Source organism: Copadichromis virginalis, unplaced genomic scaffold, assembly GCF_057382275.1.
Source record: "Copadichromis virginalis isolate Kocher_CV1m ecotype Utaka unplaced genomic scaffold, C_Virginalis_male_GT1.1 unmapped_scaffold_1, whole genome shotgun sequence".
In the NCBI taxonomy this organism is placed as follows: Eukaryota; Metazoa; Chordata; class Actinopteri; order Cichliformes; family Cichlidae; genus Copadichromis; species Copadichromis virginalis.
This window is the reverse complement of record NW_028188589.1, coordinates 2,655,415-2,727,503: the sequence shown is the minus strand read 5'-3', so window position 1 is coordinate 2,727,503 and position 72,089 is coordinate 2,655,415. Positions and strand designations below refer to the sequence as shown.

The 72,089-nt window shown below is 40.6% G+C and overlaps 2 protein-coding genes and 2 long non-coding RNA genes across 5 annotated transcripts in view; 3 read left to right on the top strand and 1 right to left on the bottom strand.

Moving 5' to 3' along the window:
* LOC146679540 (uncharacterized) overlaps nucleotides 1–3,607 on the bottom strand; it is a 26,734-nt gene extending 23,127 nt beyond the window's left edge. Inside the window, exons 1-4 of the mRNA XM_085450270.1 lie at nucleotides 3,572–3,607; nucleotides 2,478–2,603; nucleotides 2,292–2,393; nucleotides 208–286 (exon numbers count right to left, since the gene is read on the bottom strand). Coding sequence (XP_085306396.1) covers nucleotides 208–286; nucleotides 2,292–2,393; nucleotides 2,478–2,566 — 270 coding nt within the window. The 5' untranslated portion in view covers nucleotides 2,567–2,603; nucleotides 3,572–3,607. The remainder of the gene's footprint in view (nucleotides 1–207; nucleotides 287–2,291; nucleotides 2,394–2,477; nucleotides 2,604–3,571) is intronic.
* Nucleotides 3,608–43,520: 39,913 nt separating this feature from the next.
* Nucleotides 43,521–48,571, top strand: LOC146679539 (uncharacterized). Its single transcript, XR_014918617.1, has 4 exons — nucleotides 43,521–43,545; nucleotides 44,671–44,697; nucleotides 46,931–46,961; nucleotides 48,503–48,571. It is a non-coding gene; the product is annotated as an uncharacterized LOC146679539 (long non-coding RNA).
* Nucleotides 48,572–51,001: 2,430 nt separating this feature from the next.
* LOC146679538 (uncharacterized) lies at nucleotides 51,002–57,071 on the top strand. Its single transcript, XM_085450279.1, has 2 exons — nucleotides 51,002–56,918; nucleotides 57,011–57,071. Exons 1-2 carry the CDS (start codon nucleotides 51,159–51,161, stop codon nucleotides 57,017–57,019), a joined length of 5,769 nt encoding a protein of 1,922 aa, XP_085306405.1. The 5' UTR covers nucleotides 51,002–51,158; the 3' UTR covers nucleotides 57,020–57,071.
* An 895-nt stretch (nucleotides 57,072–57,966) lies between these two features.
* On the top strand, nucleotides 57,967–63,331 carry LOC146679537 (uncharacterized). Of its 2 annotated transcripts, none has more exons than XR_014918590.1 (6): nucleotides 57,967–58,628; nucleotides 58,810–58,946; nucleotides 59,037–59,258; nucleotides 59,379–60,555; nucleotides 60,737–60,873; nucleotides 60,960–63,331. It is a non-coding gene; the product is annotated as an uncharacterized LOC146679537 (long non-coding RNA). The 2 variants fall into 2 exon arrangements; XR_014918589.1 differs by having other exon boundaries at nucleotides 59,347–60,555.
* The last annotated feature ends 8,758 nt before the right edge of the window (nucleotides 63,332–72,089 follow it).

Genomic DNA, 72,089 nt, shown 5'->3' with positions numbered 1-72,089 from the left:
CTGATCTCGACTACAAACTGTTTCACTTTGGTTTCTGTTTAAAGCCTCGATGTTTAAAACGTTTCCCTGTGATCACATTTGCACCGTCTGATTTCAAAGTTTGTTTCTTTTGGTCATTTAGTCCACAGAGTCCTTGGTGTTCTGAAAGGGACCTATAAATAAATGCATTATTATTAATAATAAAGTAGTTGTTGTACATGTACAGACCATAAATATGGAGTCCAGCTGTGTTTGATGCTGCTGGGCAGACTGACCACTGGGAACCTCTGAGCTCTGCTGGTCCACTCTGTGGAAGAACCATGAAGGATTAGATCAACACAGGATAACGATCCAGGAGTTTCTGCTCAAATAACTTCATCTGAATCAAGTCTGTCAAGTTTTAAACTCTCAGATTCTGAAGATATATTTTCTGTTTTCTATGAACTTTCTTTCATCAGTGATGGAAGTGATGATGCTGCAGAAGCTCAGAGGAAACTTTGAGAAAACTGTGATGAACCATCAACTAATGCTCTCAGGAGGCCAAAGGTCCCTGAATGTAACTGTGCAGTAGATTCAACGAGTGTTTGAAACCTGACCACTTCCATATGTTTTCATTCTAACACAAGAAGTCCTTTTCTCATTGCTTTGATTTGAGTTTTCATTTGAGTTTTCCGAGTCTCGTATTTGGAGTCGAGTCTAATCAATGATCTGACAGAAGAACATTAAAAAGGAGTTACCAGTGCTGTCAAAATTAACATGTAGGGTTAGGGTTAGGGGTTCATCTGTTATCATGATTAACATGATAAAAACCTTTAACACGACACATCTGGAGAGCAGAACGACTCAAAATCCCTGAAATGTTTCTATCAACGCACTTCGAGCAGTTTGTCCGAGTAGAGTTACCTTTGCACACGTGCAGATGTGCAGCACATCTGTTAGTGACGGCAGCTGAACCAATCAGCTCAATATGGAAGATGACAAACACACACTGACCTCTCGATGGAAAGTTTGAGCATTAAAAAAATAACAAGACGGACCAGCCGACCAACATGAAGGATTCTGCACATCGTGACAGAAGGAATTTTCTTTTCACCGAAGCACTTCCAGCTTAAAATATCACAACAATGCAAAGCACTGATGACACAACTGCCAAGTGGACAAACTGCAGACCTGTTAGTGTTGTTAATAACATAGTTTTGGTTCCTCGTGTCAAAGACTTGAAGAAGAGTGACAGAGAGTGTTAGACTGCTGCAGGATCAGTGCCACCTCCACAGACCTGTGAAGAAAATGATTGTTTGACAGATGGGCTCAGATTCAGGATCAGCTGAGGAGTTTGTGGCTGACAGAATCCTGCAGGTACAGAGCAGAGCCCATCATTAGCATGCAGGACTGTCCCTGGGGGGGTCGGCTCATTCAGGAGGTTAATCAATGTTTACATGTTCAATAAACATGTTAAGTGTGTAAATTTGCCCTTTTCTCTCGAGTCTGTTTGCTCATGAAATGAACTTTGATTCGTTTACATTAAAAATGATGTTTAATGGTGATTAATCCAAATGAATCCACAGTAACCCTGTGATGAGTCTGATTAAACATTTTCATTAACAGCAGTAACATAGATTATATATATATAATATATAGATTATATTATATATTGTGTCATTAATTAGTCATGTTTTAATCTACTGACAGCACTAGTGTTCACTCTGGTGCCTCCAACTGTTTTACGCCCTTTCAACACCTTCGTGGTCAAAAGTGTACACGCACAAAATCTACAATAAAACCCTCACGCAGCAATAGGACAGACACACAATCCATTTATCTCTGTGTCTCAAACACACACACGTGTATTCAAAGCCTCGATTTGTTCATATTTCATCTGTTGTGTTTTTATCTTCAGCGTTTTCAGTGTTGCTGCATTTACACCAAAAATGTTTCCATTGATGAATCAGATTGATTTGAATGTGTTTCATCCATACAAATCCCTCCCTGGTGGTCACATGACTCTATAACATAACAGGAGTCATGTGACAAGAGTTTCATGCTGTAAAATGTCAAAATGGTTGAATGTGGTGGAGTAAAAATGTGAGATGTCAACTACTTTTCTTCAATATGAAATGTTTGCAGGGCCTGACAGGAAGTGGACGGACGCTCTGATCACTTCCTGTTTGCTGAAGTGGGTTTTCAGTTGTTTAGAAACCAAAGGCTTGTTTTAAAAGACAGTTTAAATGGGACTGAGGGAACGACGTGTTTGTAGTTTATATCCAACAACATCAAGCAGTTTAATCAAAGAGTTCATGTTGCTAACAGCTCACCTCTCTGCAGCAGACACAGGCTGGGATTTAAAATCAATGAGACGACCTTTAGACCGGTCACTCTGTAAGGACACAGAGCTGGGTGGAGGTCCAGGCTGGTCCCTGTGAATAATGATGGAGCAGTGATGTGAGTGCTGAGCTGTGACATGGAGAAGAGTCATGGACAGTTAGAGATGGTCATCTCACCTCTGAGCTTTGGTCTGACTCTCATGTTCCCCACACAGAGTGCTTTTAGAGGGAGGAGCTCCCTCCTCTCTGTCCTCACACTGATCCATGCTGCTCAATTCACATCAGCTCACACACACTTTCTACCTGCAGAGGAAACACAAATCATTCATGTGCGCATCAGCTGAAATCCTCCTTTCATCATGTGTGCTGTCCAAATATCAGCTGCTTCTTTCCTGCTTCATCTCAGTGTCAGCTGGATGCAGTCAGACAGCAGTGTGAGGCAGAGGAAGCTGCCATCAGCTGCTCTGCTATCAGTCCACTAGATGGAGCCTGAAGCACACACGATGCATTCACTGACACACACTGAGTCACTGTGACTGGAAGCTTCAGTCAGTCCAACACGTGTGAACAACATTTTAAACCTTTCAGCTGATCCAGGATTCAAAGAGGATCAGCAGAGTTAAAGCTTCACACTAATTCTTCCTGCTGAGTTTGCAGAGAACTGCACACACACTGATTCACTGCTAATGAGAAGCTTCTTCCATCCAGTAATTCATCATCCATCAGCTCTGCTGCTGCTCTCAGTCCTGGACTCTGATCACACACTAAAAGCAGCTTTTTAACTCGTGTCTGCAAGAACTCTTAGTGTTAGCTTAGCGTTAGCTTAGCGTTAGCTTAGCGTTAGCATGCTGTGTGCTAGCTTAGCGTCAGAGCTCTGCAGGTGTCTCGTGTGTAAATATTAATCACAGTGACAGTAAAGGAGGTAAAGGGCTGTGACGTCATCACGTACGCTGCGTCCTCTGTGGGCTCTGAGTGAACTCAAAGTACAAACTACAAGTACACAAACACGAACGTAGCTCAGAGTGGCGGACACACTCGGCCTCGTTGGTCCAGCTGTGAGTCCGTTACCGTGAACTATGGAGCGGCAGATTTGTGCTGAACTAAGCTGCACACAGCTGATGTTAGCCAGGAAACATTACACACTGACTTTAATGGAGAGACCGGAAATACAAACACACACAGTTTGTTGTGTGAAGAAATCAAACACAAGCTGAACAAACAGTAAAGTTCCTAAAGACAAACTGTTAAAGGAGGAAACAAAGCAAACTTACAGTTTCTTCACACCAACAACAAGCTCCACTCCACACCTGGACACTAAACACAGACACACAGGTGAGCTGCTTCCTGGAAGGAGGCGGGGCTCCACCTGAAACTCAGCACAGGTGGGAGGGGCTCAGCTCTGTGTGTGCTGATGTGTTAACTTTAAAAATATGCCGTCTGACTGCTCAGACTGAGTCAGAGTAAAGTTCACATGCTGACGTGTGGAGACATGAAACCTTGTTGTAGCTGCAGGTGTGAACACACTGATCCCAGATCAGCTCTGCTGTATTTGTAACATGAACATTTCTGCTGCAAAGCTTCAAATGTTCAGCATGTTTCTCTGTTTCCAGTCTATAGATCCAGTCACACTTTCTACCTTCACCTGTGCAGTAAAGACTGAGAGCAGAGCTGAAAGCAAGCGTCCAATCAGTGAGCAGCATCAACACCTGAGCTTCATTCAGACTCTGTTATTGAAGATGTTGTTGGTACAAAGTTCATCTGCTGCTGATCTAAAACAGAAGATAAATCCACTGATTCTTTGTAAAGTTCATCTGCTGCTCACATGAATCCATGAAAGATTTATTTCACTGAATGTTTCTTCAAAGCTCATTTCAACCTGTTGAAGTCATGAATGAAAGTGCAGACTGAGAGTGGATCACATGATGTTTGAGGTGTGTCATGTGACATGTTCAGTATTGTCACACATGTCTAGATTGTCCCTGATATCATAACTGCTCAAACACTGATGATTATATTTGAAGAATTATTCCTGATGGCAGCAAAGTTTGAATGGAGCTCTCTGTCTGTGCTGATTTGTCGCCCTCTGGAGGTCAAAGCACAAAATGCATGATGTCACTGTAACCACCACAGAGACAGGAAGTGTTTTTATGACTGAAACACTGAAATGATGCTAACGGCTGTCGTTAGGCTCACTGACAGCAGTGCTGATGTGTTCATGTCAAACACTGGCTCAGGTCAGACTCCTTCATCCTTCACCAGCGTGAGGCCGCCCTCAGACCCACAGGAGCTCTGACCTTTGACCTCCTGACCCTAACCATTTTAGTCTTGTTGCATCTTTAAATGCAAATCCATCCAAACTGTAGCCGAGCAAAAGAAGCTGGAAGCTGTTCTATGAATGATGTTGTTGAAGGAGCTTGGAAAGAAAAGCGTCTGGACTTCTTTAAGTTGCTTGAAGAGGGACATGGACGTCTTAACGCCCACTCACATCCTGGGACATTTGATCACAGGAAATCACATGATAGGGTGGGGCTAGATCTCACAATGGGTTCACCCAAAACCTTGGCTGATTGTGACCCACACCCGTTCTCACACCGTGGCTCGTGTGATTAGGTAGAGGATCAACAGGGGCTCCGTGTCCCTGAATTTAAACTGAATCTAAACACACCGTGCACAATGCCAAGTTAGATAATGGTTAAAAGAACAAGATAAGAATAAATAAAAAGATAAAATAAGGATAAAAAATAACTTAAAAAAATAAAATAAAAAGATAAATAACTGCAAATAAGTACAAATAAGTAACTGAAGACACGTGTGGTCTGCAGATGTCGATGTACATGGATGTACATGGAGTTTAATGTGCAAAATGAACTTAGTGTGCAAAGTGACCTGATGTGCAAACTGCAGTTTGAGGTCGGTCAGCTGTTCAGGAGTCTGATAGCAGTGGGGAAGATGGAGTTGTTGAGTCTGGATGTTCTACATTTCACACTTCTGAACCTTCGTCTCGAGGGCAGAGGTGTGTCTCTCCTCTGGACTCTGTGATGGTAGCTGCTCTGCAGAGAGGGCAGCGGGGTCCTGATGATCTTCTCCACAGTTGTTATCACTCTCTGCAGGCGTTTGCGGTTTGCAGTAGTGCTGCCGTACCATGCAGTGATGCAGCTGTCAGGCTGCTCTCCACAGTGCAGCTGTAGAACCTGCTGAGGATCTTGGCCAACATACCAAATTTCCTCAGCCTCCTCAGGAAATACAGCAGCTGCTGAGCCTTCTTGACCAGCTGTGTGAGTTTGAGTCCCTCACTGACTCAAACTCCTTCAGTGACACTTGCAGCCTTGCAGATTAGTTTGCTGATCCTGATGCATCTCTGGAGCTGATGCTGTCCCCCAGCAGACAACAACAACATAGATGCTCTCACTAGTCCACTTTACCCTCTAATCACATCTCTGACATCTGCAGGTTGCTCCATAGAGACTCTTGTGCAATGCCAGGTGTTTGTGTTTGTCTGTAGGTACACATTAGATATGACCATAGACACACACACACAAGTGAACACAGCAGCACAGATGGTTTCCACCTGCTTCCCTCTTTCTTCACACAACTGTGAGGATGATGAAGAGGTTTCAGGACGAGGTGGTCAGCAAGCACAGGATAAAGCAGGGCCATGAAACTCTCTGGTGCAGCAGATGTTTAATCAGACTCAGCTTTAGGCTTCTTTTCCCACCTGGCAGCAAAGTAACAGCTTCACTAATGTGAACAGTCACAATGTTAAACGTTTCTATATCTTCATATATTTTTATCTGTTGATGCTGCAGAATAAAGTCTGTTAACAGAGTGCAGGATGTGTAGAGCAGGTCCAGCTCTCCCTTTACTGTGTCCACTTTCATCAGCCCCTGTGAAGTGACACAGAGTGCATGTGTGTCTGTCAGCTGTTGTTTGTTGTGAAGGATGGAACAAATGAACACACACTTTTAGAGAAATCTGAAAAAGCAACACGTGCTTGGGCTCCTTCTGTGCTCGTCTTCATTAATGCTGATCTTTCTTTCCTGTTTGTTCTTTGGCACAAGCTTCAGTCTTTTCTCCCAGGGCTCCTTCACACTTAGAAACACACCTACATTCATTTATACACAAACATCATGAAACAAAGGCTTTGTAAAAGAGGACATGAGATCCTCTCTGAACAGCACATTCATATCAAACACAGGACTGAACAGGATATACTGAGTCTGTGCTGTTTTCATTGTTACTTGCTGAGTATTTTTCCAGTGTTTGAAATGTGACTCAAGTCTGATTCTTCTACTGTGTGTGAACTCTAAGCAGCTGCATTAAACAGCTGCTTTTCAAACCAGGCTCAATCCTATGACTCTGTGAATGTAAACTTTTGTCACCTGCATGAATAACAATCCTTGATCTAGTCAGGACTGCAGTGCTCCTGTGATCCCAGCTTATAGATGGAGGCTAGCATGAGAGGCTCAGCAGCTAAAGCAGCACACCTGGGTCTCCCAGCCTATTAAAAGCAGCCCTTTGCTTCACCTGCTTCACTAAACATTATTATTATTATTTAAGCAGAGTGGTGTGATTCATGTAGGCATTGCTGTGTGACAGGATGACTTTTCTTGAAACAGCTCGTGTGACGTGTGACGTGAGCTGACGTAAAAACAGTGATGTTAGCTTGATTCTCTGGGCTAAAACTATTTTAAAAAGAGGGTCAATCATGCAAATCTGCCAATAGAAGCCAAAGTTACAGCCCCTCAGAGTTTAAAGAGAAAAGGCCCGTTTCCAACACTCGGTTGTGCAAAGGGAAACAGGCCCACAGTGCCTGAGTGTGTGGGTAATTCTTCAAATAATATTCAAAAGCAAACATTTTTAAGCATGTAAATAAAATTCAATCATTTCTGCTCTTCAATACCTAAGAAATGAAAACTGGCAGATGGTCCCAAAATGTGAAACGCCTGGCTATCTGTGCATTTAGTGCTGCAAGTTTTCACTGTTTACCTTCAGAAGCATAAATCTCTGCACAGATAATGTTCATATGTGGATTCCTGGTTTTCTGCAGTTAATTGTGACCCAAAGCGTATTTTTAAAGTGGTTCCAGGCAATAAAGTCTAAAAATAAATACATCTACTTCCTTTTTCTGTGTTCCAGCCTCAGTGACTCTGACACAGTGCTGTAATATTTACACCTCTGATGAAAGCAGAGTTTGTAGTTGCAGAAATACTCGACTCATTTTGGGCATTTACGAGCAGGAACCTCAGAAAGCCCCTCGCTGCTTCACTGGTTAAGAAGCAAAGCAAACATTAGTTCACAGTGATGTTAATTAAGGCCCAAAGTTTAGGAACGAACGTCAGCACTTCACTAATGAATGTAATGCTGATTCATGTGCTTGTTTTGTAATGTGCATGTTGTGCGTTGCTATTTCCCATATTCTTTGGCACTGATAGATGAAGAGTCTCAGGCAGGACCGAGGCTGCCAGCTGCTGACAGTGAGCAGGGAGAGAGCAGCAGAAGCTGGGCAAGAGCAGGGCACCTTCAGCCCCCTTCATCAGTCAGAAATCATTTGGGTGTCTGTGTGAAATGTCTGATTTTTAAAATCTTTTTGTAGACATATTTATTAAACGTTTAACAATTATATAGAAGAAAGACAATGTAAAGAACAAAACATGACAAAACAAAAATGAGTTGAAGTTATGAACTGTTTCTGAGAGACAAATAACACCAGGATCCTTTTTGTGTAGCTGACAGCTGGTAACTGTGCAGGGGCGGGTCTAGCAAAGTGTTGCCAGGGGGGCAGGTAGGGCATTAACAGGGAGAGGGGGGCACAAAGACATACTTTTCTTTCTTGTTCTCATTTAAAATGTCTCACTTTTAATAAATAATTATCTGAATCTTACAACAAACGATTGATAGATTAATGCATATATACCATCAGAACAGTGTACATCACTGTCACAACAGCGTTTGTTTTCATTCAAAGGCTTTATAATTTTTCCTATAATGGCGGCCGGTCTCTAGTCAAAATGCCCGGGCCAATTTTCTGTCCCAGTCCAGCCATGTATGCAGCTCATCTGCAGTCTGGTGTTACCAACATCTTCCTATTCAGAAGGCAGAATTTCCGAGTTCTGAGTACAATCGAAAGCACCACGACTGCAGTTTTTGTGTTGGATGTAAAAGGAGCACATGACGCTTTGACGTAGGCTACAATCATGGCAGCAGTCAATGACGGTCCAGGCGTGGGATTTCTCTCGTGGAAATATGCACATTACCTTTTCCTGTCTATTGGTAGGTGGCACAGTGCACTTGTGGCAAGTAAGCAAGCTAGAAGACTGGCAAAGTTATGGAAGCAACACATTAACAAGAGAATTCTGAGTAAAACCAAAGTTACTTTCCCTAGTAACTAGTTACTTTGAAAGTAACGAGTAACTTGAAGTAACTGAGTTACTTTTGAGAGAACTAGTAATGTAACTAAGTTACTATTTTAAAGTAACTTACCCAACACTGAACTCATCTTTTATTTTCACGTTGATCAGAGTTACAGAAAGAAACACACAAAACAGTCCGATCCTCTGCTCTCTGACACGTTTTACTTCAACAACATGAAAGCAACCAAAATTTCCATTAATCTGTTGGTTTCTGTTGGACTTTTTCACAGAGCTCACTGTTCAGGTTTGACTCAAGACCTAATTTCTGGAGCACTTCAGTCCTGAAACCTGCTGAAACTCTGCCATGTTCTGCTGTTTGGAACATCTTTGTTTGTATAAAGCAATAAAATAAAATCGAAAATCGTCTCTGTGAAAACCTTTGATGTGAAAATGCAAAACCAAATAGATGAGCCAGCGCTCATGTTTCCACTCTGTAAGTGGATTGGACAATTGAATATTGAAAGGTGTAAGCTTCTTCTGGGTGAGTCATAATTTGCTTTCCTGTGAGTGCTGACCTGTGAGTCTGATGGAGAACATCTGGCAGTGCATCACATAAGCTGCAGCTCCTGTGAAAGATCCACCTCGCAGAGAGCGGCGATCAGAGCCGAGCCTGGGATCCTTTTCTCCGCACTACGTCGATCACCCGTTGGGCGTTATTCACCCTTCCATCCGCTCCGCCTAAATCCATTTCATCATCAATGATGACGCGGCGCTCCAGGAGTTCATCCAGCAGCCTCCTCAGGACAGGTTCGGACACTATGTTGATAAACTGAGAGCGAAAGGCCATCAGCATCTCCTCTGCCGTGCAGTCAGCAGCGGGCTTTAACGGATCAGGACCCGGAAGACCTGAGAGAGAGAGGGGAGGACAGATTAATGCTGAGCTCAGATGTGAGCTCCAACCACAAGAGCCTCAGGCAGTGTGTGGATGTGTTTACTGTAAGCAGGACTGAGGTCACTCAGTCAGTAAATGTCTGTGTTATTGCATAGATACTTGTGTATTACACACAATGGAGAGATGCTAACTGTGTTTCATTGTTCTTGTGACAGTGACAATAAAGATAAAGAGATATTCTATTCTATTCTATTCCATGTCACACTGGACCTGAGTTTGAAGCTCTGTGTTTCACGTATAACAGTCATAGATCACGCATCCCCCTGAGTCTCACCTGAGTGTCTCCAGCTGAACTGCTGATTCAGCACATCCACCTGCACTCCCTTGCTCTGACAGCCCACCTCCTTCCTGTCCTCCTCAGGACTCTCCCACTGACAGTCCACCTCCTTCATCCTCTTCTCCTCCCTCCTGTGACCATTAACGATCATCTGGAAAACCTGCAGGGAGAACCACAGAGGACAAACTTAATGATCACATCATACAGGGCAGCTCACAGCTGCAAGACGACTGCACCACCCAGTGTTTGTGGGTGAAGAGTAGGGATGGGTACCGGTAATGGCACCGGTTCTGACATAAACAGTAGTAACCAGACCGAAAAGCAGCACACTGCTTCATTTTCGGTGCTTTTTTTCCCTGTGATGTGATACACTTCAGATTCAAATGTCAGATGTTAGAAGTTTTCAGAAAACACAGCAGCCTTGGAGAGCATGCAGAGAAGGCCAGCCCACATCAGCAGCAGTTCAGATATGCTCTGGTGAATGGCTTTCACCCGCCATTGCTGATTTCATTAGGAAACAAAATGTTTAGACTATTCTTTAGATTGACCTGATCAACAACAGCCTGTGCTCCAGACCATAGATTTCACTGAGGTGGATAATTGTTAAAAGTAATCTGCATTAAGTTTAGGGTTGCTCAAATTCAGTGCAATGACATATGAGATGAAGAATACAATGAAAATATTTAAAATAATGAAGTGCATAGGGGTACTTGACCTGTTTGAAAACCTGTCATCCTATTATGAGCCATTGTTGACATATAGAGCACACCTATAAAAACAACTAATATGCTGAACCCTGTATGAAACAGTTGAAAATTACATGATGGAGAAGCTGAATTGAATATGAAAATCTTGACCATTGTGCAAGTCTTTTCCACTGTGTGCGGCAAAGCACGGAACCACTGTGTGAGGTTGCGTTGCGGTTTCTTCTGAACTGATGAGCAAGCTACACATTATCAGAGCAGGAGCTGGCTGAGAATGCATCAGAGGGAGGGAAACAGAGCTATGATAACTCGAGCATACAGCTATCTGAGAGTTCAGTTTCTTCCTCACACCTCAGATGCGCAGCAGTTTTCCTGCATCTTGACTCATGTGTGTAGAGTGTTCATAGTATCAGCATCATGTTTTTGCTTGTTTGTTGTGTTGGGTTGAAAAATAATTAAATAAACTTGTGATCATACTTATGGATCACCATGGCACATACCATTGGCGCTGTGTAAAAGTAATTGTCTCCAACTGTGAAAGCGGTGATTCTGCAGCTCACAAGCTATCGCAGTGGACAAATAAAGAAGAGAGAGCGAGAGAGACACAAAATTTAAATTGTAGATGAAAAATAATAAGGAAACGGTTTTGTGTTTCTCACCCAAGAACAACTACAGTCTCACTTTCTGTTTTTAAGAAAGGAGAGTTCACAAAACAGAGAGAGAGATGTGTGTTGTTTTAAGCAGTTGTGGGATTATAATATTATTTTATGCCATGTTAGACCCCTAATTAAAGATTGTGAATTATTATGTAGTTTTAGTTTGCATTATTCTCCTGAATTAGAAGAAGCTGATAACTATTGCATTTGTTAAACTGGTTTGCATTACATTAGACTGCTGATTTATGGTGAATGAATGATATTGTTTTATGATGCATTATACTGCTGAGTTATAAGAAATACTGTTCGTAGAAAGTCATCGCACAGCCACCCAGCTGAAACACACTAACTAAAGGGAGTTTGCACAATTACAGTGACCACCATCACTCACCCACTTAAAAGCAAAACAAACTGACATTCAGTCTCCACTAAAATGTCCAAAGCTCCCGGATGAGCCCCCACTTATGTTACGACCCGGCTCAAAAGCCGCAACATAAAAACAGAGATGAATAACAGAGTGTGGGTGAGAAGAGGTTTCATCCTAAAATGGAAAACCAGGTTGGCTAAAATGGCTGGTGCCACCAAGGCAAAGACTAGTGCACTGCCGGAAAGCTTGCCTCAGGTATGCTTTTATCCACACCTGACTAGGTGTGGCCAATTAGCACCAGCTGAAAACACTGAGACGATTAAAAGCTGCAGAGGGACGTAACACCTTATTTGTCTGATTAGAAGAGAACACGCTGGAGTTTTCTGCCCCATCTCAGCAGGAGCAGATAAACAGGGAGCCAAGGTCGTAGCTTAGGCACCGTGTGAGAGAAAGCATGTGAATGTTTAGGCTTTTATGATAAGGTGGAGGCACCAGAGGCTATAAGAGTTTGATCAATGCTCCACATTTTTGAGATCTGTGTTAGGTGCCGGCTGTGTGCGGACAGGGATAGGACCCAAGATGCAGACTCCAAAGACAAACTTAAACCAAAACAGCTTTAATGCTGAACGCAAACATGACATAACTGGAAAAAACTCAAAATAAACTAACACCGGTGGATGGGCAAAACACACAGCAAAATAAACGGTAGATCGCGACACGGACACAGAGAAACACAGGGCTTAAATACACAGAGGGAGCAATTAAGGAATGAGTAACAGGAGGGAAACACAGCTGGGACAAATCAGAACTGACGAGACCAAAGAAGTGTAAACTGAACACACTGAGAAAAGACAGAGACCTTCAAAGTAAAACAGGAAACACATAACACAGACTGAACAAAGACACAGACTCACATTCAGGCACTACAAAGGGAACAGAGACGTGGGACCAGGGCAGACACAGACACTGACTGGACGTGGAAATACAGCAGACAAGGAAGACAGCAACAAAGGAACACAGACAGAAAACCAAAACACTAACACTCTAACCAAACCCCACCCAGAGGACCTTAACTAAGAAAAACCCGTAAAGCAAAGCTAGAATATAATGAAATAACAAAATCAAATAACCAAAAGCACAAGACACTGGGTCACCGACCCAGGAACCCTAACAATCTGATGCCGTCTGCGTACGGTGTCCATCTCCCACGCGTGTGATCATTAAAATCATCGTTTGACTCAACCCGGCCGGACCAGTGTTGTTATTGTGGTTTTTCCTCTTGTCTCCATCCCCAATATTTGAATCCGTAACAATTGTGACAGAGGTCTCACTCTGGAGGAAACTCTCAGCACTTTCCAGCAGCTCCTCCATTATGGAGGACGTTCCCTCACTGTAACAGGTGGAGGAGAGAGGAGAGGAAGCACAGGTGGATCCTCTGAGGAAGAGGAGCGTTCCTACAAACCACGTGATCACATGAGCAGAGGGGCGTGGCCTTCAGTGGTAGTAATAAAGGAACAGTCCACATGTTCCACTTTGAAGGCTCCAACAAAGCAGACCTGTGATCACTTTGACTCAGTATGATGGATTCTTTGGATTTGTCTTTGTTTCTCTGGCTTTTCTTGTGTGTCTGTAGCTGTGTCCCAAAACGTCAGCCGCATCCTTCGGAGGACCCGGCCTTCCTAGCCTACGTGGGCCGGGTCCTGCAAAGACCGAGAAGGCCAGAAGTGCGAGGCTGTGAAATGGGACGGTCCAGCCTTCAGATCTGTGTCACCGCTGTGTGGGTGGAGTTTAATAAACTCGCCGTCTGCTCCTTGCTATCTAAAATATTACAGGACACTGGAGTAAACTCTCGACCGTCTCACACTTCTGTTTAATCAGTTTTCTGTTTGATGTTTATTCAGCTGTGTGAAAATCCCGGAGGAACCCACCGATGGATTAATAAAGTTGTATTTAATCTAATAATCTAATAACTTTGATCTCAGCCAAACCGATTTACTCCGGAACAAATGAAACACAGAAAAAAGGCAAACAATTACATTTTTAAGTTATCCGAGTGACTTATGGTAAATGGCCTGTACAGCGCTTTACTTGGTCCTAAGGACCCCAAAGTGCTTCACACATCCAGTCATCCACCCATCCACACACACATCCACACAATGGTGATGGCAGCTACAGTGTAGCCACAGCTGCCCTGGGGCGCACTGACAGAGGCTGCCGGACACTGGCGCCACCCTCTGACTTATATATCATGTTTAACCAGAGTAGCCAAAGAGCGGGTTCTGAAAACGATGAAGCTGGGAGTCCGCTGCTCTCGCCGGCTGGAGTGACCATTGAACCCCCCGGCTTGCTATCGAGCGGGTGGGTAACAGACGTCTCCGAGAACGTCGGTGCACTTTTGCAAATATGCGATGTCTTGATAAACCCAGCAGATATTTGAAGTTTACACAGCTACTTTCTCCCCTTAATATATGTTAAAGGTTTATTTTGTGGCCCAGAAAGATTAAAAAGACTAATTTTGAAACTTAGTAGTGCCGCCATTGTTGGCAGCTGAAATTTGGCTGGGCCGCGCTATGAATTCTGGGATATGGTGGGCCACGAAGGACACACCCGACCCATCCTTCAAACTCGGGGGAATGAAGGACGCATTTGAAGGAGTCGAGGAATCGGGACAGCCTTCGTCGCCTGGCTGTGACGTCATCGGCCTTCAAATGCGGCCTCCGGAGGATGCAGCCGACGTTTTGGGACACAGCTTGTGTGTCTTTGTTGGTCATGTGACCTCCCAGGGACTACACATGGAAACGAGCAGTTTAGCTCAAATCTGGCAGGTTTCCATCGTCTGTTTTTGTCCTGATGTCCATGAACATGAACACTGTCCCTGTCAAACACGTCCAGATAATCTGATCCAGTGTTGTTCTTCTTCTGTGGTGTTTGTGATGGAGCAGCAGCTGCTGATCCTGATGTCCTCCACCAAGGGGGCAGCAAATTCAGCTGACTGTCATCATTTATTAAAAAGATGTAACAATGTGACATAATGCAATATAATAGTGTCAGTTACACATTGTGGGTTGCACTGTGGCCAGAATGGACATTACCTCCTGCCTAATGGAAGCTGTCAGCCATCCTGCAACCATGAATTAGATAAGCAGAAGTGAAGGGATTGTTAACAACAATTTAATAATAAAATGTAATGTGATAGTTGCACTTTATTAGCTCCCCACAATCGTATGAATAATAACCATGAATGCACTGCATGCTCATAGCAAGTTCTTTAGGTTTAAAGTGAGATCCTGCTTTAAAGGGCGCTTCATCTGCTGGGAATGACATGTTTCTTCTAGTATGTAAGGCTCAGCCCATCTTACTGGGACTTACTTTTGTAGATCCACATGCTCTAAACCTGCTGCTCCATGATTGGTGCAGAAGCTTTAAGCTCCTATTAACAAATAATGACCATGGACTTAGTTGTTACTACAATAACTTATCATTGAGCAACTTTTAATTTTACTTGTAAAACTATGCAAGTAGAATTGAATGGGGCACAGTGAGCTGAGCACAGGCCCACTCTGTGACACTCAGAGGTTTGTGGATATCATACTGAGAGTATTGGACACAGTGCAGCCAGCTTGCAGCCACTTTCCCACCACTTTAGCACAATGTTTACATGAGACTCAGCCACACTAATGTTCCTGGGCAGACATGTGGTGCAGCATGGCTGATGGCACTGTACCTGCAGCTGTCATGGACAAGAACCACTCAATACCTCACCCAAGCCAAGCCTGTGCTGATGTTGTGATCTGAGACCGAGACACTAACCCAGGATCAGGATATGATGTTGTGAGAGTTTCACTAAGAATTAGCTCTGATTACAAGATTTCAATCTATCGTAACTCTAATTTGTATTTACTTCAGTTTGTTCATCTTGGAGCTGTGTGCAGCTGAGGACAGTCTTATTATTACCAGGTGAGGATATGTAACAGCCACAGTCTGTAGAGATGATGTCACCATGGAGTGGTGATGTCACTGGAGCTGCCAATATGTGCTCCAGCCAAAGCTACACCAGAGGGTTGTGCTGTGTAACAGGTTGGTGCAGGTGGTGTTATCTACATTTGAACATTAGGCAACAGTCTCATGAAGACACTTTCTATTGTTCACTAAAGACCAACAATAACAGAGACAAAGGGAGAGCAGCAGAACTAGTGCTAACAATTAGCACTGCTAGCCTGCCCACCAACACCAGCTAATGTTCTAAAAACGATGATCAATGATTTTGCTGTAACGGCTCCAGCTGTCTGTGTCAGGGACACGTTGGAGATGAAGTGAGTGATCCAGTGACAAAGGTTTGGAAAGCTGCAGTCAGCTGAGACTAAAGGAGTCACCTGACCGAGAGACCAAATGTTTCACTGAGAACGTCCAGATGAACAGAATCAACCTTTGGGATAATCTGTTCCACACATCCATGTTTCACTTACTGCATTATATTTCCTCATTGCTGTGCACACAGGCCTGTGGCTTATAACCAACTCCAAGTTCAGACTCAGAGGCTGCTGAAGCTGTTTTCTGGAACAGAGACGTGTTGGATATAAAAGCAACTCTTCTTTATGTGTCAGCACTGAGGAAAGGAGCAGCTTCGTTTCTAAGTGTATGAAGGACTGTAGCAGTGTGTGTGTGAGCTTTATTTCACAGACAGAACCATGTCAAAAACACAACTTCAGGTAAAACAATACAAAATCAAAGAGTCTGATCAGAAGGATTAAACAGAGGAGTGTGGGTGTCAGGGTCCTGGGACTGGGCGACCCAGGATCCCTGGGCAGTCATGGACCTGTGTATTATTATATATTTTTGGTGCTCTGTGCGTGTACATATGTGTGTTTCTCTGTGCTGTGTTAGTCTGTGTCCCACTCATATGTTTAGGCGAGGTATGGGTGTGTATGTCTGCGGGTGTGCCTGGAGGATGGAGCTCGGCCACCTGCAGGCCTGAGGGGTGTGGCCCTGCGGAGGGAATGGCCACACCCGAAGCTACACACCTGCCGCTGATCAGGGCTCGTCGGGGGAGCTACTTAGGAGAGTCTTGGAGCTCCCACCGACGCTGGATCATTCCTTGAGACTCCACGTTAGTCGTCCCGTTGAATTGAGTAGTGTGTGTGTATGCCCGCAGTTGTATGTGTCCTGACGGCTGCGTCTATTGTTTCCCGCAGGAGGAGCATGGAAGGCACGAAGAGCAGCGAGCACCGGGGGGTGCTGACACGGGAGCGGAGAGCACAGAGACACGGACTATTCACGAAGAGACACGACACGGGAGTCTGGGAAAACACGGGGATTTATTGTTACTTGGTTTCCATCACTGTAAATAAACGCACTGTTTATACACAGAGTACCGCGCCTGGGTCCTCCTTCCCCACACATCCCCAGCCAGACCGTGACAGTGGGACTGTTTTTAACAGACAGCAGGTTAAGCCAGGCTGGAGGAGTAAACTGAGCCTCGGTGTGAGCAGCAGTGTGTTTGACAGGAAGCTGAGATAAACAGTCTGGAGCCCATTTAGTGCTTCATATGAAAGTGTGAGGATTTGAAAGCAAATCTAAAATCAAGCAGGAGTCAGTGTGAGAATGATTTGTGCTTTTCCTCAGTCAGATGCTGGGAGTTTCAGTTCATCCATGTTCAGCGTGCTGTGCTTTGTGTAACAGGAGAATATGACAGTATAAATCAAGTCTTCATGTCACTGAAAGCCTCCACAGTCTGCTATGGAGGTGCATCAGTTTGGATTTACAAGAAGAACATTTCTTAAACCTGCCACAAGATGGCGCTCCAACAGAAGGGATGTCCACAGTGTAACACAGACACACACATACTGTGTGAATGTGTGAGTGAATGGGCTTTCAACACAAGGCTTCTGCTGCTACCTTTAATGACATAATTAGCTAACAAGAACAAACTGTTAATTACCACCAAAGAACGGCTCCAGATTTTAGCTGCTGACCATTTTGTGAAACGTTGATTACATCAGCTTATTGTTGATTTTTCAACCTTAATATCAGCTGCTTTAAAGGAGCCTCGTTCTCTGGCAGTAACACTTTTCTTCACTAGATGCAGTGCAGGCACAGTCTGTGTTTCTAAACTACACACTAATGTTCATTGTTGTGCAGCTAAATCCTCCCTCTGGATGGGAAGAATCCCTGTCAGGCTTCAAACACCTGGCTTGGTGTTCTGGAGCTAATGTGTCACCTGTGAGGACTCTGAGATGAACACACAGCAGACACTTCAGTTCTCCATCTGTGTGTCCTCAGTTTCCCAGCATGCCTTGGCTGTGGTGGTGGAGGTGAATGAGGGGGAACATCTGTCCTGCTGCTCTGTCAGCACTCAGGTTTCATACCTGGTGATCTCAGAGGACAAAGCGGCGTTACAGCAGCGCACGTTGATGAGACCTGATGCTCTGAACAGTTCAGACTTCAGCCTCACTCTGAGAAAACAAACGACTGACTGTCAGCAGCAACTACACCTGCTCCATCAGTGACGGAGAGAAGAACTGAGACTGAGAGACATACAGCTGCAGGTCAAAGGTCAGAAACGCCCGCTCTTTGTACGGGTCAGGAGTTAGTACTGCAGAGGTCAGAGGTCAGCTTGCTGACAAACCATTTGAAACAGTTTGGAGCTAAAAGCACAACAGCAGAGGAAAGAAGAGACACTGCAGAGATGATGCAAAATATTGTGTTTTGTTCTCAGCTGTCAAAAAGTGTAACACACGTGTTCCAGCACAGCCTTTGTGTACTTTCACTTCTCCATACTGTCCATTGGAAATCCTGTTTGTTACTTTTTGATTTCAGTCCATGTGTCCAAAGCAAACTTCTGTCCCACACTTTCTCTGCTGACTCTTCACCGATGCTCAGATGATCTCAGATGATTTCACCAGAACTCATCAAAATTCGGGCTCCACAGAAACCCAGACGTCACTAAACAAGCGTAACAAGCAAAGTGAAAACTGGTCGTTCAGCTTTATTGACCAAAGATAAGCTCACATGTCACCTCATGACACAGACACTTATTTCCACAGCATGCACGAGGACTGACAATAAGTGTCTATAAAGCCACTTCTATCTGCCACACCTGTGCTTCTGTCATGGTTGCTCTCCTCTCACTCTGTCATTTATCCACAGTCTGCCTCCCTCTGCTCCGTCAGCTGACGTCCTCTCTACACCACCTGCTGTGTTTTATCCTGCAAAAACACATTTAAGAAGCGTTGCACCGAGTAACGGGAGGAACTGCTATAAAATCCATTTAAAGGAGGTGGTGCTGAGTGCTGTGACTGGGGTCCCACCACTGACATCACGGGTGGAGGACATGTTGGAAAACTGCTACAAAGTGCTGTGCAGCCAGCAGAGCTTACAGTCTGTCCTGTGTGTCATACAGGCTCTCACACTTAGTGTTTCTGTGACACATTGAAGAGAAGTTTGTGTTGTTCACAGTTGTGCTTGTACTGAGTGACAGCTGACATGACCTAACAGGAATAATGTGTCTGTGCTGAATGAGAAGTAACACACAATGAAGTCTTGATGCATCTCAATCATCCAGGAAAGTGAGTCTGTTGCTTCTGTTCATCTGGACGCAGCGTTTTGTGGGAGAAACGTGTCGTCATCATCAGGTGACGTCTTCAGTCTCAGCTGCAGGTTTCAGTCTTACAAACAGGACATTTGCATAAAGACTGAAAGCAGCTGCAGGAACGATGGGCTGGGAGCTCCGTTCCTTCATCTTAATTATGCAGATTCTCAGGACCATTGATCAACAACCACTGACTTTTAGAACAGTTTGAAATCAGGAAAAACCTGCTGGGCTGGATTTTAGATTTTCTAACTGACAGGTCACAAAGAGTGAGAATAAATGGGGTTCTGTCTGACCCAGTGTTCTCCTCCACAGGTTCTCCTCAAGGCTGCGTCCTATCGCCCTTATTATTCACTCTCTATACAAACATGTGTCAGGGCAGACATGAAAACAGGGTCATTATTAAATATGCAGATGACTCTGTTATTGTCAGCTTACTGAAAGAGGGTGAAACTAACCACGGCCCAGTCATTGATGACTTTGTTCAGTGGTGGGAGGAGTCTTATCTCCAGCTGAACATATCTGAAACAAAAGACATGGTTGTTGATTTTAGGAAACAACAAAATGGGCACGGAGTCACTTTAATTAAAGGTCAGAAAATAGAGCAAGTACAATCATATAAATATCTTGGGACCATAATCAATGAAAAACTGAACTTTGATCAAAATTGAGAGATGTGGAGCTCTTGAGGCACTCCAGGAGGAATAATTTAAGAACTGCAGGAATACCAGAAGGCACAGAGGGACCCAAGATGACTGAGTTGGTTCACACCTGTTGGCGGAGGCGCTATCTCTCGAGGAGAAGCCACTCATCAATCGAGCACATAGAGTGAATCGCCAGCGTCCCAAACAAAGTCATCTTCCTCGGCCCATCATCTTGAGATTGCACTACTACCACATTGGTGAGGAAATTCTGCTGAAAGCTGCAGAGAACAAGAACCTGATGTATAAGGGTTTTTAAAATAAACATCCTCCCAGATTTCCCTCCCTCTGTTGGAAACGCAGAGCCGCATTTGCAAATATGAGAGGAAGACTACGTGGGATGACCGGCGTCAGGTACAGACTGCTATACCCTGCAAAGCTGTTAGTGACCCATGGTGATGTGAGGAAAAGCTTTACCCATCCCAAAGAGACCGTAGACTACGCGGAGAAGCACCTCTCCCACCCACCTTCAAATGTATTAAAAGCAAGGATATATCTATATGTCTAACGCTGACACAGCACTGTGTTTCTTCTTTTCCCTTTATATTCCATGTAAAGGTGAATATGGAGCGTTTATGGCGATTTTCTGAATCTCGGGCAGATGAACTTCCCTGAAGTGTTTCCAGCTGGGTGTCGAGTGTTTGACCGACGCATGAAACGACACGTTTGTGAGTCTTTGTGAGTATTTATCACACGGCGTGCTGCGGGGAAAAGCCTGTTGTAACATTCATGTTTTAGCCCCTGACGGCTCTTTTTGGCTTTTCATCCCTAAACTCTCTGCATGCTCTTTCATGTGATTCGTTTTATTTTGAAAAGTCTCAATAGGATCTTGAGCTTTATTGTGAAAGGTTTATGTGGAAAATAAAGAAGCGGACGGCGGAGCCACGCGATGGTTTTACCGGCGTTGTTGCTAACGAGCGTCCGTAGTGTGGTTATATTAAATATAAGAGAAAGAGAGAACTTTAATACAGACACTACAGTGAGCATCACAACCATGCAACATATTTTACACCATGAAACAAACGATGTTTCATATCATCATCTGATATATATGTTATATGGAACAGGCCCAGCTCAGGCTGCCTGTGATGCAGCACAGCGCCACCCTGTGGTCATCACTGCACTGGTGACACTACAAACAACAAGTATACAGGATGGACGGTGGCCCTGAGAGCTCACACACACTGCTGCTTCTAAAACACCATGAAACAGGAAAATGCTGTGAAAGCACAAAATAATCACAGTTCAAAGAGACAATAGTGACAGAAACAGAGGCTTCACTGGTGCTGAGGGAGAAATCCCAGAGAAGCTTCCTTCCTGCCAGTATACGAGCCCACCAACAGAGACAGGACCAGTTCATCCTCCATCACTTACTGTGGCTCACGTTGCTCTTCTGTTGCTTTGCATCACAGACGCGTCTTTACTGGCTTCTTCTTCTAATTGCACTTAGAAACATGTTGTCTTTAACCTGTCACAGCTGCCCAGATGTTGCTGCTGAGAACATGTGGAGCTGATTCATGTAGTCATGTGTCTGTGAACAGCCAATCACAGGAAGACTTTCAGAAGAAACTCAGAGGAACAGCTGAGATGTGCTGAGTGACACAAGAACTGACAACAAATGTTAAAGTTCAAATGGTGGTTTTGTTTGCAGGGACTGTGAGTGGATGGAGATCCTGGTCCTCCTCAGCTGTGAGTTCTTCCTCTGTCATGAGAACCTCAGGGGGAGAACATGTGCTCACTCTCAGCTGCTTTAACAGGAAAGAAGCTCTTTTAGATCAAAGCTGAGAAACTGTTTGTAATAGCGAACTCTGTCACCTTTCTCTCCTCAGCCTGCTGCTGGACAGGCCCATGAAGCTCTGCTGTAAAGGCTTCCATGTCCCAGGCTTCACCTTTACCTGCTGACCAAAACAGCGATGGGGAGTGGAGCAGCAGGTAGCAGAGGTGAGCCTCTTGTATGCAGCCTGTTATCTGTGGGACCAGGGAGCACGTGACAGCAGATGTTGCTGATTCAACATCTGTGTGACAGCTGGAGCAGCACAGTCTGCAGGAAACATCTGTGCATGTAGGAGACACCAAGGTTTACATGGTGGAAGCAGACGACTGACTCAAGCAGCCTCACATCACAGGCTGCTGGCTACAAGCACATGACCACAGTGACTGGTTTCACTGGTGTCTGTCCCAGTCTGTGGCAGAGACACAGGAAGTCACAGACAGCCTGCACACAGCGTTTCCTCTGGAGTGTGTTTCACACCCTGTTTGTGTTTCTCACTAACATGTTGTAGTTCTTCCTGCACACAGCAGCACTTTGATCATTGGGTGGATGCCGTAGGCATCCACACTATTGAGATCCTGTTTCTCTTTATTCTTTGGGTGGATGCCGTAGGCATCCACACTATTGAGATCCTGTTTCTCTTTATTCTTTATCCTTTATTATTCTAGTTGCTCCGTTTCTTTGCCGCTTAACTACTCCCTCAGTTTTCAGCCGATTTTTACCATTCAAACTCTAAACTGTTCTGCTATTTCTGCTTTCGACTGCTATATCTTTTGGTACTTATTACTATTATACTTTTTAAAATATTACACTTTTTTCCTTTAATTTGTCCCATTGAAATGAATGGGAAACTTCTACAATTCTGCTAAAACTTGCTTGTCTTTGAAACTTAACTACTTCCTCATACTTTCACCTAGAAACTCCATTCAAACTTTAAAACGTTCTCAGATGATTGGGCTATTCCTGTGTGATTCAGCTTTTTCATATCTGTTACCGTTTTCATGTAATGACTCTTTAAGTTTTCAGTTACAACTTTGTGATTTTTCAGAAAATACATGTGTTGCTATGGTTGCTATGCAATTAACTCCCACTGCACACTCGTCCGTTCTGAATTTTCTCTTCATGTCTGAACAACTCCTTGCTACTCGCTCAATTTCCACTCAACTTCCACAAATTATACATCAAAACGTAGGTATTTTTGCTGGCTTTAAGACAGTGTCACTATAATTATTGTGAGAGTTACGTTTTTTTCACAATTTGCCTCGAAGTGACACATGGTCTAAAAACTCCCCATTCAAAGTCTATGGGGAGGTTGTGAAACTCAGAGCTGAAATACTGAAACTGAAGGCATTTTCAAATCGTCATATCTCCTTAACGAAGCAAAGTTAAGACATGAGGCTTGTCCCTGTATATCTTCAGACACTCCTGACACTCACAATTCAAGAATTATTTTCTCACCTATTACCGTTCTGAGATGAGTTAGACTTGTTTGAGGGGTGGAAATCTGTCCTCCTCTCATTTTTCAAATTCCGAAAATGAAGCCGTTTCTTCTCTCGTCATATCTCCGCGACGGAGATACAAAGAGCTATGTAAATCGCAGTCAAAGTACACCAAAGTCCGCTGATTCACCCAGTGCAAGAATTATGCTTCTATCCCACCTAGTTTTTGAGTTACACGACGTTTTGTAACTCCAAAAAACGGCGTTTTTCGCGTCTCACCGCGATCTAATTCTGACTCCTCATCACCCTTTTTTTCAAAGCGCCCGCCCCCTTAGAGGTGGCGCGATTGGTAATGACACCGCTCTTCAGACCAGAGGTCGTGGGTTCGATTCCACCTTGGCCCACATGTTTTTTTTTTAACTACAAATTTATACACTATCACAGACCGGTAATTCATATTGATAATTTATTACAATTCTGCAAAGTTTAATGATTTTAGCAGCTTTTCTAATATGGACCTCAGATTCTGGTTAACAGTCTATGGCAGAAATACATACAAGTACACAGCCTGATGAAGCAGACAGAAGCAGTACCTCTGATTGGTTCCGCAGTTTCACCTCTTATCAGCACAAATCTCACCCTCTTCTGCTGTTTTCACCTCTTTTCTGCTAATTTGAGCTTCTGTTCCACAGTGCACTCAGCCTCTTCTGCTGTTTTCATTAGAATTTTAAGCTTTTCCACCTTTTTTCAGTTACGTGAGAACCAGTTTGGCTCAATGAGTAGCTGAAAAATATCAGCCTCTTCTGCTGTTTTAGCAGGATTTCAGAGTTCAGCTTTTTCACTTGTTTTAAGCACAAATTTCAGTTTCTTTACCTCATTTCACAACAAAGTTCTTCCTCTTCACCTCTTTTCTGCTAATTTGAGCTGCTGCTCCACAGTGCACATTTTCCCTCTCATCATATCTTTGCTTGTGACCAGAACTCATTTGGCTCAGAGGGTAGGGCATCTGTCGTGAGACCCGGTGGCAGAGGTTCGAATCCTACCTGTGACAGCTGCTACACATGTTCACTGCTTGCATGCGCTCTGCTTTCTTGACACTCTCCAGTGTGTCATTACACATACAGCCATCTTCAGCAAGCACTTCTGCTTCTACACTTCTTTTCAACTCGGCTTTTTGCTTCTTTACCTCTTTTCAGCAGAAATTATTCCTCTTCACCTCTTTTCTGCTAATTAGAGCTCCTGCTCCACAGTGCACTTAGCCTCTTCTGCTGTTTTCATTAGAATTTTAAGCTTTTCCACCTTTTTTCAGTTACGTGAGAACCAGTTTGGCTCAGTGAGTAGCTGAAAAATATCAGCCTCTACTACTGTTTTAGCAGGATTTCAGAGTTCAGCTTTTTCACTTGTTTTAAGCACAAATTTCAGTTTCTTTACCTCATTTCACAACAAAGTTCTTCCTCTTCACCTCTTTTCTGCTAATTTGAGCTTCTGCTCCACAGTGCACATTTTCTCTCTCATCATATATTTGCTTGAGACCAGAACTCATTTGGCTCAGAGGGTAGGGCAGCTGCCGTGAGACCCGGGGGCAGAGTTTCGAATCCTACCTGTGACAGTTGCTACACATGTTCCCTGCTTGCATGCGCTCTGCTTTCTTGACACTCTCCAGTGTGTCATTACACATACAGCCATCTTCAGCAAGCACTTCTACACCTCTTTTCAACTCATCTTTTTGCTTCTTTACCTCTTTTCAGCAGAACTTCTTCTGATTCACCTCTTTTCTGCTAAATGTTTAGCCTTTTCACCTCTTATTAGCACAATACTAAGCAGCTTCTGCTAATTTCACCAGAATTGTCAGTCTCTCCACCTCTTCTTTGTAAGAATCAGTTTGGTCCAGTAAGGTGAGACGCCGCCTATAGATCAGAAAGGCCAGGTTCGAATCTCGCTCAGGGCAATGTTTTTTGTTTTTTCAACTTTTTCTGCTTTTTTCAGCAGAAATCTTCAGCGTAAGGCATCCACACAGCATTTTCGCAGGAAATGCAATTTTTTCTAGTTGGGTGGATGCCGTAGGCATCCACACTATTGAGATCCTGTTTCTCTTTATTCTTTATCCTTTATTATTCTAGTTGCTCCGTTTCTTTGCCGCTTAACTACTCCCTCAGTTTTCAGCCGATTTTTACCATTCAAACTCTAAACTGTTCTGCTATTTCTGCTTTCGACTGCTATATCTTTTGGTACTTATTACTATTATACTTTTTAAAATATTACACTTTTTTCCTTTAATTTGTCCCATTGAAATGAATGGGAAACTTCTACAATTCTGCTAAAACTTGCTTGTCTTTGAAACTTAACTACTTCCTCATACTTTCACCTAGAAACTCCATTCAAACTTTAAAACGTTCTCAGATGATTGGGCTATTCCTGTGTGATTCAGCTTTTTCATATCTGTTACCGTTTTCATGTAATGACTCTTTAAGTTTTCAGTTACAACTTTGTGATTTTTCAGAAAATACATGTGTTGCTATGGTTGCTATGCAATTAACTCCCACTGCACACTCGTCCGTTCTGAATTTTCTCTTCATGTCTGAACAACTCCTTGCTACTCGCTCAATTTCCACTCAACTTCCACAAATTATACATCAAAACGTAGGTATTTTTGCTGGCTTTAAGACAGTGTCACTATAATTATTGTGAGAGTTACGTTTTTTTCACAATTTGCCTCGAAGTGACACATGGTCTAAAAACTCCCCATTCAAAGTCTATGGGGAGGTTGTGAAACTCAGAGCTGAAATACTGAAACTGAAGGCATTTTCAAATCGTCATATCTCCTTAACGAAGCAAAGTTAAGACATGAGGCTTGTCCCTGTATATCTTCAGACACTCCTGACACTCACAATTCAAGAATTATTTTCTCACCTATTACCGTTCTGAGATGAGTTAGACTTGTTTGAGGGGTGGAAATCTGTCCTCCTCTCATTTTTCAAATTCCGAAAATGAAGCCGTTTCTTCTCTCGTCATATCTCCGCGACGGAGATACAAAGAGCTATGTAAATCGCAGTCAAAGTACACCAAAGTCCGCTGATTCACCCAGTGCAAGAATTATGCTTCTATCCCACCTAGTTTTTGAGTTACACGACGTTTTGTAACTCCAAAAAACGGCATTTTTCGCGTCTCACCGCGATCTAATTCTGACTCCTCATCACCCTTTTTTTCAAAGCGCCCGCCCCCTTAGAGGTGGCGCGATTGGTAATGACACCGCTCTTCAGACCAGAGGTCGTGGGTTCGATTCCACCTTGGCCCACATGTTTTTTTTTTAACTACAAATTTATACACTATCACAGACCGGTAATTCATATTGATAATTTATTACAATTCTGCAAAGTTTAATGATTTTAGCAGCTTTTCTAATATGGACCTCAGATTCTGGTTAACAGTCTATGGCAGAAATACATACAAGTACACAGCCTGATGAAGCAGACAGAAGCAGTACCTCTGATTGGTTCCGCAGTTTCACCTCTTATCAGCACAAATCTCACCCTCTTCTGCTGTTTTCACCTCTTTTCTGCTAATTTGAGCTTCTGTTCCACAGTGCACTCAGCCTCTTCTGCTGTTTTCATTAGAATTTTAAGCTTTTCCACCTTTTTTCAGTTACGTGAGAACCAGTTTGGCTCAATGAGTAGCTGAAAAATATCAGCCTCTTCTGCTGTTTTAGCAGGATTTCAGAGTTCAGCTTTTTCACTTGTTTTAAGCACAAATTTCAGTTTCTTTACCTCATTTCACAACAAAGTTCTTCCTCTTCACCTCTTTTCTGCTAATTTGAGCTGCTGCTCCACAGTGCACATTTTCCCTCTCATCATATCTTTGCTTGTGACCAGAACTCATTTGGCTCAGAGGGTAGGGCATCTGTCGTGAGACCCGGTGGCAGAGGTTCGAATCCTACCTGTGACAGCTGCTACACATGTTCACTGCTTGCATGCGCTCTGCTTTCTTGACACTCTCCAGTGTGTCATTACACATACAGCCATCTTCAGCAAGCACTTCTGCTTCTACACTTCTTTTCAACTCGGCTTTTTGCTTCTTTACCTCTTTTCAGCAGAAATTATTCCTCTTCACCTCTTTTCTGCTAATTAGAGCTCCTGCTCCACAGTGCACTTAGCCTCTTCTGCTGTTTTCATTAGAATTTTAAGCTTTTCCACCTTTTTTCAGTTACGTGAGAACCAGTTTGGCTCAGTGAGTAGCTGAAAAATATCAGCCTCTACTACTGTTTTAGCAGGATTTCAGAGTTCAGCTTTTTCACTTGTTTTAAGCACAAATTTCAGTTTCTTTACCTCATTTCACAACAAAGTTCTTCCTCTTCACCTCTTTTCTGCTAATTTGAGCTTCTGCTCCACAGTGCACATTTTCTCTCTCATCATATATTTGCTTGAGACCAGAACTCATTTGGCTCAGAGGGTAGGGCAGCTGCCGTGAGACCCGGGGGCAGAGTTTCGAATCCTACCTGTGACAGTTGCTACACATGTTCCCTGCTTGCATGCGCTCTGCTTTCTTGACACTCTCCAGTGTGTCATTACACATACAGCCATCTTCAGCAAGCACTTCTACACCTCTTTTCAACTCATCTTTTTGCTTCTTTACCTCTTTTCAGCAGAACTTCTTCTGATTCACCTCTTTTCTGCTAAATGTTTAGCCTTTTCACCTCTTATTAGCACAATACTAAGCAGCTTCTGCTAATTTCACCAGAATTGTCAGTCTCTCCACCTCTTCTTTGTAAGAATCAGTTTGGTCCAGTAAGGTGAGACGCCGCCTATAGATCAGAAAGGCCAGGTTCGAATCTCGCTCAGGGCAATGTTTTTTGTTTTTTCAACTTTTTCTGCTTTTTTCAGCAGAAATCTTCAGCGTAAGGCATCCACACAGCATTTTCGCAGGAAATGCAATTTTTTCTAGTTGGGTGGATGCCATAGGCATCCACACTATTGAGATCCTGTTTCTCTTTATTCTTTATCCTTTATTATTCTAGTTGCTCCGTTTCTTTGCCGCTTAACTACTCCCTCAGTTTTCAGCCGATTTTTACCATTCAAACTCTAAACTGTTCTGCTATTTCTGCTTTCGACTGCTATATCTTTTGGTACTTATTACTATTATACTTTTTAAAATATTACACTTTTTTCCTTTAATTTGTCCCATTGAAATGAATGGGAAACTTCTACAATTCTGCTAAAACTTGCTTGTCTTTGAAACTTAACTACTTCCTCATACTTTCACCTAGAAACTCCATTCAAACTTTAAAACGTTCTCAGATGATTGGGCTATTCCTGTGTGATTCAGCTTTTTCATATCTGTTACCGTTTTCATGTAATGACTCTTTAAGTTTTCAGTTACAACTTTGTGATTTTTCAGAAAATACATGTGTTGCTATGGTTGCTATGCAATTAACTCCCACTGCACACTCGTCCGTTCTGAATTTTCTCTTCATGTCTGAACAACTCCTTGCTACTCGCTCAATTTCCACTCAACTTCCACAAATTATACATCAAAACGTAGGTATTTTTGCTGGCTTTAAGACAGTGTCACTATAATTATTGTGAGAGTTACGTTTTTTTCACAATTTGCCTCGAAGTGACACATGGTCTAAAAACTCCCCATTCAAAGTCTATGGGGAGGTTGTGAAACTCAGAGCTGAAATACTGAAACTGAAGGCATTTTCAAATCGTCATATCTCCTTAACGAAGCAAAGTTAAGACATGAGGCTTGTCCCTGTATATCTTCAGACACTCCTGACACTCACAATTCAAGAATTATTTTCTCACCTATTACCGTTCTGAGATGAGTTAGACTTGTTTGAGGGGTGGAAATCTGTCCTCCTCTCATTTTTCAAATTCCGAAAATGAAGCCGTTTCTTCTCTCGTCATATCTCCGCGACGGAGATACAAAGAGCTATGTAAATCGCAGTCAAAGTACACCAAAGTCCGCTGATTCACCCAGTGCAAGAATTATGCTTCTATCCCACCTAGTTTTTGAGTTACACGACGTTTTGTAACTCCAAAAAACGGCGTTTTTCGCGTCTCACCGCGATCTAATTCTGACTCCTCATCACCCTTTTTTTCAAAGCGCCCGCCCCCTTAGAGGTGGCGCGATTGGTAATGACACCGCTCTTCAGACCAGAGGTCGTGGGTTCGATTCCACCTTGGCCCACATGTTTTTTTTTTAACTACAAATTTATACACTATCACAGACCGGTAATTCATATTGATAATTTATTACAATTCTGCAAAGTTTAATGATTTTAGCAGCTTTTCTAATATGGACCTCAGATTCTGGTTAACAGTCTATGGCAGAAATACATACAAGTACACAGCCTGATGAAGCAGACAGAAGCAGTACCTCTGATTGGTTCCGCAGTTTCACCTCTTATCAGCACAAATCTCACCCTCTTCTGCTGTTTTCACCTCTTTTCTGCTAATTTGAGCTTCTGTTCCACAGTGCACTCAGCCTCTTCTGCTGTTTTCATTAGAATTTTAAGCTTTTCCACCTTTTTTCAGTTACGTGAGAACCAGTTTGGCTCAATGAGTAGCTGAAAAATATCAGCCTCTTCTGCTGTTTTAGCAGGATTTCAGAGTTCAGCTTTTTCACTTGTTTTAAGCACAAATTTCAGTTTCTTTACCTCATTTCACAACAAAGTTCTTCCTCTTCACCTCTTTTCTGCTAATTTGAGCTGCTGCTCCACAGTGCACATTTTCCCTCTCATCATATCTTTGCTTGTGACCAGAACTCATTTGGCTCAGAGGGTAGGGCATCTGTCGTGAGACCCGGTGGCAGAGGTTCGAATCCTACCTGTGACAGCTGCTACACATGTTCACTGCTTGCATGCGCTCTGCTTTCTTGACACTCTCCAGTGTGTCATTACACATACAGCCATCTTCAGCAAGCACTTCTGCTTCTACACTTCTTTTCAACTCGGCTTTTTGCTTCTTTACCTCTTTTCAGCAGAAATTATTCCTCTTCACCTCTTTTCTGCTAATTAGAGCTCCTGCTCCACAGTGCACTTAGCCTCTTCTGCTGTTTTCATTAGAATTTTAAGCTTTTCCACCTTTTTTCAGTTACGTGAGAACCAGTTTGGCTCAGTGAGTAGCTGAAAAATATCAGCCTCTACTACTGTTTTAGCAGGATTTCAGAGTTCAGCTTTTTCACTTGTTTTAAGCACAAATTTCAGTTTCTTTACCTCATTTCACAACAAAGTTCTTCCTCTTCACCTCTTTTCTGCTAATTTGAGCTTCTGCTCCACAGTGCACATTTTCTCTCTCATCATATATTTGCTTGAGACCAGAACTCATTTGGCTCAGAGGGTAGGGCAGCTGCCGTGAGACCCGGGGGCAGAGTTTCGAATCCTACCTGTGACAGTTGCTACACATGTTCCCTGCTTGCATGCGCTCTGCTTTCTTGACACTCTCCAGTGTGTCATTACACATACAGCCATCTTCAGCAAGCACTTCTACACCTCTTTTCAACTCATCTTTTTGCTTCTTTACCTCTTTTCAGCAGAACTTCTTCTGATTCACCTCTTTTCTGCTAAATGTTTAGCCTTTTCACCTCTTATTAGCACAATACTAAGCAGCTTCTGCTAATTTCACCAGAATTGTCAGTCTCTCCACCTCTTCTTTGTAAGAATCAGTTTGGTCCAGTAAGGTGAGACGCCGCCTATAGATCAGAAAGGCCAGGTTCGAATCTCGCTCAGGGCAATGTTTTTTGTTTTTTCAACTTTTTCTGCTTTTTTCAGCAGAAATCTTCAGCGTAAGGCATCCACACAGCATTTTCGCAGGAAATGCAATTTTTTCTAGTTGTGTGGATGCTTTAAGCATCCACACTATTGAGTTCCTCTTGGGACTTCCGTACACTTTTTGGCACTTAACTACTTCCACAATTTTCAGCCGATTTTCACCGTTCAAATTTTAAAATATTCTGCTATTTCTGCTAATTCCTGCTATGTCTTTTGGTATTTTTCACTATTATACTTTTTAAAATATTAAGCTTAATTTGTCCCATTGAAATGAATGGGAAACTTCTGCAATTCTGCTAAAATTTGCTTGTTTCTGAAACTTAACTACTTCCTCATATTTTCACGTAGAACAACCATTCAAACTTTAAAATGTTCTCAAATTATTGGGCTATTCAGGTATGATTCAGCTTTTTCAAATCTTTTACCGTTTTACCTTTATGCCTCTTAAAGTTTTCAGTTGCAAAATTGTGATTTTTCACAAAATACATGCGTTGTTATGGTTGCTATGCACTTGGCTTCCAGTCTGCCACTGAAGGTTTTGCAGTCTTCTCTTCATGTCCGAACAACTTCTTGCTACTTGCTCAATCTTCACTCAACTTCCACAAATTATACATCAAAACGTAGGTATTTTTGCTGGGTTTCCGAAAATGTCACTATCATTGTTGTGGGATTTATAGAATTTTGGCAAATCTCCTCAGACCAACACAAAGTCGCAAAACTCTCCATAGAAAGTCAATGGAGAGCTTGTTCAAAATCACCGCTTGATTTCTGTAATGAGAGGCATATTCGAATCGTCATATCTCCTTAACGAAGCAAAGTTAAGACATAAGGCTTGTCCCAGTATATCTTCAGACACTCCTGACGCTCACAATTCAAGAATTATTTTCTCACCTATTACCGTTCTGAAATGAGTTAGACTTGTTTGAGGGTAGGAAATTCGTCCTTCGCTCAGATTTCTTCAGATTTCAAACTCTGGAAATGAACCACTTTTTTCTCTCGTCATATCTTTTTAATGGATTTCCACAGAGACCTGAAAATTTCCATGATTGTTCACCAAAGCCTGCTGTCTCTTACGGTGAAAGAATGATATTGATACTCCAAATAGATTTAGAGTTAGAAAGCGTTGTTTGAGGGCAAGTCAAGGCAGTTTTTGCTTTGCTCTACTCAGTTATGGTGCATTAGAAGTCAATTATCTTTAATAATTCATATTTTAATGATAAATTGTCAACACTTTAAGATTCCCCCATCTCTTCTGAACAAAACGGTGTAAGAATGACCGTTCTAGCCCCTACGGTTAGGAAATTATGGTCATTTGTTTGAGGGGAGTCGTCATTATGAGAAATAGACTGCAAAAATCCTGTGTCTCTCTGTGCTGCATGCACCTGTTTTGGCGGTAAAAAGTGCACAGGCTCTCTGATTGGTGGATTCAAATTCAGCAGCTCCAAGGCTGCTTGACTGAGCTAGAAACTTACTTCTCTGTGTGTGTGTGTGTGTGTGTGTGTGTGTGTGTGTGTGTGTGTGTGTGTGTGTGTGTGTGTGTGTGTGTGTGTGTGTGTGTGTGTGAGAGAGAGAGATAGAGAGAGAGAGAGAGCGCCTTTTTATGGGATGATCTCATTGTAAGATTCAAATTCAATATATTTAGACTGGTTGACTGAATTGGATCTTGTGTGTGTCTCTCTCTGTGCATGTGTGTTTCCATATGTGTCCATATTTGTGATTGTGTGGCTGTTATATTTTTTTTGCCAATTTTTTTCATTTAACAAGTATATTTGAGGGACCCTCAGCATGTTCAGCATTTTTTCAGCTGTCCATTTTGCTTTTCCAATTTTTCTGTTTAAGTTATTACTATTGTGCTAAATCATACTATTTCTGCTATTTTATAAGATTTGTGCTAAATATAGTATTTCTGTCAAATTATAGTATTTGTGCTAAAACATAGTATTGATTTAAAATTACAATATTCATAGTTCATCACAGTGTCTCTGGTAAATCACAGTATTTCTGCTCTGTTGTACTATTTTTCTAAATCATAGTGTTTCTGTAATGCTTAAGTATTTTTGGCTAAATATATTCTTTCTGTTATCTTATACTATTTCTCCTAAATTCTTGTATTTTTGAGAAGTTATCATGTTTCTGGTAAGTTACAATATTTCTGCTAAGTTCTGCTATTGTATTTCTGCCAAGTATTATGTTTCCTCTAAGATATTGCAGTTCTGCTAAGTTATTCCATTTTAGCAAAGTTCCTTTGCTTCTGCAAAGTTTTTACAATTTCTGCAACTTTTCAGCTTTTTCAGCTAGTTTTTGCATACAGCTTCAGCTTTAAAGCATCCACACTGCATTTTCGCAGGAAATGCAAATCTTTCTAGTTGTGTGGATGCTTTAAGCATCCACACTATTGAGTTCCTGTTTCTCTTTATTCTTTATCTTTATTATTATTATTCCGGGTGTTTCCGTACACTTTTCGCCGTTAAACTACTTCCACAATTTTCAGCCGATTTTCACCGTTCAAATTTTAAACTATTCAGCTATTTTTGCTCTTTCCTGCTATGATTTTTGCTATTTTTAACTATTATACTTTTTAAAATATTCCACTTTTTTCCTTTAATTTGTCCCATTGAAATGAATGGGAAACTTCAGCAATTCTGCTAAAATTTGCTTGTTTTTGAAACTTAACTACTTCCTCATATTTTCACCTAGAACAACCATTCAAACTTTAAAATGTTCACAAATTATTGGGCTATTCAGGTATGATTCAGCTTTTTCAAATCTTTTACTGTTTTACTTTTATGCCTCTTAAAGTTTTGAGTTGCAAAATTGTGATTTTTCACAAAATACATGTGTTGTTATGGTTGCTATGCTCTTGGCTTCCAGTGTGCCACTGAAGGTTTTGCAATTTTCACTTCATGTCCGAACAACTTCCTGCTACTTGCTCAATTTTCACTCGACTTCCACAAATTATACATCAAAACGTAGGTATTTTTGCTGGCTTTCAGAAAATGTCACCATCATTGTTGTGGGATTTATAGAATTTTTGCAAATCTCCTCAGACTAACACAAGGTCAGAAAACTCTCCATATAAAGTGAATGGAGAGCTTGTTCAAAATCACCGCTGGATTTCTGTAATGAGAGGCATATTCGAATCGTCATATCTCCTTAACGAAGCAAAGTTAAGACATGAGGCTTGTCCCCGAATATCTTCAGACACCCCTGACGCTCACAATTCAAGAATTTCTTTCTCACCTATTACCGTTCTGAAATGAGTTGGACTTGTTTGAGGGTAGGAAATTCGTCCTTCGCTCAGATTTCTTCAGATTTCAAACTGTGGAAATGAACCACTTTTTTCTCTCGTCATAACTTTTTGTTGGATTTCCACAGAGACCTGAAAATTTCCATGATTGTTCACCAAAGCCTGCTGTCTCTTACGGTGAAAGAATGATATCGATACTCCAAATAGATTTCGAGTTAGAAAGCGTTGTTTGAGGGCAAGTCAAGGCAGTTTTTGCTTCGCTCTACTCAGTTATGGTGCATTACAAGTCAAATATCTTTAATAATTCATATTTTAATGATAAATTGTAAACACTGGAAGATTCCCCCATCTCTTCTGAACAAAACGGTGTAAGAATGACCGCTCTAGCCCCAACGGTTTGGAAATTATGGTCATTTGTTTGAGGGGAGTCCTCACTATGAGAAATAGGCTGCAATAATCCTGTGCCTCTCTGTGCTGCGTGTGTAAAAAGAGGCACATGTTTTGGCGGGAAAAAGTACACAGGCTCTCTGATTGGTGGATTCAAATTCAGCAGCTCCCAGACTGACCTAGAAACTTACTTCTCTCTCCCTGTGCATTTTTTTGCTGATTTTTTCATTTAACAAGTATATTTGAGGGACCCTCAGCATGTTCAGCATTTTTTCAGCTGTCCATTTTGCTTTTCCAATTTTTCTGTTTAACTTATTACTATTGTGCTAAATCATACTATTTCTGCTATTTTATAAGATTTGTGCCTAATATAGTATTTCTGCTAAATTACAATATTTCTGCTTTTTATACTATTTGTGCTAAAACATAGTATTTCTACTAAATGTAGTATTTATGCTTAATCATACTATTTCTGCTTTTTATGGGATTTGTGCCTAATATAGTATTTCTGCTTTTTATAGGATTTTTGCTCAAACATAGTATTTCTACTAAATGTAGTGTTTATGCTTAATCATCCTATTTCTGCTTTTTATAGGATTTGTGCTTAATATAGTATTTCTGCTAAATTATAGTATTTCTGCTTTTTATACTATTTGTGCTAAAACATAGTATTTCTACTAAATGTAGTATTTATGCTTAATCATAGTATTTCTAATAGGCTGCAATAATCCTGTGCCTCTCTGTGCTGCTGCGTGTGTAAAAAGATGCACCTGTTTTGGCGGGAAAACGTAAACAGCCACTCTGATTGGTGGATTTAAATTCGGCAGCTCTCTCCCTCTGTGTGTGTGTGTGTGTGTGTGTGTGTGTGTGTGTGTGTGTGTGTGTTTAGTGGGAGAGAGAGGACCCTGCCCTTATTTGGCAGCATGTCATTGTAGGATTTAAATTGAATATAGTTAGACTGGTTGACTGGATTAGAGCCTGTGTTTGTGTGTCCCTCTGTGCATTTGTGTTTCAATATGCCTTCATATTTGTAATTTTGTAAGTTATTACTATTCTGCTAAATCATAGTATTTCTGGTACTTTTCGGTACTTGTGCTAAATACAGTATTTCTGCTAAATCATACTATTTCTGCTTTTCATAAGATTTGTGCCTAATATAGTATTTCTGCTAAATTATAGTATTTATTATTTTTATAGGATTTGTGCCTAACATAGTATTTCTGCTAAATTATAGTATTTCTGCTTTTTATACTATTTGTGCCTAATATATTATTTCTGCTTTTTATAGGATTTGTGCCTAATATAGTATTTCTGCTTTTTATAGGATTTGTACCTAATATAGTATTTCTGCTTTTTATAGGATTTGTGCTTAATATAGTATTTCTGCTAAATTATAGTATTTCTGCTTTTTATAGTATTTGTGCTAAAACATAGTATTTCTACTAAATGTAGTATTTATGCTTAATCATAGTATTTCTATATATTTCTGCCAGGTCCCCAGGCAGCCAATCCTCTGTGAGGACTGAGAAATTCAAATTTTCAAATCAGGGCCTGCACGGTTTCCCAGCCAATAATATATGTGTCCTGAGGCATTCAAATTTGCATATTGGGGCCTTCATGGCTTCTAAGCCAGCCAATCATATCTGAGGGCTGAGGAATTCAAATCCACAAATCAGGGCCTGCACGGCTTCCCAGGCAGCCAATCATATATGTGGCCTCAGCCATTCAAATTTGCATATTGGGGGAATTCGTGGCTTCTAAGTCAACAAGTCATCCATGTCGTATATCTCTAAAAATTCACATTTTAATGATAAATTGTCAACACTGGAAGATTCCCCCATCTCTTCTGAACAAAACGGTGTAAGAATGACCGCTCTAGCCCCTACGGTTAGGAAATTATGGTCATTTGATTGTGGGGAGTCCTCACTATGAGAAATAGGCTGCAATAATCCTGTGTCTCTCTGCTGCATGTGTAAATAGAAGCACCTGTTTTGGAGGGAAAAAGTGCACAGGCTCTCTGATTGGTGGATTCAAATTCAGCAGCTCCCAGGCTGACCTAGAAACTTACTTCTCTCTCCCTGTGTGTCTGTGTGTGTGTGTGTGTGTGTGTGTGTGTGACAGAGAGAGAGAGAGAGAGAGAGAGAGAGAGAGAGAGAGAGAGAAAGCCTTTTAATGGGATGATCTCATTCTAAGATTCAAATTCAATATATTTAGACTGGGTGACTGAATTTGATCTTGTGTGTGTGTCTCTCTGTCCATGTGTGTTTCCTTATGTGTACATATTTGTGATTGTGTGGCTGTTATAGATTTTTTTGCTGATTTTTTTCATTTAACAAGTATAGTTGAGGGACCTTCAGCATGTTCAGCATTTTTTCAGCTATCCATTTTGCTTTTCCAATTTTTCTGTTTAAGTTATTACTATTGTGCTAAATCATACTATTTCTGCTATTTTATAAGATTTGTGCCAAATACAGTATTTCTGCCAAATATAGTATTTCTGATTAATTATAGTTTTTTCTACCAAATCATAGTACAGTATTTCTGCTTTTTATAGGATTTGTGCTAAAATATAGTATTTCTACTAAATGTAGTATTTATGCTTAATCATACTATTTTTGCTTTTTATAGGATTTTTGCATTATATAGTATTTCTGCTTTTTATAGGATTTGTGCTTAATATAGTATTTCTGCTAAATTATAGTATTTCTGCTTTTTATAGTATTTGTGCTAAAACATAGTATTTCTACTAAATGTAGTATTTATGCTTAATTATAGTATTTCTATATATTTCTGCCAGGTCCCCAGGCAGCCAATCCTCTGTGAGGACTTAGACATTCAAATTTTCAAATCAGGGTCTGCACGGTTTCCTAGCCAATCATATATGTGTCCTGAGGCATTCAAATTTGCATATTGGGGCCTTCATGGCTTCTAAGCCAGCCAATCATATCTGAGGGCTGAGGAATTCAAATCCACAAATCAGGGCCTGCACGGCTTCCCAGGCAGCCAATCATATATGTGGCCTCAGGCATTCAAATTTGCATATTGGGGGAATTCGTGGCTTCTAAGTCAACAACTCATCCATGTCATATATCTCTAAAATTTCACATTTTAATGATAAATTGTTAACACTGGAAGATTCCCCCATCTCTTCTGAACAAAACGGTGTAAGAATGACTGCTCTAGCCCCTACGGTTTGGAAATTATGGTCATTTGTTTGAGGGGAGTCCTCACTATGAGAAATAGGCTGCAATAATCCTGTGCCTCTCTGTGCTGCGTGTGTAAAAAGATGTATATATATATATGTGTGTGTATATATATATATATATATATATATATATATATATATATATATATATATATATATATATATATATATATGTATATATGTGTATATATGTGTATGTATATATATTTATATATATATATATATATATGTATATATATATATATATCAGGTATCATATCGGCTAAGATGAACAGGCACATGGGTCAATACATGAGCGGGACACAGAAAGGAATTGGCAAGAATACCAGAGGCGCAAAACACCAGCTACTGGTAGACAGAACAGTCAGCCGAGACTGCAAGACCAGACTGACCAACCTGTGCACTGCCTGGATTGATTACAAGAAGGCCTATGACTCAATGCCCCACAGCTGGATACTGGAATGCCTAGAATTGTACAAGATCAATGGGACCCTAAGAGCCTTCATCAGGAACTCAATGGGGATGTGGCGTACAACACTAGAGGCCAACTCCAAGCCCATAGCACAAGTTACCATCAAGTGCGGGATCTACCAAGGAGATGCTCTGTCCCCACTGCTGTTCTGCATAGGCCTGAACCCCCTCAGTGAGATCATTAACAAGACTGGCTACGGATACCGGCTACGGATACCGACTACGGAACGGAGCAGTTGTCAGCCACCTCCTGTACATGGATGACATCAAGCTGTATGCCAAGAGTGAACGAGACATCGATTCACTGATCCACACTACCAGGCTATACAGCAATGACATTGGAATGTCGTTCGGACTGGAGAAGTGTAGTCGGATGGTATCAAAGAGAGGCAAGGTAGTCAGAACTGAGGGGATTGAACTACCAGAAGGCAACATTGCAGACATAGAGGACAGTTACAAGTACCTGGGGATCCCGCAGGCAAATGGGAACCATGAAGAGGCCGCTAGAAAGGCTGCAACCACCAAGTACCTGCAGAGGGTCAGGCAAGTCCTGAGGAGTCAGCTGAATGGTAAGAACAAGATCCGGGCCATCAACACGTACGCCCTGCCCGTGATCAGGTACCCTGCTGGGGTAATAGGCTGGCCAAAGGAGGAGATAGAAGCCACTGACATAAAGACAAGAAAGCTCCTTACCATGCATGGAGGGTTTCACCCCAAGTCCAGCACCCTGAGGCTGTACGCTAAGCGGAAGGAAGGGGGCCGGGGACTGGTGAGTGTCAGCACCACAGTCCAGGATGAGACAACGAACATCCAAGAATACATTGGGAAGATGGCCCCAACTGACCGAGTGCTCAGTGAATACCTCAGGCAGCAGAAACCCAAGAAAGAGGATGGAGACGAGGAACCATCATGGAAGGACAGGCCCCTGCACGGTATGTACCACCGGCAGATAGAGGAGGTGGCTGATATCCAGAAATCCTACCAGTGGCTGGACAAAGCTGGACTGAAAGACAGCACAGAGGCACTAATCATGGCAGCACAAGAACAAGCTCTGAGCACAAGATCCATAGAGGCTGGGGTCTATCACACCAGGCAAGACCCCAGGTGCAGGCTGTGTAAAGATGCCCCAGAGACAATCCAGCACATAACAGCAGGGTGCAAGATGCTAGCAGGCAAGGCATACATGGAACGCCATAACCAAGTAGCCGGCATAGTGTACAGGAACATCTGTGCTGAGTACAACCTGGAAGTCCCGAGGTCAAAATGGGAGATGCCCCCAAGGGTGGTGGAGAATGACCGAGCTAAGATCCTGTGGGACTTCCAGATACAGACGGACAAAATGGTGGTGGCTAACCAACCGGACATAGTGGTGGTAGACAAACAGAAGAAGGCGGCCGTAGTGATCGATGTAGCGGTTCCGAATGACAGCAATATCAGGAAGAAGGAACACGAGAAGCTGGAGAAATACCAAGGGCTCAGAGAAGAGCTCGAGAGGATGTGGAGGGTGAAGGTAACGGTGGTCCCCGTGGTAATCGGAGCACTAGGTGCGGTGACTCCCAAGCTAGGCGAGTGGCTCCAGCAGATCCCGGGAACAACATCGGAAATCTCTGTCCAGAAGAGCGCAGTCCTGGGAACAGCTAAGATACTGCGCAGGACCCTCAAGCTCCCAGGCCTCTGGTAGAGGACCCGAGCTTGAAGGATAAACCGCCCGCAGGGGCGTGCTGGGTGTTTTTTTTTATGTGTGTGTATATACATACATATGTATGTATATATACATGTATGTATATATACATGTATGTATATATACATACATGTATATATATATATATATATATATATATATATATATATATATATATATATGTGTGTGTATATATATATATATATATATATATATATATATATGTGTATATATATATGTATTAGGGCTGAATGATATATCGCATTTGCGATAATATCGCGACATGATCAAGTGCAATTTTCTAACCGCAGAGGCTGCGATTATACTCTGGACATGTCCAAATTCATGGGCTGCATCCTCCTGAGGCCGCATTTGTAGACCGATTACGTCACAGCGACGCGCCGAAGGTTGTCCAAATTACTACCATATCCCAGAATTCATAGCGCGGCCCAGCCAAACTCCAGTTTCCAGCAATGGCGGCCGCTACTAAGTTTTAAAATTACTCATACTAATCTTTCTGGGTCACAAAATAAACTTTTAACATATTTTCAGGCGAGAAAGTAGTTGTGTAAACATCAAATATCTGCTCGGTTTATCAAGATATCCCATATGTGCAAAAGTGCTTGGACGTTTTCAGAGGCGTCTGCTACCCACCAGCTCAACAGCTAGCCGAGAGCTCGAGGGTTACTGATGCGGCCGAGAACGGCACAACTCCCGGCACATCATTTTCAGATCACCGCGGAGTTTCGCTGCTCGGGTTAAACGTAATATATAAGTCACTTAGACAACCTAAAAATGTTATTGTTGGGCTTTTTTCAGTGTTTTGTTTGTTTGTGAGTAAATCGGTTTGGCTGAGATTAAAGTTATTAGATTAGATAAAATAAAAGTTTATTAATCCCCCGGGTGGGTTCCTCCTTGGTTTTCACACAGCTGACTAAACGTCAAACAGAAAACTTATTAAACAGAAGTGTGAGACAGTCGAGAATTTACACCAGTGTCTGGTTATATTTTAGATAGCAAGAAGCAGACGGCCGAGTTTATTAAACTCCACCGAGACAGCGGTGACGCTAATCAGAAGGCTAGACCGTCCAATTTCACGCCTTTAAATTTTAAAGGCGTGTTTGTGTGTGTGTTTATATAATTGCTATTATGTTTGCACTTTATGTGTAATGTTACTGACTGCAGAGATCAGTAAGATGTGTGTATTTTTTATTTATTAGTTTTATTTATTTAATATTATTTTTTAATTGAATGACTGTCTAGTAGTTCACAGATGTCGAAAAACTGAGTGTGGTAAAGCCACTGATTTTTTTTATGTATATTTCTGCAATCTGCACATTGTACTGACTTTCATTTTAATGTTTACACCAGGGTTCCTTGTCAGCACTTTATGCTCAGATGTTTGTAAGCTAAAAATAAACTATTGTGTATGTTCAAATATACTGTTGTGATTGAAGAAGTTAAATAAAAATGTCAGCCATCAATTCATGCATCACCTCATGTCATCATAACAGAGGTCTGTCTTCCAGGAAAGAACAGTTTAAAATTAATGTAATATAGTATTGGCCATACTATATGATGTATTGCTTGTCTTTGTTTAATAATACAGAAGACAAAGACCTTAAAAAATAATCGCATATCGCATCGCAATCGCAATATTGGGGCAAAAAATCGCAATTAGATTATTTTCCATAATCGTTCAGCCCTAATATATATATATATATATATACATATACATATATACTTTTTTTTTGTCTTTAAAACATCTTTGCAGACTGACTGTCCTGGACTGGTTGGGTTTTTTTTTTCAGGTCTGGTGAACTCAGCTCTTTGGTGTTGGTGTTCAGGAGTAGAGCCTTCTAATAATATTTATTCAACTTATAGAATTAAAGTTCTGCGAGTATTTTCTTTAGCAAATAAATATTGTATAGAATATTTAAAATCACCTACATTTTTGATGTTTACAATGCCCATTGTGTGTAATACTGGAATTTCCTATTACTGTGAACGCCTCATCTTTTACCTGACTGCCGGACATCCGCTTTTCCGCACACTTCGTTGAGTCCGCTCTGGGTGAGTGCCGCTGCTCTGCTTCTCTCCTAAATGTTTATACTCTGTTTGTGCAATTTAACGAGTTCTTTTAGTGATTTATAAAGCCAACCGAGGTATAACTCATATTAGAGTAACACAGTGGTTGCTTTTTCCTAGTGAAACTTTGTCATTTTTGTATGTAAAAGGAGTGTTTGATGAGCTAACAACCCGATGCTAATGCCTAGCGCTCCTTTGAGCCCAGTGTGAAATGAAAATTTGACTGTGAACCACGGTTATCGTGTTGTTTTATTAATTACATTTGGTGTGTTTGTCAGTCTGTTACATAAGGTGCAGTTAGTTCTCTTCACAAATCAGTTGGTTAAAACAGCCTCATTCTTTATGCTGTAAAGTTTTTAACGAACCGCCATCTTAGATTCAGTGTCAGCTGTCGGCAAGATCAAAGGAGCCATTTTACCGCCTCTGACCGAACACGGGAGAAAAAGAGTCGCGTGTGTGCAGGTCTTGTGGGTTAATTAAGACAAAGGAGGGGGGGGGGGGGGGGGGAACTGAGGATTAATCATAGGCTATGTCCCCACATACACGGGTATTTTTGAAAACGGAGATTTTCCGTTTCCGTTTTAAAAAACGATCCCGTCCCCACATAAATGCAGAAATGAAGGAGAACACTGCTAGGAACATGCCAAAGCAGCAGGTGGCGCTATATTCTTAACCGTGTAGAAATGTTGGCCAATCAGAAGTCTAGAAACCTCGGTGGGAAATGGCAAACAAAGATGGGGCATAGAAGCAGAACCGAGTCATATGTGTGGAGGGACAGTAACTGTGTGTGTAAGCATTTAAACACTGCAGAGAGAACAATTAACAGTAACAGTATTGTAGAAATGCATTTCACCGAAACAATAACGTGGCGCACAGTGTGACGTCAAAAAAGGCGCTGCGTTTTCTCCGTTTCCATGTCCACACATAAATGCAAAAATGGAGTTTTCAAAAGATATCCTGGCAAGCGTTTTTAGAAATCTCCGTTTTCAGTGACCGCAAACGCATAGAAAAATCTCCATTTTCAAAAGTACCTGTGTACGTGTGGACATAGCCCAAGAATAATAAGAACTCCTAAACAGAAGACTTTAATTTTTAAGAACTGTTTAACAAAGGCTTGTTTGTGCCAACCTAAATCTGCTGCACAGTTTAAATTCTCACTTTGTGGAAAATTAATGAAACAAACAACAGCCCACCTTCACATAAATAAAATATGGCAGTATATTATTATTAGTATGGTACATAGATATTTATTTTAAAAATACAGTATATTTACTATGATACTATGTGCAGTTAATAATATTTTAGGAAGTAGAATTTGAATGCAGACCACCTCAAATATTAAAGCCTTAAAAATATATCGTGCAGTTTTTCATGTATGAGTGTTTTGCAATCTTAACTGAGAGGTAGACCAAAGAAAACAGAGGAGAGTTGTTGTTTGTATTCCAGCTGTAGTAAACAAAGAAGTTTAGTGAATCTTTTTGACAACAGAGAGTGATGCAGTATTGATGCTAATTTGAGTTTTCTGATCCTGTATTTTTGCTCTTTGTCTTTTGTTACACAGAGTGAACTAGAAGCTTGGTTTTGCCTTTGCTGGTAAGTAAACAGTGATTGTAACTGAAGCAATATGAAACTGGGATTGTGTAACATGTTTAGCAATTTACATACAATAGTTTGGCTTTTTGTGATATCTTGCCATTTGCTCATGGGCAAAAACACATTTAGGTTTTATAAGCAGTAAGCCTCCCCACTAGACCTGTGAGTGTCCCTAAAAATGTCCCTGAAGTTTAATAGGCCATTTATGTCTAATTTTAATTTTAAAGGCTTATCAAAGCGTTTCTGTAGTAATTATTGTTTTTATTACACATGTTAAGGCCATTTGAGACTCTGCAATTAAATTTTGCCCTCTTTAGACTAAAGTGAGTTCATTTTGTCTGAGGTACAGTGCTGGGAAAAGTCTTTCTTCCTTGCAGATTTATTTTGTTCATGCTTTTTTGTCACATGTTTCAAATCATCTAACAGGGATGATATGAATAAATACAAAAAAGCATTTAAACATTTAAGCAATAATAAAAGACTAAGAGAACCAGAGTTGTGAGTAGGCAATGTTGTGTATGTTAAAGCCTGTGTGTAATTTATGTACACTAAGTTTAAATTAGTTTCTTAATAATTTGCTCGATACAATGTGTTTGAAAATTTTATACAAAAGGGAAATATTGCAAAATACAAAAAGATTCCTGCCAACAGGTACAATGGAAGGACTCTTTATTATAATTTTTGTAATTGCAAAAATGGTGTGCCACTGTTGTTACTATGACATGTCAGAATTTACATGTATTTTAGGATTTACATATTCAGATCAGAACTAAAACCTGATGAGGTTTTCCGTTGATTCTAACAGTTGTGGTTTTTCCACACTTTATTAAGCACTGACTTGTGATAGAAAATGATGGAGCTAAAAAGCCATAATCTGTACCAACAAATATTGGTGCCTCTTCTTTGCACTTCTGTAGTATGCATGCCTTTATTACACATGTTATCGTCATGTGAGACTCTGTAACTGAAGTTTGTCCTCTTCAGACTACAGTGAGTTCATAAAGGCTTGAAGAAATTGAGGATTTTACTAGTTGTTTCATGTCACAGTAAATTGGATTGTGTGTGAAGAGGTTTAACAGTCTAAGTCATTAAACAGTGATCTGATGTGTTGTTTCCTTTCTCTAGGAGACTGATCTAACTGTCGCAAGTCTGGTAAGTAAAGGTTTTGTCTGCGGTACAGTGCTGAGAAAGGTCTTTCTTCTTTGCAGATTTATTTTGTTTATGCTTTTTTCACGTTTCAAATCAACTAACAAGGATGACCTGGATAAATACAAAAAGCAGTTTTAAAGTGATGATTTCATTTTTGAACCAGAACAACCTGGTCTAATGTAAAAACATGTTGGTCTCTAATACCCAGCTGTGGATGCCCTGATAGCAACAATTACCATCAAGCATTTACAGTAACTGGTAATGACTGGTTTACATCACTGGTTGATTTTGGTCCACTACAATTTCAGAATTGTCTTAATTAGATCCAAACAGGGCAGGCAAGAAAAGAAAAAAGTCGTAATTAAGGCCCAATATAGGGTTTTCAAGTCATACCACGTATCTTAATTTCATTAAAGTCCAGACTGATTAGTTTATACCAAGTGTTTTGTTTCATTCATTCAATTGGACTTGCTTGTGTGCTTCAGATCCTAAGTGTGATTAAACTTAAGCCCAGGACCTGATGAGTTGATGGTCCTGAAGTAGTAAAGGAACTCTGGGACATCACAGTAACAGCACCATGTTTGACTTTAATGCTGGTATTTTTCTCTCACTATAGATGATTCAGTTTAGTGCAGTTCGTCAGCACAGCTGTTGGTTATCATCGAGATATTATTAGGCAACTTGTTTTTGCCTGTTCAGCTACAATATCTGGGAGGGTTTTTGTTTTCTGGGGTCTCCAAATCCTTAGAAATCTATTTGTAAACTTTTACAGAACTATATGTGTTTGTTTCACATTAGAGCAGCTCACGACTGGCAGTTTAGGGACGATTAAATATTCACATAGGGCAGGGGTCTCAAACTCCACTCTTCAAGGGCCGGTGTCCTGAAGCTTTTCCACGTGTCCCTGTTACAAAACACCTGAATAACATTTGTAGGTCATTAGTGAGAGTATAGAATTTGACTGTGTTGAAGTGGCATCCCCGAAGACTGTTCAAATTTAAGTAATTTAAGTGTTTGGAAAAATGTACTTCTAAAAGTACTTTCATTGCATCATGTTCATTCACTCATGAGCTGCTATAACATGAATCAAATGGCTGAATTACCACCTCAGCATGCAGTCACGTTCTGTAGAGTTTTGCTAATGACCTACTAATGTTATTCAGGTGTGTTGCAACAGGGACACATAGAAAAGTTTCTGGACACCAGGCCTTAAGGACCAGAGTTTGAGACCACTGGTGGTAGGACATTGTGGATTTCAAAAGCTTCTTCCCTTAAATCACTGCCTAGAAACTGCTTTTTGTAATTTGTCATAATGACTTGCAAAGTATAGGTGGGATGAAAACATAAGACATTTTATAGTGGCCTGATATTTTTATCAAGGCTGTTTTTTTTGAAAATAATCCTGGCTTAATTTACAAAAGATGAACTGTCTGAAAGTCATGTTTGTTTGTTTAAGAAATGTGGGAATGTCCAGCAAAGATCTTACATGCAACAGCTCAGATACAGCACTCACTTCTGTTCTTTTTATCATGAAATGATCTACAAAGAAATTACCATCATACTAAATTTTGCTAATTAGGCCTTAATATCAGCTATGATAAGTTTATCATAGATTTAGTGTAGTGCTTATTGCTGTGTATCAAACATGCCCCAAATGTGACTGAAATATGTAGAAACTGCTGTGTAGAAACTAGCTGTCTCCAAATTTCTCATTTTGCCAAAATACATACAGAGTGGCTTGAAACTGTCTGCTCTAACCTCAGTGTGTTGGTTTTGTTGGACCATATAATATTTACAGTAAGTTACTGTAGCAGCACGTCTTGGTGTAAGTTTATAGTGTGTTTTTTTTTTTTTTTTTTTAATTGTGTTAATAGAATTTGAATGCAGGCCACCTCAAATGTCAAAGCCTACAAACATTCCATACAAGCTATCATTTGTGATTGTTGCCTACTTTTAAATTGTGACATCACCATTTGATAAAGTGTGTAGTAGTAGGTGAAGCAAATCATTGGTTACGATCTCTACTCTCTTATGTAACTGAACCTAAATTTTGGAGCATTACATGACTCAAACTTGTGTGGCTTATTGCAAATGGATAAAACTACATATTACCTTTTATGAAGATGATCATCTTTATTAGGGTGCGGAAAAAGAAAACAGAGGAGAGTTGTTGCTGTCTAATGCTGATTGGAGTTGTCTGAGCCTGTATTTTTGTTCTTTGTCTTTTGTTACACAGAGTGAACAGCTCTTTGGCTTTGCCTTTGCTGGTAAGTAGACAGTAATGGTAATGTTTAGTAATTTACTTACAGTAGTTTGGCTATTTGTGTTATCTTGCCATTCACTCATGGGCAAAGACAAATAGTCAGGATTTAGAATCTGTAGCAGCAAAGCCCCCACACAGGACCACTGACTGCCCCAGAAAATGTCAATGAAGTTTAATAGCCCATTAATGTCTGATTTTAATTTTTGATGGCTTATCAAGTCCAAACATAGTTAAATGTCAGAGACATCTTTATGCAGTTGTTTGATTTCTCCTTATGTTTGTGGATTTAAGTGTGAGTATAGGTGGTACCTTAAACACTTAAGAGCACCACAGCTATCGATTTTTATTGTCTCTCTCATTCCACTTATGAATTAGCATGAAGTCAAAACGCTAGAAGTATTTTTCCTGAGTGACTGGCCTGAGTGCAGTTCACACTGCAGGCGAAAGCGCATCAAATCAGATTTTTTTGTCATGTTGGTATCAGTGATGGTATCATGGTATGACAGTGTGAACGGCACAAATCCGATATTTTAGAAAGCGACTGCTGTTTGAATTTCAATTGTCTTAATTAAGGTCCAAAATAGTGTTTTGAAATCATTTCACAGCTCTTGCTGATCATCAAGATGTTTTTAGGCAAATGTGAGAAGGTTTGTGTTCTTTTTGGCCAGTCAATAAATAATTTTGAGTTTAATGGATATAAAGTATTTAAAGCAGGAGGCCTGAAACTCTGCTGTAACCTCAGTGTGCGGGTTTATTTGGACCATATAATATTTACAGTAAGTTACTGTAGCAGCACGTCTTGGTTTGAGTTTATAGACTTAGTTTATTGTTTTAATAGAACGTAAAAATGTCCTTATAACAGTTCCACCATCATTTGTTAAACATTGTCATTCTGTTCACTCCAATAATTTACTGTAGAAGTCTTTAGTATTTAAAGCCCTACATGTACTGTATTTTTGAAATTATAAGGCATAACGTCAATAAACAATTCTGTTTTTAAGGCAGATTAAGCCAAACAAACAGTCAGATAAGTCAAACTTTATTCAAGTCATTCACAACAACTCTCAACACTGTTCAGTTGTAACACATAAAATACAGACCAATACACTCACTTTTTCAGTTCATTCCTCATCTACAAATCCATCAAACTCTTCATGGGTTGATCAGGTTGAAATCTGCTTCATAAGCATGTCTCTTAGCACGTGCCAGGTTCTTGTACACACACCATAATGTTATGTTGAAGCACCGTACAAATTACTCTACGAGGGTCCTGACTATGGTAGCCATAATGCTCTGACAATACATCAAGCAGCGCAGCTTTGTAGCTTACCAAAGTATTACTAAAATATTTGACAGAATTTTGAGCGCTGTGTACCACAGAAATCCCGTTCTAGGTCAGTAAGCATAACCAGAATCGATACACTAGGCACATTGTATGTTTTTGAGAAAATGACAGGGTTTTAGGTGTGCCATATAGTCTGAAGAATATGGTAAATCCAAGCATGTTGGAAATATGACTAATTCCATGCCTTTTGTGTCTTACAGGTGACCTGCTGCAGAAGATCCTCTCTCTCTATCATTATAAGCAATTCTGTCTATCCTATCACTCTCCCAACTCTAATTTGAAAGCCATTCTATCTTGTATCCCTCTATCTCTACCGCTCTATCTAATTTGAAAGCCATTCCATCTTGTATCCCTCTATCTCTACTGCTCTATCTAATTTGAGAATCCAAGTTTTGAGAATCCTTTCAGAATCCAATTTTCAGAAATCCAAGTTACCAGAACTTGATCTATCTGTTACAGAATTCTGAGAGATCTCTGCTCTCACTGCTCTTTCTTTCCTGTCATTAAGCTCTCTCACATTCAGTCATTTTGCTGGAAATTACAAGTTGAATATACAGTAGTAGAATTACAGTACAGTGGAACTTATAGTAGAAACTACTTACACAGCCCTACATTTGTCATTTTAATTTTGCATTACACTTTGGAATTAACACTTCTAGTTTGGCTTACTTTGATCAATTGTATAAAATATCACCTCTTTATAAGTTTACTTGTAATAAGATAATCTGGTTATTTTGTAATACATACATTCAGATAAATAATAAATTAGATCCAGTCTGTTAGTCTGTTTCATTGGCTATAACATTTGACTGCAAGTTTATAGTACTATTATTTAAGGACTAACCCATTTTGTCACTCAGTGTAAGTATTCAGTTAGTATTGTCATCGAGAAGTGCCTGTGGACCCAGACTTCCTGTTTCCTGACTGCTGCAGAAAATCCAGCTGAAGAATCCTCATCACCTGTCATCTGATCACCACACCACCACAGCTCCATATATTTGATTTCAATTTTAGATATCTGAAAGATTTACATAAACTCCCCTAAGAGCTAAGACTTTTATTATAGCCTGTTGATTGTTGAGATTTATTCTGCATATCATTTTATAGAAGTTGTAATTATTTACCAGTCTGGTTAAAAAAAATATAAGTAAAATTATACAGTTTCTAAGAGCTACAATAAAACGGACCAAATTGTTTCCAGAGAACTTTGAATTTCCTTTATTTTGAATTTGGAGTACAAATCAGCTTTTTAACATCTATTCATATATTCATAAAAACATTTTACAGTATAATAGTACATTTCTCAGATTTAACAGTAACTTGAGGAGTTGTACGTTTTTCTGTGTTTCAAGGTTCAGTTTTGTTTATATTTGTGTATAACCACATATAAGCTCCAGATTGTACTTCAGCAAAATGCCAAGAAAAGGTCAAAGGTCGCAGTCCCAAAAGCTTAGATGGCAAAAGCAGAAAGAACAGGTGAATGTTTCTCAGAGCAGTGAGCAGGTAAAGGTGTGTGTTTCAGCTTTTCCCAGCACAGAAGTGCAGAGCAGTGTTCAGACAGCCACAGTGTCTTATGCAGATGTGGTAAAGAAAGGTGTTCCCTCAGTGTCTGTCCCAGAGTCTGAAGTTATGCAGGTAATCCAGACTGAACCCCAGCTAACTGTACAAACACAGCATGATGGAGAGACAGCCAAAGTATCTTATGCAGATGTGGTAAAGAGAAGTGTTCCCTCAGTGTCTGTCCCAGAGCCTGAAGTTATGCAGGTAATCCAGACTGAACCCCAGCTAACTGTACACAAACAGCATGATGGACAAGCTCCAGGACAGTCTCATGTACAGGTTACAAACAGTGAAAGTCCACGAGTGAGTAGCGTCTGTGCTTCCCGAAGCCAGGCCGCTCCTAGGTATGGAAAGTACCGGAATCAGCAATGCATGGCTAACAGCTTGGTTTTCCTGTCATTCTTACATGAGGATGAATTTATTACCAGAGCAGATCTAAACCGTGTGTTGGACAAAGGCCATGCTGTCTATTCAGATGCCAGACTGAGGTTTGTGAACAGTGTGTTTCTAGCCTGCGATGAACTTCCCTCAGTTGTTACCAGCCGCAGACACGAGTATCAAGTCGACATGTCTCAGTTTGCTCATTACGGCACATTTGATGGTACAGATCACTTTCCGAGCCTTGAACAGGGATTACAGTGTTTGGCTTCAGACGTTCGCTATGCTTTGCTAGTCATGGGAGGAACAGTCATCGCTGTTAGCAGGCTGAATTCAGGTGAATATGCATATTTTGACCCTCACCCACGTAAGTCTACTGGTATGCCATTGTCGCTAAGTGTAAGTGGTGGAACTGCAGTTATGTTGAAATTCACACGTCTTAATGACATGATTGACAGGATCAAACGTTTGTACAGAATGTTCAGCATCGCACCAAGCTGTACTTATGAACTACAGCCCATCGAGTTTCACAGTGAAAACGCTGCTGACCAAAGAGATGCTAATCAAACCACCGAATACAGACAAACAGCTACAAGTGCACCAGCTTTAAATGAACGTGTTCATAAATTAAACTCTGAAATATACACTGAGCAGACACGGAAACCTGTGACCAAAGATTTAACCAGTGAAGTAATGTCATCCAGAGTTGATTCTTCAAATGAGACAGCTGCTCCCAGAAAAACCCATCATCCTTCTGATTATTTTGAAAAGGAAACCTCTGCATCCTCTGTGAGAGAAACTCAGGTAACACCAGATTCTATTCCTCAGAATGATTCAAACAGTGCCTCCAGTTCAACTAAGATAACAGAGGAACTCTCAGATAAACTGCTGAAATATAGTAAACATGAAAGGCAAAAAATGAGGAGAAGATTATTGACCCAACAAAAGCTACCACAGAGAAAGGAAAATCAGAAGACGAAAGAAAGGCAGATGTACAGGTTTGATGAAAGCTTCAAGGCAAAGAAAAAAAACTCAGCTCGGAAGTCTGATGATCCTGATCACAGACAGAAAAGGATTCTGTACAGAAATGAACTGTATAAATTAAATGCTACCTATAAGGAGAAAAAGAAAGAACATTTGAGAAAGATGTATAGAGAAAGTGCTGAAATTAGAGATAGAAAAAGAGAACGTGTCATAAGGACATATAAAGACAATCCCCTATTCAGAGATAAGCAGAAGGAACGTATAACAAGAAAATATAGAGAGTCTTCCATATTCAGAGATAAGCAGAAGGAACGTGTAACAAGAACATATAGAGAGTCTCCCATATTCAGAGAAAAGCAGAAGGAACGTGTAACAAGAACATATAGAGAGTCTCCCATATTCAGAGAAAAGCAGAAGGAACGTGTAACAAGAACATATAGAGAGTCTCCCATATTCAGAGATAAGCAGAAGGAGCGTATAAGAAGAATATACAGAACTTGTGCTGGATTCAGAGAAAAACATAAAGCTTACATGAGGTCATATGTATATAACCTATATAAAGAAAGCGAAGAATTTAAAAAGAAAAAACGATTTTACATGACTAAGCGGTATGGAGAAGAGAAACAATTTCAGCAACAACACAAGGACAATATGAGAGAACGAATGAGAGTAAAATATTGGAACGGTTTTTCTTTCAGACAGATGCATAATATCAGATGTGCAATGAATATAAAACGGAAATATCGCCAGATGCATCGACCAGCTGAGAGTTTACAGTGTCATCCAGAGAACACTTTAATGAATGAGGCCATATCTCGTTTCAGATCCAACATTAAGTCAGCACCATCTTATGTTTGTACTGTTTGTCTAAAAGCTTCTTTTCCTAATCAGGTGAAAATCTGCAAAAGACAAAATTACTCAAAACACCAGACTGTAGCTCATCAGTGTCTAACTGGTAAATATGTTCATGTGTGTGATGAAGCATGTCATGATCACTGCAGCTTTCCTGTTGAGAGAAAAAAAGAGTATATCTGTCACACGTGTCACAGTTCCCTCAAAAGTGGATGCATGCCCAGGCTTGCTGCTGTTAATGGTTTAGAACTGCAGGATATTCCAGCTGAACTTTGTGATCTCAACATTCTGGAGAGACATCTGATTGCCAAATGCATACCATTTGCTAAGATTATTCCTCTTCCAAAGGGGAGACAGAGACTCATACGTGGTAATGTGGTGTGTGTACCATCTGAAGTCCAACAAACAGTTGACTCTTTACCGAGGATCAGAAGCCAATCACAGATCATGAGGGTGAAATTGAAAAGACGACTGTGCTACAAAGGCCATCAGCTGTTCCAGACTGTCACCTGGTCTAAACTCATTCAAGCTCTGCGTAAACTGAAACAAATTCATCCACAGTACACAGATATTGTTATCAGAGATGATGCATTGCTTTGTGATCCAACGTTACCTGATGATGACAGCAGTGATGAAGCCAGCATGGCAAGTGATGATTATAATGAAGCAGATTTAATGGAAATTGACAACTATGAAAAAGATGCCCTTTTGTGTGAAAGTGAGTCTCAAAGTGACCAAGATATTAATATGCAATCCTGTGATGAACAACCAGAGGAACAAAATCCAGATGAACCAGAAAGTGATTTGAACAATGGAGGTTTTGCTCTAGAAAGTTGTCTGCAGCCTGTTGACATTTCAGAAGAGATTCTCTGTTTCACTGATAACACATATTGTGTGGCTCCTGCAGAAAGAAACAATCCTGTTAGCTTCTTCAGAACTCCTCATTTGGAAGCCATGGCATTTCCTGTGCAGTTTCCTACTGGTCAGAATACACTGGATGAAATGAGACGTCTCAAGCTCACACCGAGTGCATACTTCAAGTCAAGGCTTTTCAACATTGATGCAAGATTTGCTAAAGACACAAATTACCTGTTTTTCTCACAGTTTGTCACTGAAATACACTTGGCTAATTCCAGCATGACAATACAGCTAAGGAAAGGTAAAACTATGACGAAAGATGGACGCAAAATCACATCAGGAATGTTACAAAGTAAGACAGAAGTAGAGAAGCTGGTAAGAAATAAAGATGCAATCAGATTTATGCAGCCACTCAGAGGAACTCCAGCTTACTGGCAGAAAACTACCAGAGATCTATTCAGCATGGTTCGCCAAATAGGAACACCTCAGTTCTTTGTCACTTTCTCTGCTGCTGAGATGAGATGGCCTGAAGTGATTCAAGCAATAAAGAGACAGCAAGGTGAAGAGGTTGATTTTGAAGCCCTGGACTGGTCAGAAAAGTGTGAAATTCTAAGATCAAATCCAGTAACCACCATGCGAATGTTTGATAAACGTGTTGAGGCTTTGTTCAGAGATTTGCTTTTTTCTCCTGCACAGCCCCTTGGTGAGATCATTGATTACTTTTACAGAGTTGAGTTCCAGCACAGAGGTAGTCCACATATACACATGTTGCTGTGGATTCGAGAAAAGGTAGAAGCAGATGTGGATGATGACCAAACTGTCTGTGACTTTGTGGACAGATACATCTCAGCTCAACTCCCTGATCCAGAAAAACAACCTGAACTGCACAAAAAAGTCACTGAGCTACAAAAGCACAGCAAAAACCACACAAAGACATGCTTTAAGAGTGTGAACTCTGGTTGTAGATTTGGGTTTCCCAAACCACCAGCCACAAGAACAATGATTGTGAGACAGGATGAGGATTCAGACACTGAAGCTGCAAAAGCCAAACTCAGACCTTTGTTGAACCTGCTGAAGGAACCTGAAGCTGCTTCCCTCACCATAGAGCAGATTCTGTCACGATGCAACTTAACAATGGATGAGTATGAACAATGCCTCCAGGACATAAACAAGAAAACAGCTCTGATTCTGAAACGTGACCCAAATGAGTGTTGGATCAACAATTACAACCCAGACCTGCTTGAAGCCTGGAACTCTAATTTAGATGTCTCATTCATTTTGAATGCCTATTCATGTATAGAATACCTCTGTAAATATATAACAAAGAAAGAATCTGGCCTCTCTGAATACCTGAAGACAGTTATTGACAACTCTGATAAGAACACCGTCAATGAATGTGATGAAATGAGAGCTGTGATGCAGGCTTACTCAAAAAAGAGAGAAATCAGCGCACAGGAGTGTGTGACTCGAGTCTGTGGCCTAAAAATGAAAAAATGTTCCCGCAGTGTTGTATTTGTACCAACAGATGATAACCCAGTAAAAATGAGTCGGCCCATGAGCTTCCTGGAAAGCACAACACATGACAGTTGTAATATTTGGATGACAAGTTTGAGTGATAAATACAAATGCAGACCTGAGACCCCAGAATATGAGGAAATGTCACTGGCTGATTTTGCTGCCTTGTGCAGGTTGGTGAGTGGTCCAAATGAAGGAAAAGATGTGCTTCCTCTTCTAAACCAGCTTGGATTTGTACAAAGGCGAAAGAATGATAAACCAGCTATAATCAGGTATTACCACTGTTCACAGGAAAAAGATCCTGAGCAATATTATGGTCGACTGTTGAGACTTTACCTTCCACACAGATCAGAGCAGGAACTGAAACCACAAGGGTTCCAAACCTATCAGTCCTTCTACAACTCAGGTTTTGTACGACTTCCATGTTCAGACCACAGTGAGTCTGTGAAAAGGGTTGTGAAAAGAAATAAAGACAAGTATGAGAAGAACTCTGAGGATATTGAGAGTGCACTGGAAGAGTTTGAACAAAATAGGGATGTTGTGATTGATGAATGGTGTAATCTTGCTCCTGAATCTGAAGTTGTGAGGCTGCAATGTGATGAGAATCTTCCTGAGAGACATTCTGATGATGAGAACGAACAGGAGAATGTTCCCGACTACAGTCGTCAGTCTGATGCTGTAACAAAGATCAGAGCCGTCAGAGAACAACCTGCAGTAGATCCAGCCGTGGTACGTGTAATGTATCAGAATCTGAACCAGAAGCAGGCCTGCGTGTTCTATGCCATAAGAGACTGGTGTATTCAGCGAGTTTGTGGTTTGAACCCAGATCCATTTTTCTTCTATATCAACGGTGGTGCAGGAACTGGAAAGTCACATCTGATTAAGTGTATTCATTCTGAAGCATCAAAGATCCTGAGCAGACTGCCTGCTAATGCAGAAGAAGCTGACATATCAAATCCAACTGTTTTACTGACTTCATTTACCGGTACAGCAGCTTTTTCTATCAGTGGCTCTACGTTACATTCTCTACTGAAACTACCCAGGAGTCTGAAACCACCCATTCAAGGACTTGGTAACCAACTGGATGAAGTCAGATCTGAGCTGATGAATGCTGAAATTATTGTTATTGATGAGATTTCAATGGTTTCAAAACCCCTTTTTGCCTATGTGGATGCAAGACTGAAACAAATCAAAGGCACTCAGAGACCTTTTGGTGGAATGTCAGTTTTAGCTGTTGGAGATTTTTACCAGCTGCCACCAGTGCGACAGTCTAAACCTCTCTGTGTTTACGATCCAGAACAGATTGACCTATGGCAGGAGCATTTTCAGATGATCACTCTAACCGAGATCATGCGTCAGAAAGATGATGTGGCCTTTGCAGAGATGCTGAACAGGATTAGAGTCAAAGAAAAGACAGATGAGCTTTCTCAGTGCGACAGAGATTTGCTGTCACAGGCTGTGACTGCACCAGAAGAATGTCCAACTGAGGTCTTACACATTTATGCCACCAACAAGAATGTGGAATCCCACAACACAGATACCCTGAAGAAGCTTCATTCAAACATCATAATCATCAATGCAGACGATTTCCAGAAGGATAAATGTACAGGCAGAATGGAACGAAGAGACAAACCATTTACAGGTGGGCGAAATGATTTACCTGACACTCTGAATGTTGCTGAAGGAGCTCGAGTCATGCTGACCAGAAACTTGGACACACTAAACGGTTTAGTCAACGGTGCTTTTGGTATACTGATAAAGGTGGTGAGATCTGAAAATGATGGACACATAATTAAACTGGGGCTCAGGATGGACAACCGGCAGCCTATGAGACACAACCGCAGTGCTAATGCAGCATCTGATGATCTTGTTTACATTGAGAGAGCAGAGGAGAGTCTGAAGTTTAAAGGAGCAGTACGCAGACAGTTTCCTGTAAAGCTAGCATTCGCTTGCACAATTCACAAAACTCAGGGTCTTACAACACAGACAGCTGTAGTTTCAATGAAGAACATTTTTGAACCAGGTATGGCTTACGTTGCTCTCAGCAGGGTGACGTCTCTCAGTGGACTCTATTTGCAGGACTTGGATGAGAAAAAGATTTACGCCAATCCCGAGGTAACTGCAGCGCTCCAAACCATGAGACAAGCCAGTGTTGAGGAAATGATGCCTCTTCTTCAGGTCAGAGAAACAGCCAGCAGACTTGACACTCTTACACTGATCCATCACAATACGGAGGGTTTGCCATCTCACATCAGTGACATCAAGAGTCATCATGAAATGTGTTTAGCAGATGTTTTGTGTCTCACTGAGTCTCACCTTCAAGGCTCCTTTGTTGCAGACAGTCTTCATTTGGACGGCTACACCATGTTTAAACGCAACAGACATGTGTCCTACACAAACTTTCCTCACATGGCCAGCAGAAGTGGTGGGGGAGTTGTTGTGTATTTGAGGAATCATTTTCAGGTTCAGGTAAAACAGTATCTGCATAATGTCACTGATCTTGAGTTTTTAGTGTTGAAGGTTCAGGCTCCATTCCCTGCGCTCATTGCTGTTGTGTACAGACCCCCTGACTACAGTTTGACACCATTCATGCAAAACCTGGTAAGTCTTTTAGATTCACTTGAAATCATGGACTGTCACCCAATCATTGTGTGTGGAGATTTTAATGAAAACCAGTTGCAGAGTGGAAGAAAACAGATTCTGGAGCAGTTTCAGTCGAGAGGGTATTCACAGCTGATCACTTCTGCCACTACAGACAAGAACACCCTGCTTGACCTCATTTTTATTTCTCAGCCACAGAAATGTCTGTATTCAGGTGTTCTGAGATCATATTACAGTTACCACAACCCTGTCTTTTGTGTCCTGTCCTCGAGCCAATCATGAAGTCGTCTGGTGAGTTTTGAAACAATTACAGATCATGTTTGTTACAGAGTTTACTGATTGTAGAGCATGAAAAAGATTTTTCATTGAAAAAAGGGTCTTCCCTACTCTGTCTGTCAGAAGACCCTTTCTTATTGCAATGTTATTAATCATTTCACCAAATCATTGCTGAACTTCATGAAGAGCAGAGAACATCTGCTATCATGCACCTCTGATCTGAAATGTGCTGCAACATTTGATAAACCAACATCATGTTTTAAATGACTAAATCTTTTTACTATGACGTATGTAGCTCAACAAACGAGATCTTCCCCTCCAAGGGCTTTAAAATATGAAATAGTAAATAAATAAATCCCAGATAAATGCAGGTATTTATTATGGGTCACATGAATAAATACAGACAATTATATTTTCTTGATTATAGTAGATTTTGTAGAATCAAAAGTTTTTGTGATGAATGAGTTTTTGCTTATCATGTTTTACAGGTAAAAAATGTCAAAAGTTTTAAACTATCTTTAGGCTACCAGAGATGTCTATAATGATACATTATGTAGAGAAAAACATTAGTACAGCTTACATAATGTGTATAAAAACTGATGTAGACGTAAATGGATAGTTTTCTGAAAGTTCCCGACTACAGTTTAACACCACCCACCCAGCTCAGCCCCCAAGTGTCTATGTAATGCTGGTATGGTGTGTGAGTTTGACTTGGCCTTTATCCGGGTGGGTTTGGGTTTGGGTGGATAAAGGCCAAGTCAGAATTCTCTGAGCAGCTGGAAAAAGCTGCAAATAAACAAAGATATCAGAAAGTGTGGGCTTTAGGTGTAGCCCCCGCTTTCTGATGCACTAATTAAACTTAGTAACTGACACCCCATACCAGCATTACATAGACACTTGGGGGCTGAGCTGGGTGGGTGGTGTTATAAGCACGTGTTTTGTTAGATATATTTTTTCAGAAACGGCACAGTCTCCTTTGTGGCAAAACCTTCAAACTTCACCATCCTCAGCTGAAACAACAACATCTTAACACCATCTTCATGAACTGCTGAGCCAAACCTGATCCATCAGTGCTGGACTGCACAGATAACTACATGCCACAAGGAGATGCTGTGTTATGAACTGCCATACCAGTGTGTCTTCAATGGAGAAGATGACACACCCATCACCTGACCTCCTGCCTGATCTGGAGACCATCATCATGCTGCCACACTACAACCTCTGAGACCATCAATGATGACTCATACTGAGGAAACTGTATTTCCTGTCAGAGATGCTCAGTGATCCTCAGAGCAGAGAGAGGTATGATTCTTTATCTTTGATAAAAAATGTCAGTGTTTTTAATTCAATTAATTAATTAAAATCTTGTTTATTGCATAAATAATTCCACACTCAAATGATTATACTTGTTGACACTTTTTGAGTTTTAATTCACGTTACGGATTACAAATCTATGCTTTTTCTACTCTGTCTCTCTGTGCAGGTATTGCTGTCTTCTGAGTTCTTCAGTGTCCCAACTGAGACATTCAAACCTCATTGCAGAGCTCATGTCTTTCCTCACCATCATGTGAGTGTGAGATTGCTCTGGATTCTGGTTATGTGGCCCACAGCACCTATAAGGTATTTCAACATTGTTCATTGTATAACTTATTTGTAGTTTTTAGGGTTTCTACAGACAAAAAAAAAAGTTCCTTTTTCTGTATTTTTTAGAACAAGCTCGTCCAGTGTGCCTGCATTCCAGCTTCTTAGACTCTACGCAAGTGGACAGAGTATCAGTGTTTGACCACTCTTACAGACACTGACTTCTGTCAACTCACTGCTACTGATCAGGCACTTCATCCAGGAAGACAGAGGGCTGCAAGCCTGTCATCATTTCCAGTGTGGCTTTGTATTCTTGGGGTAGCATCAGATTTTTCCCACAAATATTCAAAGGTAACATTTATTTTAAGCTTAGTTATTAAATCAAAAGTCTTCTCTTGTGTTATGTCTGTGAAGGTTCTCATGGTGTCCTTTGATGTAGTCTCTCTCTTTACTTGCATACCCACTACGGAGGCCGTGGAGACTGTCAGAAAACGACTACAAGAAGACAGCTCCTTGGAAGACAGGACCAACTTCACACCCGATCAGATGTGCACACTGTTAGACCTCTGCCTTACCACTACATATTTCAAATACAACGAGGGTTTCTACAGACAAAAACATGGCTGTGCCATGGGCTCCCCCGTGTCACCTATTGTAGCCAACCTTTGCATGGAGGAAGTGGAAAGGAAGGCTCTTGGCTCTTTCAAAGGAAGAGTACCCAGCCACTGGTACAGATATGTAGACGACACCTGGGTCAAAATCAAAACTCAAGAAGTGGAATCCTTCACTGCGCACATTAACGCCGTGGATAAAAACATCAAGTTCACCAGGGAAGACACAAAGGACGACTGTTTGCTTTTCCTGGACTGTGCTGTGCACATTGAAGAGAACGGCAACCTCAACATTGAAGTTTATTGGAAGCCCACACACACGGACCAGTACCTCCTCTTTGACTCCCATCACCCTCTGGAACACAAACTTGGAGTAATTAGGACACCCCCCCGGGCAGAACATGTTCCCTCTAAGCCTGAAGGGAAAAAGAAGGAACACAAACATGTAAATGAAGCACTTAAAACATGTGGCTATCCTAATTGGGCGTTTATAAAGTCAGCAAAGATGCACAGAAAAGAACATCAGATACCAGCGAGGGAGGATAAGAAAGACAGATGCAACAACATTGTCATCCCCCATGTACTAATTAGACTTAGTAACTGACACCCCATACCAGCATTACATAGACACTTGGGGGCTGAGCTGGGTGGGTGGTGTTAAAAGCACTTGTTTTGTTAGATATATTTTTTCAGAAACGGCACAGTCTCCTTTGTGGCAAAACCTTCAAACTTCACCATCCTCAGCTGAAACAACAACATCTTAACACCATCTTCATAAACTGCTGAGCCAAACCTGATCCATCAGTGCTAGACTGCACAGATAACCACATGCCACAAGGAGACTGCTGTGTTATGAACTGCCATACCAGTGTGTCTTCAATGGAGAAGATGACACACCCATCACCTGACCTCCTGCCTGATCTGGAGACCATCATCATGCTGCCACACTACAACCTCTGAGACCATCAATGATGACTCATACTGAGGAAACTGTATTTCCTGTCAGAGATGCTCAGTGATCCTCAGAGCAGAGAGAGGTATGATTCTTTATCTTTGATAAAAAATGTCAGTGTTTTTAATTCAATTAATTAATTAAAATCTTGTTTATTGCATAAATAATTCCACACTCAAATGATTATACTTGTTGACACTTTTTGAGTTTTAATTGACATTATAGATTACATATCTATGCTTTTTCTACTCTGTCTCTCTGTGCAGGTATTGCTGTCTTCTGAGTTCTTCAGTGTCCCAACTGAGACATTCAAACCTCCCTGCAGAGCTCATGTCTTTCCTCACCATCATGGGAGTGTGAGATTGCTCTGGATTCTGGTTATGTGGCCCACAGCACCTATAAGGTATTTCAATATTGTTCATTGTATAACTTATTTGTAGTTTTTAGGCCTTAACACAAATAAAATGTTCCTTTTTCTGTATTTTTTAGAACAAGCTCGTCCAGTGTGCCTGCATTCCAGCTTCACAGAAAAGAACATCAGACACCAGCGAGGGAGGATAAGAAAGACAGACACAACAACATTGTCATCCCCTATGTAGCCGGTGTATCAGAAAAACTCAGGAGAGTTTTCTCCAAATACGACATCCCAGTGTACTTCAGACCCAGTAACACACTCAGACAGAAACTGGTTCACCCGAAAGACAAAACTCCTAAACACAAACTTAACAATGTGGTGTACGCTGTACAGTGCAGCGAGGAATGCCCAGACTTCTACATCGGAGAGACCAAACAGCCACTTCACCAGCGCATGGCACAACATAGAAGAGCCACCTCCACAGGACAAGACTCAGCAGTTCATCTGCATCTAAAGGACAAAGGTCACTCTTTGAGGATGCCAATGTTCACATTTTGGACAGATGGAGGAGTGAAAGAAGCCATTTACGTCTACTGTGAGCGACCATCTTTGAACAGAGGCGGTGGTTTACGACACCAACTGTCTGCCATCTATAATCCAGTTTTGAGTTCCCTCTCCAGACACCGTAACGTCCACTCACATCCTGGGAGTGGGCGTGGGTGATTTCCTGACCTCAGGAAATCACATGATAGGGTGGGGCCAGGTTTCACAATGAGCTCACCCGAAACCCTGGCTGATTGGGACCCACACCCACCTTCACACCTTGGCTCATGTTATTAGGTAGAGGATCATCAGGGGGTTCTTTGTCCCTCTTTGGGGGGAAACTCCCACTGGGTTTAAATCTGGGACTCTCCACCATTGACCCTTAGAACTGAAGAAGCTTCTCGGATGAGAGGTGAAACGTCTTCAAGGAACTCAAAGAAGTCCAGACGCTTTTCTTTCCAAGCTCCTTAGACTTCACTTGTGTTAATTACATTTTATTTGTTGTTGTTTTCTTTTAGATTTATATGCAGTGATTGGATGTGGTGGAGCTTTGTTAACCGTGTGGAAAACATCTGTTTGTGATGATATTTACAATGAGGCTTTAAGGTGACAGTTTCCATGTAATTTCAATCCTTTTACTAAGCAAAAACATGTTTGCAATTAACATGTTTTTTCAGTTTTGTCTTTTGGATTTATGGTTAACATTCCTCTGTGACAGCAAATACTAAACTGGTCCAAGTAACCAGCATATCATTGGTCAAAGGCAAAAAGGACCACATGTCACACTAGCAATGAATTTTTGACTGTGTTTGTGTTAGTATAGAGTAGGTCTAACAGTGGTTTTCCACATCTGCTCTAATATATATAGATAATGGGTCAGACATATAAAGTCATTTTGAAAAGTTCATAAAGGTCATTTATATGTGTTCCTCTTTATCATTTTATATCAGGTCACACAGCTGACTTGAGTTTTGATCAGAGTAGAACCATAACATTCATGCTAATGGTTCTACTGTTTACAGTTACTTTATGATGGATTTCACCCTGGTCACAGCACTATGTGAAAAGCTGTTAGAGGTAAAGTTAAGCCAATTAATACATCATCATAAGTCACTCTCTAACGCAGGGCAGTGATTATTATTCACTGTAATTTATTCCACAACAATGTTCTTTATTTGATTCTTTAAATATGCACATCGATTGTTTAGCTGTGTGACTCTCCACACCTGAAATATATCACAATGTGGACTTCATTTCGACAGTATTTTGTAGATTGGTACCATATTTATCATCGAATCATCTTGTGCACTTATTAACTAAATGTTGTTTGTTTGTTTTTTTTGTTTGTTTGTTTGGGGGTTGTTGTTGCCATTTTTACCTTTCACCAACTGTGTAAATTCTGCAATTTTACCTTGGTTTTGTTTCACATCAGTTTATCTGCTGGCTGGTATTCCTGTCTTCCTTCTCTCACCCCAACCGGTCGCAGCAGATGGCCGCCCCTCCCTGAGCCTGGTTCTGCTGGAGGTTTCTTCCTGTTAATAGGGAGTTTTTCCTTCCCACTGTCGCCAAAGTGCTTGCTCATAGGGGGTCATATGTCATATGATTGTTGGGTTTTTCTCTGTATCTATGAAGCGCCTTAAGGTGACTTTTGTTGTGATTTGGTGCTATATAAATTGAATTGAATTGGTTTTCTTTCTTTTCTAATGTTTCTGGTCATTTTTCACAGTTAAACAAGTAACTTTGAGGTTACGTCATCGTTTTCAGCTGTTATCTGTATACATTTTTTTCCTAATAATTACATTTCTGCAAAATTATAGCAGTTCTGGTAAGTTGTAATATTTCTGCCAAGTTATTAATTTTTGACTAAATTATTACATTTCTGCTAAGTTGTAGCTTCTGGTAAATTACAACATTTCTGCTGAATTGTTATGTTTCTTCTAAGTTATTGCATTTCTGCTAAGTTATTACATTTTTGCTAACTTGTTGTTCTGCAAAGTTATTAAAATTTCAACAACTTTTTAAACACTGACTTTGATTTCTTCAGCTTCTTCAGCTATTTTCAAGTATTTTCAGCAGACAGCTTCAGCTTTACAGTTTCCTCTAAGTGATTGCAGTTCTGCTAAGTTATTACATTTTAGAAAAGTTCTTTTGCTTCTGCAAAGTTTTTACAATTTCTGCAACTTTTCAGCTTTTTCAGCTACTTTTTGCATACAGCTTCAGCTTTAAGCATCCACACTGCATTTTCGCAGGAAATGCAAATTTTTCTAGTTATCCTTTATTATTCTAGTTGCTCCGTTTCTTTGCCGCTTAACTACTCCCTCAGTTTTCAGCCGATTTTTACCATTCAAACTCTAAACTGTTCTGCTATTTCTGCTTTCGACTGCTATATCTTTTGGTACTTATTACTATTATACTTTTTAAAATATTACACTTTTTTCCTTTAATTTGTCCCATTGAAATGAATGGGAAACTTCTACAATTCTGCTAAAACTTGCTTGTCTTTGAAACTTAACTACTTCCTCATACTTTCACCTAGAAACTCCATTCAAACTTTAAAACGTTCTCAGATGATTGGGCTATTCCTGTGTGATTCAGCTTTTTCATATCTGTTACCGTTTTCATGTAATGACTCTTTAAGTTTTCAGTTACAACTTTGTGATTTTTCAGAAAATACATGTGTTGCTATGGTTGCTATGCAATTAACTCCCACTGCACACTCGTCCGTTCTGAATTTTCTCTTCATGTCTGAACAACTCCTTGCTACTCGCTCAATTTCCACTCAACTTCCACAAATTATACATCAAAACGTAGGTATTTTTGCTGGCTTTAAGACAGTGTCACTATAATTATTGTGAGAGTTACGTTTTTTTCACAATTTGCCTCGAAGTGACACATGGTCTAAAAACTCCCCATTCAAAGTCTATGGGGAGGTTGTGAAACTCAGAGCTGAAATACTGAAACTGAAGGCATTTTCAAATCGTCATATCTCCTTAACGAAGCAAAGTTAAGACATGAGGCTTGTCCCTGTATATCTTCAGACACTCCTGACACTCACAATTCAAGAATTATTTTCTCACCTATTACCGTTCTGAGATGAGTTAGACTTGTTTGAGGGGTGGAAATCTGTCCTCCTCTCATTTTTCAAATTCCGAAAATGAAGCCGTTTCTTCTCTCGTCATATCTCCGCGACGGAGATACAAAGAGCTATGTAAATCGCAGTCAAAGTACACCAAAGTCCGCTGATTCACCCAGTGCAAGAATTATGCTTCTATCCCACCTAGTTTTTGAGTTACACGACGTTTTGTAACTCCAAAAAACGGCGTTTTTCGCGTCTCACCGCGATCTAATTCTGACTCCTCATCACCCTTTTTTTCAAAGCGCCCGCCCCCTTAGAGGTGGCGCGATTGGTAATGACACCGCTCTTCAGACCAGAGGTCGTGGGTTCGATTCCACCTTGGCCCACATGTTTTTTTTTTAACTACAAATTTATACACTATCACAGACCGGTAATTCATATTGATAATTTATTACAATTCTGCAAAGTTTAATGATTTTAGCAGCTTTTCTAATATGGACCTCAGATTCTGGTTAACAGTCTATGGCAGAAATACATACAAGTACACAGCCTGATGAAGCAGACAGAAGCAGTACCTCTGATTGGTTCCGCAGTTTCACCTCTTATCAGCACAAATCTCACCCTCTTCTGCTGTTTTCACCTCTTTTCTGCTAATTTGAGCTTCTGTTCCACAGTGCACTCAGCCTCTTCTGCTGTTTTCATTAGAATTTTAAGCTTTTCCACCTTTTTTCAGTTACGTGAGAACCAGTTTGGCTCAATGAGTAGCTGAAAAATATCAGCCTCTTCTGCTGTTTTAGCAGGATTTCAGAGTTCAGCTTTTTCACTTGTTTTAAGCACAAATTTCAGTTTCTTTACCTCATTTCACAACAAAGTTCTTCCTCTTCACCTCTTTTCTGCTAATTTGAGCTGCTGCTCCACAGTGCACATTTTCCCTCTCATCATATCTTTGCTTGTGACCAGAACTCATTTGGCTCAGAGGGTAGGGCATCTGTCGTGAGACCCGGTGGCAGAGGTTCGAATCCTACCTGTGACAGCTGCTACACATGTTCACTGCTTGCATGCGCTCTGCTTTCTTGACACTCTCCAGTGTGTCATTACACATACAGCCATCTTCAGCAAGCACTTCTGCTTCTACACTTCTTTTCAACTCGGCTTTTTGCTTCTTTACCTCTTTTCAGCAGAAATTATTCCTCTTCACCTCTTTTCTGCTAATTAGAGCTCCTGCTCCACAGTGCACTTAGCCTCTTCTGCTGTTTTCATTAGAATTTTAAGCTTTTCCACCTTTTTTCAGTTACGTGAGAACCAGTTTGGCTCAGTGAGTAGCTGAAAAATATCAGCCTCTACTACTGTTTTAGCAGGATTTCAGAGTTCAGCTTTTTCACTTGTTTTAAGCACAAATTTCAGTTTCTTTACCTCATTTCACAACAAAGTTCTTCCTCTTCACCTCTTTTCTGCTAATTTGAGCTTCTGCTCCACAGTGCACATTTTCTCTCTCATCATATATTTGCTTGAGACCAGAACTCATTTGGCTCAGAGGGTAGGGCAGCTGCCGTGAGACCCGGGGGCAGAGTTTCGAATCCTACCTGTGACAGTTGCTACACATGTTCCCTGCTTGCATGCGCTCTGCTTTCTTGACACTCTCCAGTGTGTCATTACACATACAGCCATCTTCAGCAAGCACTTCTACACCTCTTTTCAACTCATCTTTTTGCTTCTTTACCTCTTTTCAGCAGAACTTCTTCTGATTCACCTCTTTTCTGCTAAATGTTTAGCCTTTTCACCTCTTATTAGCACAATACTAAGCAGCTTCTGCTAATTTCACCAGAATTGTCAGTCTCTCCACCTCTTCTTTGTAAGAATCAGTTTGGTCCAGTAAGGTGAGACGCCGCCTATAGATCAGAAAGGCCAGGTTCGAATCTCGCTCAGGGCAATGTTTTTTGTTTTTTCAACTTTTTCTGCTTTTTTCAGCAGAAATCTTCAGCGTAAGGCATCCACACAGCATTTTCGCAGGAAATGCAATTTTTTCTAGTTGTGTGGATGCTTAAGCATCCACACTATTGAGTTCCTGTTTCTCTTTATTCTTTATTATTATTATTATTCTTAGGACTTCCGTACACTTTTCGCCGTTTAACTACTTCCACAATTTTTGTGCTATTTTCACCGTTCAAATTTTAAACTATTCAGCTATTTTTGCTCTTTCCTGCTATATCTTTTGGTATTTTTAACTATTAAACTTTTTAAAATATTCCACTTTTTTCCTTTAATTTGTCCCATTGAAATGAATGGGAAACTTCAGCAATTCTGCTAAAATTTGCTTGTTTTTGAAACTTAACTACTTCCTCATATTTTCACCTAGAACAACCATTCAAATTTTAAAATGTTCACAAATTATTGGGCTATTCAGGTATGATTCAGCTTTTTCAAATCTTCTACTGTTTTACTTTTATGCCTCTTAAAGTTTTGAGTTGCAAAATTGTGATTTTTCACAAAATACATGCGTTGTTATGGTTGCTATGCTCTTGGCTTCCAGTGTGTCACTGAAGGTTTTGCAGTCTTCTCTTCATGTCCGAACAAATGTTTGCTACTTGCTCAATTTTCACTCAACTTCCACAAATTATACATCAAAACGTAGGTATTTTTGCTGGCTTTCAGAAAATGTCACCATCATTGTTGTGGGATTTATAGAATTTTTGCAAATCTCCTCAGACTAACACAAGGTCAGAAAACTCTCCATATAAAGTGAATGGAGAGCTTGTTCAAAATCACCGCTGGATTTCTGTAATGAGAGGCATATTCGAATCGTCATATCTCCTTAACGAAGCAAAGTTAAGACATGAGGCTTGTCCCCGAATATCTTCAGACACCCCTGACGCTCACAATTCAAGAATTTCTTTCTCACCTATTACCGTTCTGAAATGAGTTGGACTTGTTTGAGGGTAGGAAATTCGTCCTTCGCTCAGATTTCTTCAGATTTCAAACTGTGGAAATGAACCACTTTTTTCTCTCGTCATAACTTTTTGTTGGATTTCCACAGAGACCTGAAAATTTCCATGATTGTTCACCAAAGCCTGCTGTCTCTTACGGTGAAAGAATGATATCGATACTCCAAATAGATTTCGAGTTAGAAAGCGTTGTTTGAGGGCAAGTCAAGGCAGTTTTTGCTTCGCTCTACTCAGTTATGGTGCATTACAAGTCAAATATCTTTAATAATTCATATTTTAATGATAAATTGTAAACACTGGAAGATTCCCCCATCTCTTCTGAACAAAACGGTGTAAGAATGACCGCTCTAGCCCCTACGGTTTGGAAATTATGGTCATTTGTTTGAGGGGAGTCCTCACTATGAGAAATAGGCTGCAATAATCCTGTGCCTCTCTGTGCTGCGTGTGTAAAAAGAGGCACATGTTTTGGCGGGAAAAAGTACACAGGCTCTCTGATTGGTGGATTCAAATTCAGCAGCTCCCAGGCTGACCTAGAAACTTACTTCTCTCTCCCTGTGCATTTTTTTGCTGATTTTTTCATTTAACAAGTATATTTGAGGGACCCTCAGCATGTTCAGCATTTTTTCAGCTGTCCATTTTGCTTTTCCAATTTTTCTGTTTAACTTATTACTATTGTGCTAAATAATACTATTTCTGCTATTTTATAAGATTTGGGCCTATTATAGTATTTCTGCTAAATTACAATATTTCTGCTTTTTATACTATTTGTGCTAAAACATAGTATTTCTACTAAATGTAGTATTTATGCTTAATCATACTATTTCTGCTTTTTATGGGATTTGTGCCTAATATAGTATTTCTGCTTTTTATAGGATTTTTGCTCAAACATAGTATTTCTACTAAATGTAGTGTTTATGCTTAATCATCCTATTTCTGCTTTTTATAGAATTTGTGCTTAATATAGTATTTCTGCTTTTTATATGATTTGTGCTTAATATAGTATTTCTGCTTTTTATAGGATTTGTGCTTAATATAGTATTTCTGCTAAATTATAGTATTTCTGCTTTTTATAGGATTTGTGCTAAAACATAGTATTTCTACTAAATGTAGTATTTATGCTTAATCATAGTATTTCTATATATTTCTGCCTGGTCCCCAGGCAGCCAATCCTCTGTGAGGACTTAGACATTCAAATTTTCAAATCAGGTCCTGCACGGTTTCCCAGCCAATCATATATGTGTCCTGAGGCATTCAAATTTGCATATTGGGGACTTCATGGCTTCTAAGCCAGCCAATCATATCTGAGGGCTGAGGAATTCAAATCCACAAATCAGGGCCTGCACAGCTTCCCAGCCAGCCAATCATGTATGTGGGCTCCAGGTATTCAAATTTGCATATTGGGGAATTCGTGGCTTCTAAGTCAACAAGTCATCCGTGTCATATATCTCTAAAAATTCATATTTTAATGATAAATTGTCAACACTTGAAGATTCCCCCATCTCTTCTGAACAAAACGGTGTAAGAATGACCGTTCTAGCCCCTACGGTTAGGAAATTACGGTCATTTGTTTGAGGGGAGTCGTCACTATGAGAAATAGACTGCAAAAATCCTGTGTCTCTCTGTGCTGCTGCGTGTGTAAACAGATGCACCTGTTTTGGTGGGGAAAAGTGCACAGCCTCTCTGATTGGTGGATTCAAATTCACCAGCTCCCAGGCTGACCTAGAAACTTACTTCTCTCTCCCTGTGTGTGTGTGTGTGTGTGTGTGTGTGTGTGTGTGTGTGTGTGTGTGACAGAGAGAGAGAGAGAGAGAGAGAGAGAGAGAGAAAGGCTTTTAATGGGATGATCTCATTCTAAGATTTAAATTCAATATATTTAGACTGGTTGACTGAATTGGATCTTGTGTGTGGGTCTCTCTGTGCATGTGTGTTTCCTCATGTGTACATATTTGTGATTGTGTGGCTGTAATAAATTTTTTTGCAGATTTTTGTCATTTAACAAGTATATTTGAGGGACCCTCAGCATGTTCAGCATTTTTTCAGCTGTCCATTTTGCTTTTCCAATTTTTCTGTTTAACTTATTACTATTGTGCTAAATCATACTATTTCTGCTATTTTATAAGATTTGTGCCTAATATACTATTTCTGCTTTTATAGGATTTGTGCTTAATATAGTATTTCTGCTAAATGTAGTATTTATGCTTAATTATACTACTTCTGCTTTTCATAGTATTTGTGCTTAATATAGTATTTCTGCTAAATTTAGTATTTCTGATTAATTATAGTTTTTCTACTAAATCATAGTACAGTATTTCTGCTTTTTATGGGATTTGTGCTAAAACAAAGTATTTCTACTAAATGTAGTATTTATGCTTAATCATACCATTTCTGCTTTTTATAGGATTTGTGCTTAATATAGTATTTCTGCTAAATTATAGTATTTCTGCCAAATTATAATATTTGTGCTAAAACATAGTCTTAATTTAAAATTACAATATTCATAGTTCATCACAGTGTCTCTGGTAAATCACAATATTTCTGCTCTGTTGTACTATTTTTCTAAATCATAGTGTTTCTGTAATGTTTAAGTATTTTTGGCTAAATATATTCTTTCTGTTATCTTATACTATTTCTCCTAAATTCTTGTATTTTTGAGAAGTTATCATGTTTCTGGTAAGTTACAATATTTCTGCTAAATTCTGCTATGCTATTGTATTTCTGCCAAGTATTATGTTTCCTCTAAGATATTGCAGTTCTGCTAAGTTATTCCATTTTAGCAAACTTCTTTTGCTTCTGCAAAGTTTTTACAATTTCTGCAACTTTTCAGCTTTTTCAGCTACTTTTTGCATACAGCTTCAGCTTTAAGCATCCACACTGCATTTTCGCAGGAAATGCAAATTTTTCTAGTTATCCTTTATTATTCTAGTTGCTCCGTTTCTTTGCCGCTTAACTACTCCCTCAGTTTTCAGCCGATTTTTACCATTCAAACTCTAAACTGTTCTGCTATTTCTGCTTTCGACTGCTATATCTTTTGGTACTTATTACTATTATACTTTTTAAAATATTACACTTTTTTCCTTTAATTTGTCCCATTGAAATGAATGGGAAACTTCTACAATTCTGCTAAAACTTGCTTGTCTTTGAAACTTAACTACTTCCTCATACTTTCACCTAGAAACTCCATTCAAACTTTAAAACGTTCTCAGATGATTGGGCTATTCCTGTGTGATTCAGCTTTTTCATATCTGTTACCGTTTTCATGTAATGACTCTTTAAGTTTTCAGTTACAACTTTGTGATTTTTCAGAAAATACATGTGTTGCTATGGTTGCTATGCAATTAACTCCCACTGCACACTCGTCCGTTCTGAATTTTCTCTTCATGTCTGAACAACTCCTTGCTACTCGCTCAATTTCCACTCAACTTCCACAAATTATACATCAAAACGTAGGTATTTTTGCTGGCTTTAAGACAGTGTCACTATAATTATTGTGAGAGTTACGTTTTTTTCACAATTTGCCTCGAAGTGACACATGGTCTAAAAACTCCCCATTCAAAGTCTATGGGGAGGTTGTGAAACTCAGAGCTGAAATACTGAAACTGAAGGCATTTTCAAATCGTCATATCTCCTTAACGAAGCAAAGTTAAGACATGAGGCTTGTCCCTGTATATCTTCAGACACTCCTGACACTCACAATTCAAGAATTATTTTCTCACCTATTACCGTTCTGAGATGAGTTAGACTTGTTTGAGGGGTGGAAATCTGTCCTCCTCTCATTTTTCAAATTCCGAAAATGAAGCCGTTTCTTCTCTCGTCATATCTCCGCGACGGAGATACAAAGAGCTATGTAAATCGCAGTCAAAGTACACCAAAGTCCGCTGATTCACCCAGTGCAAGAATTATGCTTCTATCCCACCTAGTTTTTGAGTTACACGACGTTTTGTAACTCCAAAAAACGGCGTTTTTCGCGTCTCACCGCGATCTAATTCTGACTCCTCATCACCCTTTTTTTCAAAGCGCCCGCCCCCTTAGAGGTGGCGCGATTGGTAATGACACCGCTCTTCAGACCAGAGGTCGTGGGTTCGATTCCACCTTGGCCCACATGTTTTTTTTTTAACTACAAATTTATACACTATCACAGACCGGTAATTCATATTGATAATTTATTACAATTCTGCAAAGTTTAATGATTTTAGCAGCTTTTCTAATATGGACCTCAGATTCTGGTTAACAGTCTATGGCAGAAATACATACAAGTACACAGCCTGATGAAGCAGACAGAAGCAGTACCTCTGATTGGTTCCGCAGTTTCACCTCTTATCAGCACAAATCTCACCCTCTTCTGCTGTTTTCACCTCTTTTCTGCTAATTTGAGCTTCTGTTCCACAGTGCACTCAGCCTCTTCTGCTGTTTTCATTAGAATTTTAAGCTTTTCCACCTTTTTTCAGTTACGTGAGAACCAGTTTGGCTCAATGAGTAGCTGAAAAATATCAGCCTCTTCTGCTGTTTTAGCAGGATTTCAGAGTTCAGCTTTTTCACTTGTTTTAAGCACAAATTTCAGTTTCTTTACCTCATTTCACAACAAAGTTCTTCCTCTTCACCTCTTTTCTGCTAATTTGAGCTGCTGCTCCACAGTGCACATTTTCCCTCTCATCATATCTTTGCTTGTGACCAGAACTCATTTGGCTCAGAGGGTAGGGCATCTG

What these genes read in the sequence shown, in the direction of transcription:
- LOC146679538 (XM_085450279.1), top strand. Translation starts at nt 51,159, where the DNA reads ATGAGGAGAAGATTATTGACCCAACAAAAGCTACCACAGAGAAAGGAA.